Source organism: Polypterus senegalus, chromosome 13 (genome assembly GCF_016835505.1).
Source record: "Polypterus senegalus isolate Bchr_013 chromosome 13, ASM1683550v1, whole genome shotgun sequence".
In the NCBI taxonomy this organism is placed as follows: domain Eukaryota; kingdom Metazoa; phylum Chordata; class Cladistia; order Polypteriformes; family Polypteridae; genus Polypterus; species Polypterus senegalus.
In genome coordinates this window covers 27,060,322-27,132,410 of record NC_053166.1, presented here as the reverse complement: position 1 = coordinate 27,132,410, position 72,089 = coordinate 27,060,322, and the positions used below count along the sequence as shown (strand labels likewise).

At 38.7% G+C, this 72,089-nt stretch overlaps 1 protein-coding gene across 2 annotated transcripts; it reads right to left on the bottom strand.

Moving 5' to 3' along the window:
* Positions 1 to 21,774: 21,774 nt before the first annotated feature.
* On the bottom strand, positions 21,775 to 71,811 carry LOC120543113 (G-protein coupled receptor family C group 6 member A-like). Of its 2 annotated transcripts, none has more exons than XM_039775977.1 (8): positions 71,742 to 71,811; positions 62,848 to 63,016; positions 53,503 to 53,737; positions 45,207 to 45,647; positions 44,714 to 44,941; positions 41,875 to 42,000; positions 32,434 to 32,548; positions 21,775 to 22,892 (listed from the first exon to the last, which is right to left on the bottom strand). In XM_039775977.1, exons 2-8 carry the CDS (start codon positions 63,000 to 63,002, stop codon positions 21,994 to 21,996), a joined length of 2,199 nt encoding a protein of 732 aa, XP_039631911.1. In that variant the 5' UTR covers positions 63,003 to 63,016; positions 71,742 to 71,811; the 3' UTR covers positions 21,775 to 21,993. The 2 variants fall into 2 exon arrangements, with proteins under 2 accessions (XP_039631911.1, XP_039631910.1); XM_039775976.1 differs by lacking the exon at positions 71,742 to 71,811 and adding an exon at positions 70,820 to 71,081.
* Between the last annotated feature and the right edge of the window lie 278 nt (positions 71,812 to 72,089).

Here is a 72,089-nt window from a genome sequence, read left to right as displayed (position 1 = left end):
AAGAAGGGTGTTCCATGGGAATGGACAGAGCAATGTCAGGATGCAGTGGAACAATTAAAGGGGGCCCTCCAATCTCCACCCATCCTGGCCCAACCAGATGTTCAACTCCATTTCAAGTTCATACAGATGCCAGCAACATCGGGCTTGGAGCGGTTCTGACCCAAACAAGCAAGAGGATCAGAGAGTAATTGCTTATGCATCAAGGGCTCTGCATGGGGCTGAGCTAAATTACTCCACCTCGGAAAAAGAATGTTTGGCGGTAGTCTGGGCGTGGAAAAATGGCCACTTCCTAGAAGGGGTGGAATTCGAGGTCTTCACAGATCATAATGCACTGACTTGGGCTTTTAATCAACCGAAGACGTCATCTCGACTGACCAGATGGGTTTTGCGCCTCCAAGCTTTCAGTTTCAAGGTATTTTATCAGAAGGGCTGCAATAACATTGTCCCGGATGCACTGTCCCGGAGTTATTGGATGTCGGGGATATATGTATGGTAACTACTCATACTCAATGGACAGATCTACCTTTAAGTATGCAGGACCTAGCTCGAGCACAAACCAACTGTCCTGGTGCCAGAAGGTTGGCAAAGATTCTAATGAGATGGGACGGATCGCATACATTTCAAGGACATCCAGGGTGTCCTTTTCCGGTGGTGCCGACCAGTCTCGGAGGATCCAAATGCCAGTTAGTGGTCCCGGAAGAATATGTACCCAACTTCCTTAATTATTACCACGACAGTCCTTTTGGTGGGCATCTTGGGCGAATGAAGACTTTGATGAAGATTCTGGAAGTAGCATGGTGGCCCACCATTCGAAGGGACGTTTGGAGCCATGTGAAATCATGTAAAATCTGTCAACAATTGAAGAACCCCCCTGGTAAGCCAGTAGGATTTCTCCAATCCACGATTACATCTGAACCCGGTGAAATGCTGGGAGTTGATTTAATGGGGCCTTTACCTTCATCCAAAGCCCAAAAGACAGTGCTAATGGTGGTAGTGGACTATTTTTCAAAATGGGTAGAACTCTTTGCTCTCCGGGACGCCAAGGTTCCAAAGATCTGTTCTACGCTCAAAGATGAGATTTTCACCGCTGGGGGTCCCAAAGTATATTGTGTCTGACAGGGGCCCACAATTTACTAGCTCTATGCTTCAGGAACTATATACAGCGTGGGGTATCAAACAGAAACTTACCACGGCTTACCACCCGCAGACGAATTTAACGGAAAGAGTGAATAGGACTTTGAAGACTATGGTAGCCTCCTATGTGGGTGAACGACACCAAGATTGGGATAAGTGGCTGCGGAGCTCAGATTTGCTATCAACACAGCGGTGCATGAGGCCACTGGTGAAACCCCTGCTCGGGTGGCTATCGGACGACAACTCAAAAGTCCCCTGGATCGTCTTATCACCCCAGCACCTCTCCCAGATTCAAAGACATACAATACAATTCAGATCCTCGAAAAATTAAAGCAGCAAGTACAACGGAGGTTAGTGAGTGCTACATCCAGACAGGCTTTGCTGTCGGGGACTTGGTTTGGGTTAGGACACACCCACTCTCCAGTGCTGTCAACAGATTTGCTGCTAAACTAGCGCCCAAGTGGGGGGGTCCAGTAAGAATAATAAAACGATTAGGACCGGTTAATTTCCGCATACAAAGGGGTAGTGGTGTAGATGCCATAGTGGAAACAAAACATGTGGCCAATATCAAGCCCTACTTTGGACCCCGTGCCGCCGACTGGGGTGGGGATCTATGTAGCTGCCACATAAGGATAATGTGTTCTGCTGTCGATCGGTTGTTGGGGGGGAATTGCTTCTGACAGAGATTGACAGCGGTACCCCAGAGGTGGAACTTCCGGTTGGTTCGGGGATTCATTAGCATAAAGCGCGCCGTCTTTGAGAAAGGAGAGGAGGAAGAAGGAGAAGGAGAAAGAGAAAGAAGGAAGAACATTGGTTAAAAGAAAAGGCAGATCAGCTTTTGCGCTGGCCATGGGAAAAGCCTAGGAGCTCCTATTCAGTCCTGTCTGAAGGTGGATGGTCTTCTGTTTAATACCTGAAAACGATCGTTCCGCTATTACCGACGGACTCGGGTGAGCTACAAACGGACTTACTATTACATTAATCATGGCGCAAGTATGACTGTATGTCTTTTATGACGAAGAGGAGATAGGTTGGGTAGTCCGCTATTTTCAGGACTCCTCATCAGCTCGCCGGCCGTAGCGGGAGTATGACAGGGGACTACCTGCGGATCTATTTATTACCTCTGGAACAGGAATTGAAGGGGTGAAAACGGTTTATGGGTAGATACATGTATATGTGTGTGGCGCTGCAAATCAAGGGTTACTTATATTCGAGTGGGGTGATCTATGTGTAGGGGATTGTTTTTCTATTTTGTTGTTTATTTTGATGGACTGCAAGTATAAATATGGTTTATTGGTGGCAGTGACCTATAAATGTATTGATATTTGGGGGGTTGTTTTATATGAATAAAGGTGATACGGGAAAAGTATTAAGGTGTGATATTGGCCTAACCTTTTATCATCTGCCTTTAGCTAGGACAGATATAGTGGTAGCATTACTCTCGGGCGAGTGCTCAAGACAAATTGTTACAAAGTCATCCTTGATGGAGGATTACAGGAATCATGGGAAATAGGGGTCCTTTCATCAGAGCAACGTTTCAGCCGTGGAATGGCCAAATGAAGAGGCAGCTTGATAGATGAGGTCTCCAGGACTCTAAAAATATTCAAATCTTATTATGTGATATCATCTACTGTTAAATTCTGCTCCGTACTTCTAAAATTTTTATTATTATGCTGTATTAAGGATTTGTTCTGTTCTGTGTATTGTGTTGTATTGACCCCCTTCTTTTGACATCCACTGCACGCCCAACCTACCTGGAAAGGGGTCTCTCTTTGAACTGCCTTTCCCAAGGTTTCTTCCATTTTCCCTACAAGGTTTTTTGGGAGTTTTTCCTTGTCTTCTCAGAGAGTCAAGGCTGGAGGGCTGTCAAGAGGCAGGGCCTGTTAAAGCCCATTGCGGCACTTCCTGTGTGATTTTGGGCTATGTAAAAATAAACTGTATTGTATTGTATTGTAAAGAAGAGCAGAGATTTGTCTGAGGACTTGAGAACAAAAATTGTGGAAAAATATCAACAATCTCAAGGCTACAAGTCCATCTCCAGAGATCTTCATGTTCCTCTGTCCACTGTACACAACATAATCAAAACGTTCACAACACATGGCACTGTAGCTAATCTCCCTGGACTTGAATGGAAGAGAAACATTGATAAAAGACTGCAATGAAGGATAGTCTGAATGGTGGATAAACAGCCCCAATCAACTTCAAAACATATTCAAGCTGTTCTGCAGACTCAGGGTGCAACAGTGTCAGCTCGAACTATCCATTGACATCTGAACTAAATGAAATGCTATGGCAGGAGAGCCAGGAGGACCCCGCCGCTAACACAGAAATATAAAACAGCCAGACTGGAGTTTGCCAAAAAGAAATGGTGCATTTTCTGTGAAAATTCCAGGGGTGCCAATAATTTTGGCCATGACTTCTCATAAGGTGTGCTCTCGATTTTCCGACCGCCCATTGTGTATTCAAACCTCACATTTTTATTTCTTATGTGTAATACGTTACATTAACTGATAATAAATTCCATCTGCCACAGATCTGCCCAGGCCTGTATGCTATCCAAGTCCTTCTGTAATGATACAACAGATTCCAAATTATCTGCTAATCCATCTATCTTGGTATCATCTGCAAACTTAACCAGCTTGTTACTTATATTCCTATCTAAATCATTTATTTATCTATTAAAAATAGCAGCAGCCCTAGCACTGACCCCTGTGGAACACCACTTTTAACATTGGCCAATTCTGATGAGGTTCCTCACACCATCACCCTCTGCTTCCTGTGTCTGAGCCAATTCTGCACCCATCTAAAACATCACCCTGAACTCCCACTTCTTTTAATTTGATGCCCAACCTCTCATGTGGCACCTTATCAAATGCTTTCCGAAAGTCCAGATAAATAATATGATATAAGCTCCACTTTGATTGTATCCTTTTGTTTTCTCCTCATAGAATTCCAGCATGTTAGTAAAACACGACCTCCCTCTTCTGAACCCATGCTGACTGTTCAAAAAAACTCCTGTCCTTGCCAGGTGTTGCTCAATCTTATCCTTAATAATTCCTTCCATTAATTTTCTAGTGATGCTCGTTAAGCTTACTGGCCAATAGTTGCTAGGATCTGCCCTGTCACCCTTTTTATACAACACAATAATATTTGCCATTTTCCAGTCCTCTGTCCTCCAGTGACATCCTAAAAATATGTGTCAAGGGTTCATATCTGTACTCGCTAGCCTCCTTAAGAACTTGAGGGTAAATATTATCTGGTCCTGGTGATTTGTTTGATTTCAGCACTTCTGCCTCTACAATTCCCAAATTCTCAGTACCTCCTTTGGAGTTGCGTTTACCTCTGGGAGATTATCCACTTGCTCACTTGTAAACACCTCAGAAAAATGTAAGTTTAGGGCATCCACTATTTCATTGTCAGTATCTCATTGTATCTGTCTGTAATGTGTTGTGTTGTGTTCTTTCTCTGTTGTCTGGTGTGTTGACAACAATTTTTTAATAATAGTCTAAATAATTACATAATTTACTGTAACAGCCCTATTATTGAATTTAAATTGTAATTATCATTGAGCATATCTAGTAATAAAACTGTGTTGACTCTTTTCATAAATTTAAGTCTCATTCCAGGGAGGGAAAGTTTGAGGTACTTTGCTCTTGATGAAGGGACCAGTTTGTTTGAAGTGCACAATAATAACACTGGTCTGCACCAAAAAATCTGTGTACTTTATAAGTTTAGGAGTTTTTCTACAAAGCCATTTCTGCAGGTAATCAAACTCAGTGGTGGTGCCATTTAAAAAAAAAAAAATTCTTTGGATCTTGGCATGATGTCTAGCTTTTGAGGTGCTTTTGGTCTACTTCTCTGTGTCATGCAGTTCCTATTTAAGTGATTTCTTGATTGAAACAGTTGTGGCAGTAATCAGGCCTGGGGGTGGCTACGGAAATTGAACTCAGGTGTGATACAGCACAGTTAGGTTATTTTTTAACAAGGGGGCAATTACTTTTTCACACAAACTTATAAATATATATCACAGATTTTTCGCTTGTTCGCGGATTTCTGCGGACAATGGGTCTTTTAATTTATGGTACACGCTTCCTCAGTTTGTTTGCCCTGTTGATTTCATACAAGGGACGCTATTGGCGGATGGCTTAGAAGCTACCCAATCAGAGCATGTATTACATATTAACTAAAACTCCTCAATGCTATAAGATATGCATCCCGCGTGGAGCTTGATTGTTTGCTTGTCTCTCTCTGCCTCTATCTCACCCTCTCTGACATTCTCTGCGCCTGACAGAGGGGTTGTGAGCAGAGGTGCTGTTTGCACAGAAGCTGTTTGCCTAGTGGATACGGACGCACCTCTAAGAAATGCCGCTTTATCGCTGTGCTTTCGGCATATTTAAAAGCACAAAAGCACACGTATTGATTTTTTGATTGTTTGCTTTAATCTCTCTCTCTCTGACGTTCTCTGCGCCTGACGGAGGAGATGTGAGCAGAGGAGCTGTTTGCACAGAGGCTGTTTGCTTAGAAGATACTGACGCTCCTCTAAAAATGCCGCGGCAAACTTAAAAGCACACGTATTTATTTTTTGATTGTTTGCTTTGCTTTGCGAGCGCTCTATCTCTCTGAAATTCTCTGCTCCTGAAGAGAAGATCTATTTGCATTCTTTTAATTGTGAGAAAGAACTGCCATCTCTGTCTTGTCATGGAGCACAGTTTAAACTTTTGACTAAAGGGTGTTATTTCATGTCTAGAGGGCTCTAATAATGTTAACAGTGTTGGAGAGTTTATAAGGGCTTAAAATATATAAAAATAACTACACAAACATATGGTTTCTACTTCGCGGATTTTCACCTATCGCGGGGGGTCTGGAACATAACCCCGATCGAGGAGGGATTACTGTATATATATATATATATATATATATATATATATATATATATATATATATATATATATAAATTATGTTTGCTTAATGGCATAAATATTTTTCATGCTGACTATTTTTTATTTAGAGCCGAAAAATGGCAGTCTTCCATTTACATAATTAAGATGGAAATAATCCAAAAAAAGTCTTTAGTAACATTTTTGACTCTCAATAAGTTTCTTTTTATCTCTTCTTATTCCTTCAAAATAGCAGTCAGGAGTTTATATCTAGCACTGGAATCCCTGAAGCCTACAAAAAATGTCATAATTCTTGGCCACCTTAAATTCTTTCGCCCCTCTCCATTAGTGTCATTTGTTTTGCAAAGGTGTCAATCAGCACAAGCAGCCTGTTTTCCATCCTCCACCTTGATGGAGCTCAACTTGGGCAAAACGTTCTCCCAGTTCATGTCTGCTTATCTTGGTGTGAGGTGCCTGGAGTTGTATATGGCAAATAATCTATTGTTATGCATTTCATGTGTGCTCCGTGTCTACAACTATCTATGTAAATGTAAAAATATTAATTAAAATTATTAATATTATATATTTTTATTTTAAACCTTCACCTCTCAAAAATGGGGTGAAATAAGGTTATTCTGTTGCCAGATTTGGATTTAGCACCCTCAAATCTAAAAGAACACCTTAAAGTTTTGAAAAATATGCAAGCAAGTGTAATTGTAAAATGAAACCAACAAATGTTTTTTTTATGTGCAAATCCGATAGAAAGCTGCAGACACTGAATCTTTCTGTCATATTTATTTTATGATTGGGAATGCAGCATTTAATCAGTAGTTTTGTTAACATTTAATATAAAAGTGACTGTTGCAGTTTAGTGTTTAAAGATTTCTAGTGAGTTTATGTACATAAAAACAATTAATTATTATTGTGCACGTCTAGCAATACAAATATGTGGTCTGCTTTCATAACTTTAAATGTAATTCCAGTGGAGGAAGTATTAAAATGCTTTGAAACTCATGGTGCTACATGTGTAAATTAACAATTCAAAGTGGTGAAATCTATAAGGCAGCTGTGTGGTTTGTTTAGAGTTTCTTACAAATAATTTTGTATTTGAAAGGCATATTCAGACTAAATGTGTCTAATTATATGTGTCACATACAGTTTGGATGTATTGTTTCAACTTATGATGAATAAAATAAATTGTATTGCTATATATAGTCTTTTTATTCTTTCCAAAGCACATCATGGACATTTGTGGATATTTACAAATTTTTCTTCTAAAGTAATTAAACTGTACTTTTACTTAAATCATTATTTTCAAGCCTGCTTTTTATGTACTGTAATTTCCAAGTCACATACTCCCACTTAAGCACATTTTTAAGTACTCTTTCCACCTCTGATACAATATAAACTGTTTAATTGCAAAAAAAAAACATGTATAAATAGACAATGACAATATTGTAATTGTTATGGTTACCTTTACTGGTGCATTATCCAAGTAATTGTCGTAGATTGCATTGCTATCTGTCAAATGCAGAAGCACATGATACTTGTCTAGCACATAATCTGGTGAACAGTCTCCACAGGAAGTGAAGAATATGTAGCCCATCTTGATGTTGGAATAGTTGGTTTGCAGGTGGTTCATTGCAAACATAACAGCTTTTAACACTGAATATGACCGGAGGCTGTTTGAAGGAAAAAATGAAGATTAGTTGAAAACCTTTGTTTTGGTAATGCCTCTGATTAAAATCACCATCCCTTGGTGCTTAGCAACTATGCGCATGCTGTATATAATGCAATTGATTATTTATACTACAGTAGGTATATTGTAATAGACAACATAGGTTGGTTGCTATCCTGGCTGGGATAGATGGTTCCTTACCTGGCCGAGAAGCCTTTTTAATGGAAGGATTCGGGTGGGCGGGCATCCTGACAAGGGAGGTCAGTGGTACCTTTCCTGGGGCCTCATGTTTAAACGGTGCGTACGCAAAGAAATGTTGCGTAAGAACTTTTCCACGTTCAAATCGCGATGTATAAAACCTACACTTGGCGTTAAGCCACAAACTTTTTTTCCATGGTACCTCATACCTTGTTGTACGCAAGTTCTCCGCTCGGTTTTGCAAACTGGCAGCAGCCAGAGTCAAAGCAATGCTACTGTTCCTGTGTGGTTACTTCTTATTTTCCAGACGCGGCTTTATAAATAGACAGAAACTAACCACATATTGTTTATTAGTGTAATGCATCTGATTGTAATTAACTTGTAACAATATAATGGTCCAGGGAATAGCCATAGTATTCCACATACCATAACTGCTTTAGCGTTGTTACTCTAACTGCGCCTTCTTCTTTCAGCTGCTCCCATTAGGAGTTGCCACAGCGAATCATCTTTTTCCATATTACTCTCACTGCACCACTCAGAGTATTTATATCACTATATCTGAGTGTGAATCACAGCAGCAGCTGATCGGAAAGAGAATTATCGGTATACAGCTTCAAGAACACGCTGTCTCAGCCACTGCAAAATGTTTTAAAGCCTTACCTGTACGGACCTCGCGGTTCAGAAACAATTTCATCCCAAGAACTTTAAACGCACTTAATCAAGTGCTCCTTGTAGAACTGTTTGTACTTATAAGTACAATCACCCCACTGTAAACTTGCACTACAGTTATAATATTACACAACCTGTGCCACTTTATAAAGCACGTATTTACATATGATAACGATATTATTTTTAAGATGAAATGGAGCAAAATATGTTTATTATATTATACAGATAAAACTTTAACTTCATTTAAATAATCTATATTTTTCACTGGGACTGGTGTGAAGGATAGAATAATTAAACATGTACTACGAAGATATTTCAATGTTCCTTAAATGTTTTGAAGAATCGGCGCTCTAAGCTTACAGATGGCTTAACGTCTATTACAGAGCTGATTGTGTGGCGATCGGTTACTTGGAGAAAGAAAAGCAAGGACTGCAGGGGCGGCCACACCAATATATATCGAATATAAAACAGAAAGAGAAAATAACGACACAGCTAAAATCACAGCGGCAAATTTCGACAAAAGTTAAACGCTTGTCATGAGCACAAGGCGGCTATGCAGTGTCCGCAATGGACGTGGCCATCCACCGTGCATAAGATAACATATTGACATTGGACTTTCTCTATTAGACATAGCACTGCCCATGATTACTGCTGCAATAAATAATTTCATCGAAGGTTGCACACGATCACTGCAACGTGAAACCGATGTTTAATCACGTGCTTTAACTATCATCATGAAAATGATATCACGTATACATCTCAGTATTTTAGTAATTCAGAGAGGTGTAATATCATGAATGTAATGGATTCTGTGTCCAGTTGGAGGAAGAGAGCCGGTTTAAGAAGCAAGTAGTGATTCACACACATAGAGCACATAGAAGATAACATACAAAACAAAGCATTTAACATGCTATACTTTAATTACGATGTGATTTGAGAAACTGGTTAATTAAACGATTTTAAGATGAAGTTTATGATGTTTTATTTTAATGACAAATTAAACTACATGATTAAAGTGGAAATTTCGAGATTGAAGTTGACATTTTCCCCACTATGTGCCTTTTTTTTCTCTGTACCCTAATAAGCTTTCATATGACACTCAGACAGTGGGCTACAATTCGCCTTTTCACGGCAACTTTGATATGTGACTTCTTTTTTATTTCCGGCACTGTGCGATTTTGTGAACGTGAGCTTTCAAGTTTCTCCAACACACTGTCACTCGATCAACTTCCTTTTGTTGACTATATCACGGTTTAATTAAACAAATAGTATGTTTTTCCTTTGCCTCCACTTGGTATTCGCTGAAATTCTTATATTTTCCCCCATGCTTTTCCCATTGTCTTTTCACAGAAGGCTGAGCTTAAGGGTGATTTATATTGATTTGCATATTCAAAGAGGCGTAATTCTGGGAGGAGTTGGGGCGGGACATAAAGCGCGTGCACAAGCGTTAATTTTCACGCTGACCGGGATTTATGTAGCGGAAGAACGTGGAAGTTGGAGTACGCACAGATTCCTGCATCTGGATTTTTCTGTGCGTAAGCACATTTCGGCTTTTGTGCTTATGCCATGTTATAGTGCGAATTCTACGCACGGCGTTATACATGAGGCCCCTGGTCAGGATGATGTTAAAATTGATGGACAAGAGAAGACTGTGATCTTCCCCAGTACACTAGATGGTAACATCCCTCTGGCGTGCACCCCATTTGATCACCCACATGGCCGCAAAGGATTTTTAATTTTGGTGGGCAACCCTGTTGGGGTCCACAAGTGTCATTAGGTGGAGCTGCTGGAGGCACACTATCCTATCACAGAAGTGCTTCCTAGATGCGATGTGATAGCACTGGAAGTATTCCTGTGTGTGGTATAAAAGGAGCTGCTTCGCTTCACCTGGGGAGTTTGAGTCGGGTGGAAGAGGACAAAGCTTGCCTGGGAGGAGTGAAGGAAAAGAAAGGAAGAAAGTATATTGTAATGACCCGGCAGTCAGCGCTGGCGGCATGGTGCATTGTGGGTAATTCTGTAACGTTCACTGTTTGCGCTGGGCAAGCAAGGCAGTCGATTTCCTTTTGTATTGGGAATGTATATGTGTATTGTGTTGCAGTTGCTTGGGGGGTTTGGGACATTTGTAGCCCAAGTATAATAAGTGTAACAGTTACCATCAATGAGAAAGATGTCTTCAGAAATGACCTTGGCAATGGCCTTGCAATATGTTGAGCTTTGTTTCTGACTATCTGCTCTATTAAAGAGATACAAAAGGACAGAGCTGTGTGTTGCTAGATTTCATCTATGTAATTATTACGGAGACACTCAGAGTCGTGCGGTGTATGGGACATGAGTGCTCGCCTGCTTAATGAGCTGGGTACAGCTGCGTGCATGACGCTGGCATTCCGCAAGCCGATAGCTTGGGGGAAGTGCACGGCAGAGTTTGGCTCCGAAAACTTCAATACTCAACCACGGGTTGCTACAATATTTTTCTTGTGCATATGTTGAGAAATCTGTTGCAGGGATTTCTTTTATTAAATAAATTATTATTTGAACCCAGAACATGTCTGTCGTGTTGTGTCTGGGCTTTGGGGTGCTGCAACACCCCCTAGTGGTCACAAATCCACAGGAAAGGAAATACGTATAGCCTCCAAACTCAACAAAAAACTGAAAAAACAATGCAGGGAATCAACAAAATACTACAGGACAAAAAAATCACACCTGTAACATTTAGGCCAAACTACGTGGCAGTAGACCCTGGCCAATCTTTTGCTTGTTCTTCCTGCTCTCCTTCCTCCCTTTGGTTAGCTGGGCTTTTGTCCTTGTCATCATCTGCCTCCTGACTCCAAACTCACTGCAACAGATGAATCAAGGATCTTTTATATTGTATTTCAGAATCCTTTCAGATCCCAGCTAACAACAATCTCTGGTGTCCTATGGGTAGACCGTAAATGTATTTTTTTCCCCACAGTTGGAAGAGAGTTGGGGTTTGGGTCTGAATAATGAACACTAGGCTCGCTAGACCAGACTAGACTACACTGTCTGACCGTTAATAATGGAATGGAAAAATGGAATGCAGTCACTTCTCTTGGTAGAAGTTTATTGTTTATTTGTTTTTCATATACCACAGGATTCTGCGGTTACCCAACAATAATAGACATTTCAGGAACAGCATGAAATTCTGAAGGATTTACTATCTGAGAAATAATTGCTTGTTTATTATCTCTCGAAATAGCCTTTATTTTTCAAATGTTTTGCATTTCCTATATATTTTGGGTTCATTCTCAAACATTTTAGGTAAAAATAACAGGTTAGAGTTCAAATGTTTACATATCTAGTCTGGAACAAATCACGATGAAAGGGTAAAAAAAACTCATTAACTCCATACTTACTCTGTGTAGTAATAGGTGCAAACTGAAAATGTCCCTACAACATACAGGTCTCCTTCTTTCTCCATGACACATGCTGGTTCTGCAGATGTTTGAGTTCCCCAACAACATCCTAACAGCAACAAAACACGGATGCTTTCTAGGTACTGCATTCTGAAATTGTCCCAAAAAAAAAAAAAAACACATCACAAATTTCAGATGACACACCAGTTAGCACCGCTGCCCTGCAGTTTCAGAGCTATGTGTGGAGTTTGGATATTCTGCCCATGACTTTGTGGTAATCTTGTTTTCCTCCCACATCTGAAAGACGTTAAATTTGTCCAATATAAGAAAGTGAGTGAGAAAATTTGTCCAATGATGAAAAGGTGTGCAGTCCAGAGTTCAATTTAAATTTATTGTCACCCTCTCTTTGCAATACAATAAAGAATATTTGGGTCTGATCTCAGGGACATAAGAATAAATGTCTCCCTTTACACAAGGAGTAATAAAAAGAATAAAACCAAGGAGAACACAATGTGCTGGCATTTTTCTTGCTCTCTTACATTTACACATAAAGTGGAAGAAATCAAAACCCAATATTTAATTAGAATAGCCCTGGAAGAACTGACTAAATATATCAACAGATTATAATATGTTCAGAATTCTGCTGCTCGTTTACTTACACGTTTACTTTTCTGTTGTTGGGAGTTACCCCATTCTTAGCAGATCCCTACTGATCTAGATGTACCATACTGCCAAATTTCAAATTTTAAATTAAATGGGAAATAGTGTTTTTGTAGATGAGTGAGTGAGTGAGTCAGTTGGCTTTGCATTTTATATACTGACTAATGATTTCTGTAATCTTTTCAGTAACAAACAATTAGGCTGAAAGATTTTATCACAAATGCTTTCGAATCTTAGGCTAATTTAAAGAACATTAAAATATGAACTTTTGCAGTAGCTGCTCCTTGTAGAAACATCCATATATTTTCAAACTCATTTAATCTAGTTCTGAAATAGGTAAATATGAAATGCACCACATGTCACATGCATAAAGCATATTTCAGATTCAATAGGCAGCTACAACAGAGACAAATACAGTATGATATCCTTCCTACTCTCAGCAATATTACAATGTAATTTTGAAATACTAAATTTAGTTAATCTTTCTATCCATTTACTCAGACATTTTTTAGAATAGGATGGACCCAGAATCGGCAAGAGAAGCCCTGAGCAAAAAGTAGGAACCAAACTGGGAATACACAGCATTTCTCTTAGGCCCCAGTCTTTCATGAACCTGTAGTCACACAGACTATTGGATTGTTTTAGAGCCAACAAATAATCTACCAAGCATCTTGGGATGTAGGTGGAGAACCCAAGGACTCACAGAAGGATGAACTACACACTCACAGTGACTATTTCTAGATACTAACTCAGCCTCCTATAGCTGTGTGACATTAGCAAACACCAGTGGTGCCAGCATGCTCCCCAACTCTCGATAACAATAATAAGGTATAATAAAGCACAAACCATGAAGTAAAAGCAGAGTCATAGAATTCAGTTATGCCGCTTGAAGAAGTTGCTGTTCTGGATGTCAGTCTTCTATGCATCATCCACACCAATGGTCTACGCATATAAAATTCTTCCATTTTGCATACATTATAATCAGGCCCAATGTGAAAAGAAAGCCGTGAATGATCAAAACAACATTTTGCATATTTGACTAAGTAAAGCCAAGTTGCTACTTTCTAAGGAAAATGACCTGTTTTCCATACCCAATGTGACTTTGTTGAAATAAACCTAGTCATTGTCATGGTAACACATCATTGTTATCTTTTCAAATTGTTCTGACAGCTGGACTTGTGCTGGAACATTTGGCAGCTCCTGGTTTGTTACTCCACCAGACTTCCACTCTAGTCCTCCTGCTAGGCTGCTGCAAATGTTTACAGTCCAAAGGTAGCCTGGTGTAATAGGGCATCCTGTTTTGTTGGGGTGGTTATACACCTTTGATTTATTCAATCAGTGAAAGTTTAGTTTTACTTGAAAGCATGACATGTTATACAGTATTACAATAGTATACCCAGAATACTCTACAATATTAAAGGCAACAACAAACATGCAATAATTGAACAGAACAGAAGCATTTATTGTGTTTTTGTTTTTAATTTGTCCTGTTTACTCTTTGCATACCCATTTCCAATGCAGCCACGTTGTGGAAAGTACAGACCTTGAATACGCTCTTTGTATGCACTTCTTTATAACTTAGGATGCACAGGAAATCTTACAGTGTAATGTGTGGAAGAAATTTACGAGCAACCCCACTGGGTGTCTCGCATAGGCAATAAACACAGGTAGGAGAAAAGCGTCAATCACTCTTTCTTTATTATCTACGTCTTGCAAGAGGTAACCCTTACAGTAGCACAAGCACCTTATTATTTATTTATTTATGAAGCACTTTAAAAATAATATCAAGGCTGATCAAAGTGCTGTCCAATAAAAATCCAACATATCAGGCACACAAAACCAAAGGGTAAATGAAACAGAAACACATAAGAACGGAAGCGATTCTTAATAAAAAGTATACAGTTAGCCAACATATACTGGGTTAAAAGCCAGAGAGTAAAAATGTGCTTTTAAAAAGGATTTAAAGGCAGCTAGTGAAGGAGCCTGCCTAATGTGCAACGGCAAATTGTTCCCGAGTTTTGGGGCTGCAACTAAAAGAGCTCGATCACCTTGGAGTTTGCATCGTGCCTTGGGAACACATAAAAGCATCTGGTCTGCTGACCTGAGAGAGCAAGACGGTACATAAGGGTGCAGCAGTTCCGACAAATAAAGAGGGACACAACCATTAAAGGATTTAAAAACAAATACAAGGATCTTAAAATGAATTACCAACGAATTGGAAGCCAAAATCGGGCTAACATGCTCATGCTTTCTTGTGCCAGTTAAAAATCAGGCAGCAGCGTTTTGTACCAGCTGTAGGCGAGCAATGGAGGCCTGGCTAATTACAAAAAGATTAGATTAGATTATTAACAAGAGCCTTTCAGACTTTCATACACTTCATTGGTTAGAGCACAATTCCAAGGAATGCATTACATAATCAGAAAACTTATGGCGTGATTGGTTACATCCAGTTGTTAATGGGATGTGACAAAATGTTGATACCTTAAATAACCACAAGGTGCCGGTCCACGAGGCAGATTGACAGTCCTGTTAGCATTGGAGTATGCTAAAAATGTTTAAAAATACACAGACCCCTGCATGTCCATTTCGTTGTGAACCATATGTTTCCTTCTTGGTCCATCAACAGGAAACTTAGCCTGAGCATAACAATAGAGCAACCATCACACTTTAATAAAAGATTATTTTTTTCTTATCTATCATTTTTGTAAAGTTACTTAAAATGCCTTTTCTTAATAATTCAAACCTTTATCATGTGAATATTATATAGTGGATGGCCGGCTTCATATTCCGGTCCTCACCCCCAGGCCGCCAGGAGGAGCTCTCCCGAGAGCATGGATTGGATGGGCCCCGAATTCCAGCAGGGCCTTATGGACCATGTAGTTTTTATGCACAGCCCTGCTGGATACCTTGGGGGCCACTGGGAGTCGCTGTCGGGAGGCCAGTGGACTCTTCTGCCCATTATAACCCGGAAGTTCGTCACAGGAAGAACAACAGGCTTCCGGGATGAGAAAAGCATTATTTATCCTGACCCGGAAGGAATAAGGACTTGTGAACTGTTGGATTGGGATCACTTCCGGGTCAGGGAATATAAAAAGACTGAGGGAGCTCCCAGACGGCGAGCTGAGCTGGGTGGTAGGAGGGCAACGCGTCTGGGAGTGGAGGATTGTGTTTATTTATTTGTTATTGTGTATTGATTTATGAATAGTGTGGAGTGGAGGGTGCTTGGTGCACATAATTCTTATAATGAAACAAAGAATTGTAGCACTTTTACCAGGTGTTTGGCGTGGTACCTGAGGGTTCAAGGGAGCACTTCTGCCCCCTACGGCGACAATTAAAATAACACCCTCAGCCTTTAAGCATAAGCTCAGAAAAAATATGAGACTCAGCCCATGCTAGGTGCACATTGGAACAGGACTCAAATTCAATTCCTACAAATGAACATCAAGAGGAAGCAGACATTCGCTCAGAACTTTCCTAGAGTTAGAATAACATGGGAGTTGGAAAGTGAAAAACAAACAAGAGATCTAAACTAGAAAAAGAAAAAACATTTTAAAATACAAAAGGTCAAAATGTTAACAAAAGTCTTACTCATAATAACATATAAGATCCTGACTCCATAAAAAAAAAAATTGTAATAATAAAGACCCCATGAAGTTTTGTTATCATTGCCGAAATCTGGATGCTACCAATACAGAGGCACAATCTAAAATTGTGGTATAGCAGGTCCGCGGTTCTGAATGAAAAGCCAGTTTTTAAATAATCCATTTGGCCATGTCAGTCTCAGTGGGCGCGATTGTGCAGCTGCAGGGAGCTGATGAGATAATTGAGGTGAGTTGCCCCTGCACGTGAGGGTGCAATCATTCTTATTTGCTTAATTGGCTTCCTGCGTGATTGAGCCACTGCACCCACAGAGCTGTATACAGTAAGTACAGGCCATCACAGGAGATAGGGAGGAAGAAAAAAGGGAAAGAAGAAACGAAAGAGGCGCGAGAGCAGCATCGGGGTGAAAAAGATAGGACGAGCCAGCTAGCTTAAAAAGAGAAGTCAGCGTGGTCAGGGGTCCCATGTGGAGCAAAGGACTGGCACTCGAGTGACGGATCGTGCCCATTGAATGGGTAGGAGTGGGTTCAATCGAGGTGGAGTCCTTCCTAGGGATCTGAGGGATGACTACGTGTGCAATTAGGAAGACGAGAGGACAACCGACCCTGAGTGGTCTGGCAGACGCCAGCGGGGGCAGCCAAGACATTGGTCGGTAGTGTGAGGACCGTGGCGGCTGTAGTCTTTTCAGCACAGTAAACCTTGGGTGAGCTGGAGAGACTAGCAAGGAGCTGTGTTTGTCTGGTGTGCCCCCAATAACTGCTGCTGGTTTTTACTCTTGTGTATTAGCCTTGTTTTAAACATTTGGATTTTTTACCTTTTATAAATTATTAACATTTTGAAGCACTTTCACTATGAACACTGTTTGGATTTGATTTGGGTTTTTAATAAAAGCACTTGCACCTTTTTCCACCATCCCCTTGCTCAGTTTGATTTGTCCCAATCAGACAAGTTCATCCGGTTTCATTACCAACGGTGTTGGGTTGGAGAGGCTCCCAAAAAGGAAAATGGAGCAGGACCTGCATCGTCACAAAAATATGATTTAGCTTGTGGCATCACAACCATGAAAAAAATCCATAAAAACTTCCCTCATGTGGCAGTAGTGGCCCAAGCAACTATATATAATATGGCCAGAGCCATGAAAAAACAGACTGATAAAAATAAAAACTAATTTAAAATGGATTACATGGATTGAACGCCTCAAAACTGAGAAGCCTGATTGTTCATTTCGACAAAGTACAGGTTAAATAAAATTTGACATTGATTCTGAGGCAGAAAGAGAATATCATATTTGAAAATAACTGCCTACAATCCAAAGGCATGCAGGTTAGGTGCATTGGCGATCCTAAATAGTCCCTAGTGTGTGCTTGGTATGTGTGTGTGTGTGTGTGTGTGTGTGCGCCCTGCCCGGGGTTTGTTTCCTGTCTTGCGCCCTGTGTTGGCTGGGATTGGCTCCAGCAGACCCCTGTGACCCTGTTGTTAGGATATAACGGGTTGGATAATGGATGGATGCATTCATATTTTCACAGATTTCTCTCTTTCAACAGCTGCTAAAAAGCCACATTCTACAGCATCTAACAGTGCTTACACAATGCCGAAATAAGATATAGCCTCTTGTTTCCTGCCAAATTGAAAGTGGTTTTAATGACCAATTCTGTACCTTCAATTCTCCAAAAGAAGCAGAAAAGGAGATAAAAAGATTGATCCTAACATCATTTAAAATTTGATCATGAGTCATATCATGTCCTCGTCAGACAATATTTTCTTTAAATTCAATTAATTCTGTTTCTCTTCTTGGTACTTACTGTTAAATTCTGCTCCATATTTGTCATTTTTATTTTTATACTGTATTGAGAATTTGTTCTGTTCTGCGTATTGTATTGTATTCTTCCCCTTCTTTTTGACACCCACTGCACGCCCAACCTACCTGAAAAGGGGTCTCTCTTTGAACTTCCTTTCCTTAGGTCTCTTCCATTTTTTCCCTACAAGGGTTTTTTGGGAGTTGTTCCTTGTCTTCTTAGAGAGTCAGGGCTGGGGGCCTGTCAAGAAACAGGGTCTGTTAAAGTCCATTGTGGCACTTCTTGTGTGATTTTGGGCTATACAAAATAAATTGTATTGTATTAAAACCCAGAACGTAATATTGCACTTAAATGTACTAAATGGGTTTAGTTTTAACAAACAATTCTATTGTATGCAATTTAAACAATAAAAATGTTGGTTTTTCTAAAAGGGAAATCAGTTAGCTGTTAATTTTAATAGAGATGTGTTATTTTCTTTTTTATTTACTATTGCTCTTAAACAAAGCAAAAGTATTTCATATCTGATTACTCGATTAATTGATGGAATAATTGGTAGAATACTCAATTACTTAAATAATTGATTGCTGCAGCCCTAATATATATAACAGTATACAGTATGTCTTAGAAGTATAAAAAAGAAGAGATTTACTTTTTTGCATTCAATTATTTATTAGAGTAAAACAAGTAAAACAAAAAAAGTTTAGAACAAACACAGAAAGGTTTAGGTATATAGACAATAAAAGTGAGTAATGTAATAAACCAGCACCATTCTTGGCCTGCCTCTTGCAAAATCGTATATTGCTTTAACAATCCAGTAGAGTAGCTGTTCGTATTGCCGACATCTTTGTTTTGTCTGGCTTCCTCTGAATTTACATTTGAGGTTGAAACTGAGTGATTGGAAAAATTGGTTATTGTTTTTTTTTTCTACTATCTACTGTTTTGCCAATGTCGTTTACTTGATCATCAAACTGTTTACTGATGATAGCAGAGAAATACACAAGAACTATATATAATAACTCTCAAGATGCTTACATTTTCAAAAAGGCATTGTTCTGCAGCTCATATTATGCCATATATATCTCCAGTACAAGCTAAAATACTTTTATGTGTGTGTGGGAATACCTGTTAAAGCTATGTGTAAAATGTGGAGATGGCGTGGAATTACTGTATGTGTCCAGTGTATTTGCAAACCTTTTCTGATATCATCAGTAGTACTAGGGTGTTGTACCATGTTAGCCATTATGAATGTAGTGAGAAGTCAAGCCAAATGACACCTTTTATTGGCTAACTAAAAAGATTACAATATGCAAGCTTTCGAAGCAACTCAGGCCTCTTCTTCAGGCAAAATGTAATACAGAAACTGGAGTTCCCTGTGTTTATATGCACACTTGGACAAGAAACAACACTGGTAAGTCTTTAAGTGAGAAATGTTAAATGTAAAAAATTAATAGACTCCTTCAGGCCAAGATTCATTGATCAAGAGAGGAGAACAATGTATAGTCAAGATCTTTGGATAAGATAACTGCCCAACAAAGTATGTTGAAGTTTCTAATGAGTTTTTCAATACAATGTGGATCTGTAGTCAGGTGGTCTGGGTCAGTCAGAGAGATGTACTGTAAATAATCCTCATACCTGGCCATAAACCTCTTGTCTCTATTCAAACCATGTTGCAATGTGTTAAATTTTAGTATGAGTTTAACTTCCCATTCTTTTCTCTCTTGCTGTGTTCTGAAGTTGTGCATAAGCACAGTGACTTTAAAGTCTCTCTCAGAATTACATCAGTTATTGTGCTATATAATAAAATGTATTATTATTATTAATAATGTATTATTTCAGTAAGATGGGTAAAAAGTAGGAAGAAACCACACCCTGTCGTTGCTCTCTGTTGTATCCTCATGTACTAATATCTGAGTGTTGTCTTCTATGAAGTCATTGAGCCCTCCAGCTTTTGGATCTTTACTCCAAACCAAGCATCCTGGACACAGCTGCATAATATTCACCTGACAACCTGACCAGAAAGTTACCCCTCTTCCTGTTGTTCCAGAGATACTTATTTGATGATGTCAATGTGGTGCATGCACATCCATTTGCTCCAATTTAAACCAGCATTAAAAGACATGGTAATTACTATTTCCACTATTTTATCTTTCACTGCACAAATAATTGAATTACTGCGTTTCAGCTAAACCAGCGTTTCTTAGCCTTTATTGTGTTGTGACCCTGTTCTACCTTTGTAATTTCACTAGCGACAAACAGATAAGCATTTAAAGAATCCGCCAAAGTGCTTGAGGAACACTGAACTAAGTTCATAGAGGTTTTTGCCCCAAAAAATGGTTCAGCAAAGAGGTACGAAAAGACTAAGCAAGTAATGAATGGCCTTTACCTCTGGTGATAAAAAACTGTACAAATTATCATGATATGCACTAGAGAAGGATATTAGGCAATCTAAAATGGACTATAATGCAGTACACAAGTATTGATTCAGGGAGCGTGTGACAATACTTGCGGTTTTAACAAATTATAAAGGCTCCATAATAAATACTCTCACTGCTGATGCCTCACTCTCCAACAGCCTCAAGATATTTTATGCTCTCTTTAAAAGAAAGCCAAAGTATAGAATGTGATATCAGCACTCCAGGTCAACTAGGTAAATGAATACTTCAAGAAACAGATTACAACCATGAATGCTGGATATCTTTATGTTTACTTATTTGGCTGATGCCTTTATCCAAGGTGACTTACAACATTTATGATACAATTAGTTAGATTCCTTTGGGTTTTCCAATTGGAGCACAGGCAGATCATACAGTGTCAGTAGCAGGTTTTGAATCCACAAACTCAGGGTTTGAAGTGCAAAGCTTTAAATGCTACACCACACTTCCTCAGACCTGCAGCTTGCCCTCGGCCCTTTCCCTTCATTCTGGTGATATTTGAGGCAATATGACATACACAGAAAACTGACCAAGTATGGCCTTTGTCATGCTAGTATCTATCTATCTATCTATCTATCTATCTATCTATCTATCTATCTATCTATCTATCTATCTATCTATCTATCTATCTATCGTTTTGAATGCAGGCCTTGTTTAAAGGGACCTGTTTGAGAATTTTTGCAACTGAACTTCGAGCTTTTCTGTGTTTGGCAAGTAAAAATGCCTCACTGCACAAACTGCATCGCTGGTCAGTCAACTTATGTGAAAGAAGATAAGCCATAATATGTGTTACGGAATTCAGAGTTAGACTTTAAATTAACAAAAAAAAGAACATATACAAAGTATTATTTTCCAGAAAATAATGACAGGAACAAAAATATACAACATAACAAAACAGCAGAAATATACACAATTGAAAGAGTATTAGCAGGCCAGGCCTGTTAGGCACATGCAGTTGATTGTGCATAATCACAATACAAATTTTAATAACCTCACTTAAACATAATTACTATATTTATCGGAAGAGAAAAGAAGAGACAAGGGTACTTATCTACTGATGCCGAAATAAGCAAGGAAGTTATGGTCACTATTCTAAGAAAAACGTGATCTGCAATATTTAGCATACAAAAATAGATATTCCACAGACACACACAAACTTTACAATAATCCATCCATCCATCCATTATCCAACCCGCTATATCCTAACACAGGGTCACAGGGGTCTGCTGGAGTCAATCCCAGCTAACACAGGGCGCAAGGCAGGAACAAACCCCGGGCAGGGCGCCAGCCCACTGCAGCTTTACAATAATACCACATAAAATATGCATTTTTGATTTTTTTAATAAATTTTGACATACTTTATTAATACCCAAGGAGAAGAGTGCCTTTTTGTATGAAGATAACATGTCAAAACCAATGAAGTAGGAAGATTCAAACAAAAAAAAAAAACAAGAAAACCAAGGATGACACATTATAAAAATCCATAATGAAAATTATGAATCAATTAATTGAAGGTCATAATAAAAGAAGAGTAACAGGGGAATCATTTTTTTTATAAAGAGTGCAGAGGCAGAAACTTCATTCCAGACTACCATATGATGTCGAGATAGATGATCGCTGGGCTTCAAATTTCAGGTCAGCCTTAAAAGCAACTTCATGGCAGTACTCTAGTGTAATGAAGCTTATCCACTTTTGGCTGTTTCTTTCTGGTCTGAACAGGATGATGTAGACCTTAGGTAGAGAAATGCAAATCAAGAAACCCCAGGAAGACACGGATATGGACACCCCAAGAATGACTGCTTGCAGCTCTTCATTTTTGCTCACAATTATAAGGATTACGCAGCTCCAGATGGTGAGAAAGATCATCATGCTGAAGGAGATGGAGCTGGACTCACTAAAACTAGGAGGCAAAGAGTGGCTTTTTATGGCCAGGGTCCATGAAGCCAAACACAGAAGAGCAAGGTAGCCAAAGCAAATAAAGTACCAATATAGGTGAGTGCATTTACAACCCATGTTAGTAAATACCTGTCCATATGGCAAAAACTGGAAATGGAGGGGATCCAGCCTCATCCACAGACAACAAATGATTAATTCTCCTAAAGTACCAATCACTATGATGACAATGTAGAAATACCTCTGGAACTTGGTTGGCTTTTCTGAGTTGTGGGAAAAGGCAAGCAGTATGTGGCTGGATCTAGAAAGAATACTGGAGAGGCAGAGAGCGAACCCCAGTGCAGACAGAGGCAGGCCTACCATACATACACCATCTGTTGGCTTCCCAATGAACAGGAAAGAGCTGGAGAAAGCGATGATGAGACCAGTCAAGTAGCAGTAGAAGATACTCCCTCCTGAACTTTTCACAATGGGGGTGTCGGCATATTTTAGAAAGACAATAAAAACACCAAAACAAAGGAGGATGCCTATTGGGGACAGGATGCAGATCAAAACACCATGTACAATGGTGTCACGCAGGCAAGCTGCAAAGAAAAAGTGAACAAAAGAAAAAAAATGTCAGCCACAATGCAGTACAGAAATTAAGTTGTAGACATTAGAGTGTCTTTGTAATTCACTTTTCTTATTTTTATTTTCTATTTTCTTTTTCAAAGTTGGTTGTATTTGGATTGAGGGGTATAGTGGAAACGGCCGTGATAAATACAAGTTTCCCCTATTCCAAGAATTATTATGCGGAGGGGAACTGTGAGGATGGACACAGAGTCATAAAAAGAAAGTACAGTAAGAGGGACATTCATATTAAGTGGATGGAAATGTGCTTAAAAGTGTTGACATTACTTAACAGACTCCTGACAGTATATAAAGTATATATGTTGTGGCAAGAGGCTGGGGGACAGACCCAGCCAGGATGCCTGGAAGGAGATCTTACGTCCCCTGGGCCACGAGGGGGCAACCGCCCTGGATAGCAAGGGAACCACGGGGAAGCAGCAGGGAGACTCAAACCCGTGTAGCCATGGGCCCCCCCCAAAGCCCCTGGAGAAAAAAAGAAACAGACAAATATATGAGACATTGGGTATAAATTTATGGTATTTGTAAAAGTTAGCTTTTTTCAGTTTTATTCTCTCAATGACGATCACGCTGTAACACCCCATCCCCCCGCCTCTCCTGATCTGACTCTAAGTAACAGCGCCAGCATACATTCACACCTGATCTGACGCTGTTTGTTTTCAAATAATATTGCATTAGTGCGATGATGATTGGTACTATTCAGGTCATAAAATGGTTTCTTCAAAATAACTGGTTTTTTTTTTTGACATCATACACCATAAGGTGCATACTAATTCTGCGTGAGCAGGAACACTCAATAAAACTGAATAAAAAAAAATAAAGTGACGGTGAGATATGAAGAAGGCAGATTCACCAGCATTTGTGTGTCAGCTTTTATCCCTCCAGATCAGAGAATGTCCAGTTCCATTGCCTCAAAACACTACTCACAGCTACAGTTATTCTCAGTTTCAAATAAAAACTAACAGCATCAGATCCCTGGGTGGGGAGGTGGGGGCGGTAGTATGTATCGTGATCGTGAGTGAGTGAATAAAAGTGAAAAAAGGGTAACTTTTAAAAGTACAGTACTATAAATGTACATGGTCTGTTACAGACGCAAACCAAATGTATGTGTGTACTGTATAATATTAACAGTAAGAGCTGCTCACTACTGAAAATGGCAAATATAGGGATCAAACCAGTGGCCCCTTGATTACAAGTCAGCAAATCTTACTGCTAAGCCACAGAAGCTGTTGTATTGTCCTTGAACCTTTTGTGAAAGTGCTTATTTGATCTTTGGACTACAGGCTTCACAGATTCTATAGTTTATGCCTACATTTTGTAACATTTATTACTAAAATATGAAAAAGTTTCTATTTTAACAATGTGTTTACACAGATTACTGTAGAAACAGAACACACAAGAAATGCATGTGTTCCAAATAACCATCTATTATTTCCACTCTAAAACTCCAGCAGTTCACTCCCAGATAATCAAACAAGGCATGAGCTGGGCGAACTTAGTGAACGTTTTGTGATGGTGGGGGATGGAATAGCAGGCTGCTTGCTTGTCTTAATCGGCACATTTACAGGACAAAAGACGCAAGCGGAGAGGTGCGAACTGATTTAAGGTGAGTTTTCTCGTAGGCTCTGTTAAGTCTAGTGTTAAAGGACTAAATGCTTTGTTGCATACTGAAGGAATATATTACTTTTGCCTCAGAATGCTCTCCATTGCTAACCCCCTAAGCACCCCATTAGAAACCGTTCTGGATCACCTTGTGTCAGGGTTTGTTAAATTATGGGTCGGTTGTGGTTTGCTGCCTTTGGGTCATGAGTTACAATTGTACTGTATTTAATTGTAATAGGTCACGGATGGTTTATGACATGCGTTGCTACAGGTTGATTAAGCAATCAACATTGATGTAACGATTGTCTTCTATTAAATCCCCCCAACAATCGCACATGATTCCCCAAGTGGGATCCTACCCCAGTCATATGATCGTTCAGGTGGCCAACAAGGAATTGGTCTCAAAGATGCTAGGGCAAGATTGGGTCACCACAAAAGCAAAAGTTTAAGAAACCCTGCCTTAGGTATTAATGGGACATACTTCTTGTTGATTATAGCCCAGTACCAATGACAGGGTCATAAGAGTTTGATTGATGGTGCATACTCTAATAAGATTTCATACAGCCTGAATCCTGTCCTGTACAATATGAAACTGCTTTCAGTCCTGGTCTCACTTATAAAACTTTGAGTGGATTCCAGCTTAAAGATACGCTTATCCCAAAAAAAAAATAAAAAAAGGATAATCAGATTTATAAAACCTGGCATATATAAATTTCTATGCAATTTACCTTTCAAAATCACAATTATTTTGTGAATGTAGGTACATGATTGCACCTCATGCACTTGAGCAATAAGTGCTTCATCAGCAATGAATGATTTCTCATGAAGTCATGTTTTGTTTCATGTAGCACACCATTCAAAAACTGAATGTAGCACTTTATCATTTAGCTAATAGTTTCCAACACAGTGGACAAGATGGAGTAAAGCTTGTTGGAACAAAAACATGAAGCCACTGTGGCCCTCCAGGACCGACGTTACAGAGCCCTGATTTAAAGGATCTGAGTCTTAAATAGCAAATAAATGAAATGAAGTTAATGAATAGCAAAAACTAGCCACTAATTAAGAAAATAGTTAGAATGAAAACCTGAAGCCACTGTGGCTGTCCAGGATCAGAATTGGCCGCACCTGGTATAGACCATATATAAAACTGACGTTTCAACCACTGCATACAGCACCAAAAGCAAGTTTTCTGCAAAAACTGCTTTGCCTCAAAATAAACGAATCACGGGTTGACCGAGGCCACCAAGCCACATTTGTCAGTCTCTTCTTGGCATCACAGATGACTTGTGCATTAATTAAATGTAACTATTTGAAATGAAACCAGCTTCATTTTCACTAGGTGTCCTTATTGCAATATGAGTGTAGTATAGTGTTCCAGTTACATTAATAAAATCGAAAACTTCTGCAAATTGCCTTTTTATGTTGGCAAAAACATGTTTAGTTTCATATATGCACACCATACAAAAAGTGAATGTAGCGCTTCATCAGTTAGCTAATAATTTCCAACACAGTGGACATGATGGAGAGAAGCTTGTCTGAGATATTGCTGTCCTGTTGGTCAGTTCTCTGAGAATAGACAACAGGAAGACTATAGCAACTGATGAAAACCCAAAAAGGTTCGTAAGTGCAAATATACAGAACTGACCCTCTTAAAAAAGATCTAAAAATACCTGTAGAGTTTGCATATCATAATTATCACTTTTGAGGTGTAATGTGTTTTTCACATTAACTCATATCCTAATAACAGCTCAGTGATATTATTTATTATGTGTATGAGTCATCATTTAGCTGGCTTGGCTGCATTTTCCTATTTTTTTAGGGTGTCATCACTTTTCAGTTTCTCTGAAATGTACGACTCATCTGTATGAAATGTTTTGTACAGATGAGTCAGAGTTGCCATAAAACATTTGTGTGGAGAGTCGCATATGCATAATTTGAGCCTCTTTTATGCAAATAAAAGTGTTATAAATATGACTCCTTGTCTTCAACCACACTGCTTATTCCAGTTCAAGTAACTAGGGTCAAAACCTAGGGAAAAACTAATCCTGGATGGGTTGCTACTCCATCACAAAACAGATTCATATACCCACACTGAATCATTCACTTCTGGGCTAGTAATTAATTAACTTAATCCTCTTGTCTTTGAAATGTGGAAGGAAAATTAGAATCCCATAAGGAAAACTCATAAAGTAACAGAGAGAATATTCAAATTCCACACGGACAAATACTACACCACTGACCATTTCACCACTGTGCTAGTTACTTTAATTTAGGTCTAAAAGCTGGAACTCAAATTCAGAGTGAAAGGTGAGGAAAAATTTACCAAACTTGCATTAATTACAGACTGTGTTATTGTGACATTCCCTCTACTTGCCTTTACCTATTTTCTTCAGAGATAAGTGTGCTCATCAGGTTCATTACCAGGTTGGTCTACTTTCGCACCTTAAGATTAACACACACATGCATAGATATGCACATACACACAGAACCTCAACAGTGCCCTATGAATGACACACACAGCTGGTTAATCTCTAGCACTTTAAACAACACAAGTGCCTTATGAATTACACTACTTGTCACTCTCTTAGCACTTCATGAGACTTACATGCTCACAGATTCTAACCACAACAGTGCCCCGTGAATGACACGTACATAACTGATTAATCTCTAGCACTTTTAACCACACAAGTGCCCCATGAATAACACAACATGTCACTCTCTTAGCACTTCAAGAGTCTTACTTATTAGCGGCATGAACAACATATGATGTTTAAAATATATCTCAGACCTAAATGTTACTTTTGGTCTCTACGAATACATTTAAACATATAAAGGCTCAACATCCTTGGCTATAGGCCATGTATCAACCAAGAATGCCTTACTTTACGTACTGTTCCTTGGAGCTATTGGGTGGAGCTCACACCCTCAGACTTAATAAACCGTACAGCACGGAGCATATAACAAACTTCCAGCTGCTCCAGGTGCTCAAACAAATCTGCCTTATTACTTCAATAACTCTAGACATGAAGACAAAGCATAGAAAGTTAAAAGCAGCGTGGTATTTACTACATGAATAATACACTGATCCCTCACTGTATCGCACTTCGACTTTCGCGGCTTCACTCCATCGCGGATTTTAAATGTAAGCATATCTAAATATATATCACGGATTTTTTGCTGGTTCGCGGATTTCTGCGGACAATGGGTCTTTTAATTCATGGCACATGCTTCCTCAGTTAGTTTGCCCAGTTGATTTCATACAAGGGACGCTATTGGCGGATGGCTGAGAAGCTACCCAATCAGAGCACATATTACGTATTAAATAAAACTCCTCAATGATATAAGACAAGCTTCCCCCGTGGTGCTTCGCACAATTCAAAGCTCTAACAACCCATATTGATTTTTGATTGTTTGCTTTTCTCTGCCCATCTCTCTCTCTGACATTCTCTGCTCCTGACAGATGGGAGGGGGGACTCACCACAGGTAGATCAAGACTCATTTCTGTGATCTACAGTATGTGTGTGTGTGTTTTTGGACATGCCAGCTGGGTCCTTGCACACAGTGTACTACCACATACCATTAAATGTGAATTTCTGTCCTGAAACCCTATCTTTTTTCTTCTTTCTTCTCCCATATTTTACCATGGTTTTGATAAAAATGAACCGAATAGCTAATTCAATACTTAAACCACTTATGTCTCTTACAAGGTGACAAATTACAGGGATTGATACTAATGTGAATTATATTCTCAATTAAAAAACTATTTTTTATGAATACAAACAGGCAGGTATTGAAAAGGTAGCATTTCATTCTCATAGAGATATTTTTGTCTTTGTGCAAAACATTCATTATAAGGACATCATTTTCACATTAATATGATTTGTACTATTAAAGACATGCAGTTCAACCCTGCTGACTACAAATCCAAGACACTATTAGATCAGTATGAAAATCATGTTACTATTCCATAGTCATTATATGTCAGATTATGTCAATATCAATGTTTAAATGTACTAAAAGAAATAAATTTTAATTTGATCAATTTTCTCAAACAAATTACAAAAAATAATGCCATGAATAAACAAGACAGGCTATTATGTCCCAAACATATAAGTGACTGTGTCTTGATATTGAGCTTCACAAAATCTATTCTGAAGAAAACAGTTTAATAATTCTTTAAATATTTTGTGGAGCAGAACAGAAGTGAAAAATTCTGCCCTGGGTGAATTCAAAAAGACTTTACTTCAATATTATTTTCACCTTTTTTACAGTATATTGTGAATGTTCATTTTGTTTTTTTATCCATTGTAATTTTTTTAAAAAGGTTGGAAAATTCAAAATGAAATTCTGTTTCAAATCACTAGAAAATCAACTATAAACAAGAATGAACCTCAACACACAACAGACTCACTGCTAATAAGCCAGAGATATTTCACTTACTGTAATGATTTAAGATAAGCGAATCAGCAAACCCAAGATTGCCATTCTACATATATATTTTGGTGCAATCTACCATATTAAGCTCCCTGTTTGCCTCACCATTTTGTCATCTACAACTGTGTAACTCTAGACTAGCCATCTGTGTTTGTGTCACTTCCCTTTATGTTGAATATGTGAGCAGATGTCTAGCTGGCAGGCAGTTGCAAAGGACATGGGCACAATCCAGTAGGCTCATGTGTAAGACCACCAGGTGAAACAGTGAGTCACACTGGCAGCAGGTGAGGTCTTGCTTATGGCAGCGTAGAAGTTCAAGGTTGTAAGGTAATGGTATGTACTATATGTGGTACTGGGTGTCGAAGGGATGCAAGGGCCCAAACTCAAATAAGAAGAGGTTGCATCCTGGGAAGACATAAGCAATGTTCTCCTAGGAGACTTGATGGAAAGTTCCTTTGCCATTGCTAGGAATGCCTAGAGGGCACTTGATCCTAAATTGAACTCATAGGACTGTTTTGCCCTTTAGTAGAGCAAGTTGCTTGGGTTATGCTTAGAAGATCAAATCAGGTTAGCAAGGAGAACAGGAGCTGCTAGAGAGAGTTCTAGCCTGGTGCTCCACTGTGATGTCTCTGCAACAAAAGCAGGACCACATCTGCCCTACTCTTTAGTATTATTCTAGGAGCAGACCACTGGACCATGTAATACAGAGGTTCTCAAGTTCAGTCCTGGAGACCCCTGAGGCGGAAAGTTTTTGTCCCAACAAATATCGTCTTTTAATTTGACTCCTTCATTTTTAAGTAAGTAGTTGTTTCCCAGTTCCAGTGTTTTTTTGAATTTTATATCAATCCAGAAATTAGAAATGGATTATAGTACATTTTTTTCTAAATAAAGAATTAATGTGTGTTACATAGGCAGCAATTAATTCTCTTTACTTTTTAATATTCTATTCCTTTTAATATTGTGGATATTAAAGATATAATTTACAAAGAAGCACATACAGTAAGTGGGTAACACTGAAGTAGCTATGAATATTTGCCAATCAGTTATCTTTAACAGGGGAGTCTGCTCTGCTTGTTTTTAATCGGATTGAATTACAAAGTGAACTCAACAAAAAAGCGTGTTAGCATTTATCGATAGGCTAAAAATACAAACATTTCTTAATTTCTTATTAATATAAACCTCATACTGTGCCTCTTTTTGGAATGCAGAATATAAAAAAAGTTCTGCTAATTCAAAAAGGAAATTAATTAAGGTAAAAATTAACTATAACATGATGTAAGCACAAAAGCTGAAATGTGCTTACGCACAGAAAAATCCAGATGCAGGAATCTGTGCGTTCGCCCACTTCCACGTTCTTCCCCTACATAAATCCTGATCAGTGTGAAAAGTAACACTCGTGCATGCGCTTGCTGTCCTGCTCTGTCTCCTCCCAGAATTACGCCTCTTTGAATATGCAGATCAATATAAATAGCCCTTAAGTTCAGTGTTCTGTGAAAAGACAATGGAAAAAGCAAGAGGGAAAATGAAAGAATTTCAGCGAATACCAAGTGGAGGCAAGGAAAAACTTACTATTTGTTGGTTTAAACAGTGGTATAAACAACAAAAGGAAGCCGATCGACTGACATAGCGTGTTGGAGAAACTCGAAAGCTCAAGTTCACAAAGTCGCACAGTGCCGGAAATAAAAAAAGAAGTTGTCACATATCAAAGTCGCTGTGAAAAGGTGAGTTGTAGCCCACCGTCTGAGTGTCATATGAAAGCTTATTAGGTTACAGAGAAAAAAAAAGGCACACATAGGAAAAAAGCACGAAATTTCCACTTTAATTACGTAGTTTATTTTGTCATTAAAGTAGAACATCATAAACTTCGTCTTAAAATCGTTTAATTAACTCAGTTTCTCAAATCACATCGTAATTAAAGTAGCACATTAAATGCTTTGTTTTGTATTTGATCTTTTGCTCTATGTGTGTGAATCACTACGTGCTTTCACTTTCTCTTTCTCCGACATGACACAGAATCCATTACCTTCAAGATATTACAGCTCTCTGAATAATTAATATACTGAGATACATGTGATATCTTTTTCATGATGATAGGAGTTAAAGCATGTTATTAAACAGGGGAACATGGTACGTGATTGTGCGCGACCTTCGATGAAATTATTGTAGCAGTACTGTCTCTTTCAAACATACTAACCTCCAATTCTTGTCCTTACTTTTCTTTCCCTAAATACCCAATCGCCACACTATCAGCTCTGTAATAGACATTAAGCCATCTGTAAGCTTACAACGACGATTCTTGAAAACATTTAAGGAACATTGAAATATCTTTGTAGTACGTTTAATTATTCTATCCATCTATCCTTCTAGTGTTGCGTTAGCCCCAGAAAGAATACAGCACAAGTAGGATCAATCCATGAACTAGCTAGCGCTGCGGAACCGTGTCCTCACATGTTTAATTATTAACAATACAGATTATTTAAATGAAGTTAAAGTTTTATCTATATAATATAATCAAAATATTTTGCTGCATTTCATCTTAAAAATGATAACGTCATCATGTATAAATACGCGCTTTATAAAGTGGCTCAGGTTGTGCAATATTATAACTGTAGTGCAAGTTTACAGTGAGGTGATTGCACTTATAAGTACAAACAGTTCTACAAGGAGCACTTGATTGAGTGCGTTTAAAGTTCTTGGGATGAAACTGTTTCTGAACTGCAAGGTCCGTACAGGAAAGACTTTGAAATGTTTTGCAGTGGCTGAGACAGCGTGGGCTTGATGCTGTATATTGATAATTCTCTTTCCGATCAGCTGCTGCTGTGATTCCCCACTCAGATACAGTGATATAAATACTCTGAGTGGTGCAGTGAGAGTAATATAGAAAAAGATGATCCGCTGTGGCAACCCTTAACAGGAGCAGCTGAAAGGAGAAAAAAAAGGTGCAGTGAGAGTAACAATGCTAAAGCAGTTATGGTACTTGGAAATGTGGTTCTAAGAAATAAAGTGTAACCACACAGGAACAGTAGCACTGCTTTGATGCTGGGTGCCGCCCATCTGCAAAACCGAGCAGAGAACTTGCGTACAACAGGGTATGAGGTACTGTGGAAAAGTTTGTGGCTTTACACCAGGTGTAGGTTTTATACATCGCAATTTGAACGTGGAAACGTTCTTACGCAACATTTCTGTGTGTGCGCACCGTTTATGCATGAGACCCCAGGATAGCAAAACACAGCTCTTGTTTTAAAAGCATAGATTTATAATTTTTGTCAGAAAAAAGCTAAACCAAGTGATGACCATAAAGTGCTTTCTTCAGATGGTGAAAACCTAAGGGAAGATCTTGGAAAAATAAATAAATGCATGCAAATTAATATGCTTTTTAAACTATAAGGGTTCAGCATTTGTGTTGAGATGACTTCAAAAAGTAAAAGTTTAATGATAAAGTGGACCATTATTATTACTTACTAGTTCCATTGCTGAAAGTCCCTTCTGGGCAATCCTCACAATGCATACAACAGGTCCCGACCATTGTCATTTTCTGTGACACGTTACAGCTTGTAGCGCACAAATGCAATTTCTCCTGAAGAAATAACATTTAATGTAACACATATATTGGTTCATGGAGTCACAAAGTGAGTTAATATGCAATTTTAGAGCATCTATGCTAAAGTAATACTCCACCCAGAAAAGCTTTTTTTCATTATTTAGTAACACCAAGTAGTTGGTAGGCATGATTTTCAAAAGATATTTAGACTCAAAATCAATTTCAATAAAAGTGTGCTTTTTCCAGTGAACTCTCTAGCACACAATATTAGATTGGACACCTACCAAGTTATCTTAGCAGATCAGTTTGAATATCTAGGGGTAAATATCACAAGTAAATATAAAGGTCTTTTTCAACAAAATTTTGCTGTCTGCATGGAAAAAGTAAACATGGAAAAATTAAAATTAGACATGAATAGATGGTCCACCCTCCATCAACATATTAGCAGGGAGGTTCGACACTGTCAAGATGAACATCCTTCCCAAGCATCCCCATATACATTAACAAAACATGTTTTAAGAAATTAGATTTAATCATAACTTCATTTATTTGGAATTTGAATCATCCACGCATTCAAAGGGCAACTCTAAATTCTCTGTGCTTTATAATCTTATTTTAAAATATTACTGATTAGATCCTGCCATGTTTTGAAAAATCTGTATGGATCCTCTAACTGAGTATTTGATTTTTTCCAATTTCAAATAATATAACACATTGGTTTCCCACTGACTTAAAAAAGGAGAGTTTGGGTTCTTCCAGTTTATCAGAATAAGTCTGCGTGCCAAGAGTGTAGTGAATGCAATCACAATTTGTTTGTCCTTCTCCACTTTAAGCCCCTCTGGAAGAACCCCAAACACAGCTGTTAATGGGTTAGGAGGGATTGTGAGTCCAAGGCTGTCTGAAGGTAATTAAAAATTTTTGTCCAGAATAATGTTAATTTGGTGCAGGCCCAGAACATGTGACCTAGTGAGGCTGGGGGCTTGGTTGCAACGTTAGCAGGTTGGATCATGCCCTGGAAACATTTTGGAGAGTTTTAGTCGAGACAGATGTGCTCGATATATAATTTTAAGTTGTATAATTGTATGCTTTGCGCATATGGAGCTCGAGTGAATTCTCTGCATTGCTGCTTTCCACTCCTTTTCTGATATATTAATTGAGAGATCTTTTTCCCAGTGTCCTCTTGGATCTTTGAAAGGAGGGATTGTAAAATGATTTTATATATTGTAGAGATGGAGTCTAAATCCTTGAGATTGAGCAATATTTTTTCCAGCATGGATGAGGGTGCAAGATGAGGAAAATCTGGAAGGTTCTGTTTAACAAAGTTCCTGATTTGAAGATAGTGAAAGAAATGTGTAGCTGGAATGTTAAATTTGGAATGTAATTGTTCATAGGATGCAAAGACGTTGTCTATATAAAGATCTCTAAGCAAGTTAATTCCAAATTTTTCCAGATATTAAAAACTGCATATGTTTGTGAAGGTTGAAAGAGGTGGTTCTCTTGCAGAGGTGCCACAGATAGAAGCTTCTCCGTCTTAAAATGCTTTCTACATTGGTTCCAGATTCTAAGTGAGTGGAGCACAATTGGGTTATTAGTATATTGCCGATAACGTGTGTTTATTGGAGCACAGAGCAAGGAATACAAAGAAGTACTGCAGGATTTTACTTCTATTGCGGTCCAAGCCTGTGTATGTTCTTCTATTTGTGTCCAGGTTCTTATCGCCTGTATATTTGCTGCCCAGTAATAAAACTGGAAGTTAGGTAGAGCCATGCCGCCTTCTGCCTTTTGTCTTTGTAGGGTCGCTTTTGATGCGTGGATGTTTTGAATTCCAAATAAATGAGGTTATTGTTGAATCTAATTGCTTAAAGAATGATTTATTAATGTATATTGGGATGTTTTGAAATAAAAAAAGGAGCTTAGGAAGAATATTCATCTTAACAGTGTTAATTCTTCCAGCTAGTGTGAGATGAAGGGTTGACCATCTATGCAAGTCTTGTTTAATTTTTTCCATGCAGACGCGAAATTTTGTTGATAAAGAGCTTTATGTTTACTTGTGATGTTTACCCCGAGGTATTTAAACTGTTCTGCAATGATAAAAGGTAGGGTGTCTAATCTAATATTATATGCTTGAGAATTCACTGGAAAGAGTACACTTTTATTCAGATTAATTCTGAGACCAGAGATCTTTTGAAATTCTGTGAGTGCTGCTAAGACTGCAGGCACAGAATTTTCTGGGTCTGATATATACAGTACCATGTCATCTGCATATAATGAGATTTTCTGTTCCAGTCCTTCTCTGCTAATCCCCTTTATCTGATCAGTATTTCGACAATGTATTGCCAGTGGTTCAATGGCAATTGCAAACAGCAGCGGTGACAAGGGATCCTTGTCTAGTGCCACGTTCTAGTTTAAAGTAGTCTGAGCAAATGTTGTTGATGCAAACTGAAGCTTCTGGGTTAGTATACAGTAATTTAATCCATGCACAAATGTTGGGCCAAACCCAAACTTCTCCAAATAGTAAAAGGTATTTCCATTCAATCATGTCGAATGCTTTTTCTGCATCCAATGATAATAATATTTCTGGGGTGTTTGATTTAGTTGGTGAGTATATTACATTAAACAGGCGTCGAAGATTTGAAGATAAGGGCCCCTAATAAATCCAGTTTGGTCTTGTGATATTACGAGGGAGCACTTTCTCCATCCTTCTAGCTATGATTTTAGAGAGTATTTTAACGTCGTTATTCAGAAGTGAAATTGGTCTGTATGATGCACATTGTAATAAGTCCTTATTTTGTTTTGGAAAAACAGTGATTAGTGCTTGGCAAAGGTTTGTGGAAGAGATTGGTTATCTCTGGCTTCTGTAAATGTTGCTAATAGGAGGGGAGCTAGCTGAGCGGAGAATTTCTTGTAAAATTCTGCAGGGTAGCCATCAGGGCCTGCTGCTTTCCACCTTGGAGTGACTTTATAGCATCTAGTAATTCTGATAAGCCAGAGGTTTATCAAGTTCCTCCACACTAAAAGCGTCTATTTGTGGTATCTGTAATGTATCCAGAAATGCATTAGATTGTGTATTGTCTTCTTTAAACTCAGTAGTATATAGGGATTTATAGTAGTCTCTGAAAGTGTGCATTATATTTTTGTGTTCGACGATTTTATCTCCGTTCATGTTGGTGATTACCAAGATTGCATTGCGCACTTTGTTGAGCTAAAAGCTTATTAGCTTTCTCTCCATGTTCATAATAATGATGTCTGGATTTGTAGATTAGTTGTTCAGTTTCTTTAGTTGTCAAGAGGTTTAATTCTAATTAAATTATAATTAGAATTCTAATTAGAAATCTAATTCTAATTAATTTAATTCTAATTTAATTAGAGTCTCACTTGGTAGTCTGGTGTGTTCTTCATCTATTTTAGTAATTTCGCTTTTTATCTCTGCTACTTTCTTGGCTTCAGATTTATTTCTGTGGGAAAGATATGAGATAATCTGTCCTCTTAAGAAGGCCTTAAGAGTTTCCCAGAGTATTCCTGCAGAGATCTCGGGGATGTATTTGTCTCTAGAAAGAATTTGATTTGTTTGGATATAAATTCGTACAATTCTTGTCAGCTAATAGAAGCGGTTGAGGCCATCTGCGGGGTGAGTGTATGGGGCTTAGTAATTTTAGCTCCAAGATCATAGGTGCATGGTCAGAAATAACAATAGCATCGTATTCACAAGATTTAATCTTAGGCAAGAAGTTATTGTCTATAAAGAAGTAATCAATCCTTGAGTAGCAATGATGTACTGGTGAGTAGAAAGAATATGTTCTTGAATTTGGGTTTAAAAACCTCCAGGGTCTGATAAGTTGTGATCAGTTATAAACTTTGTAATTATCTTTGCGGTGTTAGATGCGTTCCCCTGTGGAGGAAGTCCTATCTAAAAGTGGATTTAGAACACAATTAAAGTCCCCAGCCATTATAACTTTATGAGTGTTCAGATTGGGAATGGATGCAAATAAATTTTGTATAAATTCCTTATCATCAACATTAGGTGCATAAACATTTATCAAAATCATTTTACAGTTAGATAAGTCTCCCATGACCATTACATATCTCCCTTCAGGATCCAATACTACATCTGATGCTACAAATGGTACTGTTCTATGTATGAGAATTCCCACCCCTCTAGTTTTCTTTGTAAAACTAGAATGGAACATTTGGCCAGTCCAGTCTTTTTGCAGCCGGAACTGATCCTTGCTTAGTAAGTGGGTCTCCTGTAAAATACTATTTTAGCATTTAGACCTGTTAGGTGAGAGAGTACTTTCTTTCTCTTTAATTCGTGATTCAGGCCTTTAACATTCCAGCTTACGAAGTTAACTGTCCCATCATGGAGACACTGATTCTGAGTTTTTGATGTCATTTTATAGTCTTAACTGGAAGTGAGACAGCTTGGCCTTAATTTCCTATTTCCCTAGAGTTGTTGCCATGCAGCTTATTATTACGTTGGTAGTTATAATTATAAAGATTAATAGGATAGATTAGGTATAGATCAAGCCTGCTCTCTTTCTCTCCCCCCCTTAACCCCCCACCCTCCCTTTTTGCCTCCCCAAGTGAGGCTAAAACCCACTTCACACAGTCCCAGTCCTCTGACATACCCAGAGACAGAGCACGTCCAAAGCAAAACAAGCCCCAATGCAGTGGCGCTTTAGGGTTAAAAGATAGAGATATCTGTTACCAATATAGTCTTTAAAAGAAAAAAAAAAGAATTTTGCACTTAAAATATATATATAGTCTTCAGCAATTTTAGTGCATTAAGATGATACACCCAGATAATAAACCCGGGTGATGGTGTTAAAGATGTGTCCAAAATAAGCATAACAAGTCTTAATGCAGTAATAGCAATAACAATAAACCAAGGGTATGATATTGAACAGTCTCGTTTAGGGTAGAGATGAAATAATTAGAAAAAAAAAAAGAAAAAAGAAAAAGTAATTAAGCACAATAAAACATAAACAGATAGCGCCCTAGTAATACTAAGTAATAATGAGAATATATGCTGATAAAAACCCGTATTTTAAAACGAATAGATCAGACAGTAGATTATTAATTCTTGCTTTATCATCAACCGCCATGACTCACTATTATGTATCAGAATAGTTCCCGGGATCAGCTTTCTTAATTCCTTTTCTGCTTCTTCCTTGCTAGCGAAGACATAGAAATGACCCTGCCATTCCACTTTAAGTTTTGCCGGATACAAGAGGCTGTATTTGATGCTGGCTTGCCGTAACCGCTGTTTGATGTTGTAGAAGGCTGCGCGTTTAGTAGCTGTTGCTGGAGAGAAGTCAGGAAAGATACGAATGTGGTTATTTTCAAATGTAATATCTTCCTTGTTTCTGAGGAGTGCCATCACCTCTAGCTTAAATGATAATCGTTCAAAAGAACTATAAAAGAGGTTGGTCGGGGTCTAACGGTGTTTGATCGCGCACGTAAGCTGCTGCTATCTCAGATTCTGCTTTAAAGTCATCCCCGATTATTTTAGAAAACAGTTCAGCAGCGAATTTCACTGGGTTTGAACTTTCTCGATTCTCAGGCAGACCTTCAATTCTGACGTTATACCTTCTACTTCCATCTTCCAAAGCAGCCAGTCTGCTTCTGAGTTTTTTTGCTTTCGGAGCTGACATTTTCTGCTTTTTCTTCAGCACTGGCAGCTAAATTTTCGGCTAATTCAATCCTAGTCGTGAATGTCTCCTTGAGATCCTCCAATTGATCAGTAAGCGTTTCAATTTTACCCAGCACCTGTCGCATTTCCACTTGCATTTCTTGTCGCAGCCTTTCATTTGCCTGTTGCAGCATCAGCCGTTGCGTTTCGTTTGCTTGCTGCCATTCCTGTTTCAATTCGAGCAACTCTTGTTTCAGCCTCTCATGTGCCTTTGCCCTTGCTCTCTCATTTGCCTTCTCGGTTTTCTTTATATCTTGTACGATCTCAGCGAGCATCACCTCCAGTTTAGACATTTTAATTGTGCTTTCTTGTACCGTAGGTGAAGCGTCAGGCTCTACTGTAGCTGGTGCCCCTGCTATTCCCGGCTCGCGTGGAGTAATTGAGATCGCGGACTGTAAGGCCCTTTCCAGTTTCAGGTGTTCTCCGATCAGTGAGCTATCGAGATCTGCACTCCCGATCGAACATTCGCTCCCCTTTTCACTTTCAGCCGGCAACGATATAGCAGACCTTGGTCCCGAAGAGTCTGTACTTTCGCCCAGCTGTTCCAGGTCTCTCTCTAAAAGGCTGTATCTTGAGCTAGGGCTTGCTGATCTTGGCTTGGGTGCAGCTTTAGTTTTCTTTTCTTTCAGACCCCCTTTCTTGCTGGCCATGTTTATATATGCTTACATATATACTGTAGCAATCTCCTTGGATTGAATAAATGCAGGATATCTCAGGATAATAAGCAAATAATATGAAAAATAACACCGCTGCTAGCGGAGCTCCACTTCAGACGTCCATCTCTCGCATCGGACGAGACCAAATTAAATTTAAGAAACAATGCTTTTCTTTGTTGCATTTTCCAAACCATCCTATTTTTTTCTGATTTGGGGTTGCTTAAATAGTATACTAGCCATCCCCCGTGGCTTCATCCGCATATTAGTGAAAAAGGACAGTGAGGAGGGCCCGGCCCAGCTCTCTACTTCTGACGTCACTCTTCCCCTCCCCTTGGCCCACAGCCTCTGTGTCGGATTAGTGCGAATATATTGCTCCTGTAAGCGAACTTTCATTCTTAGCACAAGTCGCAAAATCAACCGGAATGTTCAAGCAAATTATAGAAAAAAAAGATCTAAATCCTTTAAGTAATACTCTCGTTTACTAACTAAGCGGAGTTTAGGTTATGCCCCGAGGCAGGCGCGTGAGTGAGGAGGGCCCGTCCCCCATCCCCACTGCCCAATCAGTCTCTCTCGGATTTGCGCTAATAAATTGGTACTGCAAGCAAACTATGATACTTAGCGTGGTGAGAAAGTCGAAAAATCAACGGAATGTTCAAGCAAATTATAGAAAAAAACCTAAATAGTAGTTTTTCTCGTGAAAAGCGGACAGACATATAAACGGATCTAATAATCTATAAGAAATTTTGCGTTTCGACCATGAAATTTTTAAAACCGTTTCTTAGCGAGCACCTATGGGCCAAGGGTAACCTACATTCCAAATTTCAACTCCCAAGTCCTCATGGCTCTGGAGATTTCGTGATGAGTGAGTCAGTGGTATTTGGCTTTTATATATATAGATTATGAAGACAACAGCACATATAATATTTTTTATTATGACTGGCTATCAAGTGGGTTTGTATGCAGGAATACAGATGGTATTTTTTATTGTGAATCACTGTTTAGTAACCCTAGAAAGTGTGGATAGAAACTGTTCCTGAATCTGCTAGGGTAAGTGCCAATGGTTCTGTGCAATTTGCCAGAAGGAAGAAGTGAGAAAAGTGCTTAGCCGAGGTCGTTAATAATATGGAAACATGTGAACCGAGGCCAGTATTCTGTATTTTGTCATTATGTGGCTTTAAAATATTAAATTCTTCTTTAAAATCTATTTTAAAAAGGAAAAATGAAAGGGCACTTCCACAAAAATTCTACTTTTAGGCCTTTTGGCTGTTTCTTTCTGACACACTGATTTTGATTTGACATATTTTGTTTTGGTGATCTATATTCTTTAAATGTCCACAATATTTTGACCACCTGCCTGTTTCCCGATCTTGAAGCTAGTCTTCTCCTAAAAGTTGTTTAACCCGTAGTCTAGTAATTTGCTACCCTGCTTCTGGTCACTTACTCATTATCCTTCACTTTATCAAACAATATAAACATGAAACAATCACATAGTATTCAATATGATTGAATGTTGAAGAGCATTGTGCTTTAGTATAAAAACAGTACTTGAATACGGTGTGGTCCATGGCCAGCCTTTAATCCCGGCCAATACCCCCAGGCCACCAGAGGGAGCCATCCCTACGACATGGAGATGCTTCATATTCCAGCAGGGCATCGTGGACTATGGAGTTTTCCTGTAAAGCCCTGCTGGATAACACCGGGACCACCAGGGGTCGCTCCAGGGAGAACCAGGGACTGCTATTTGCCCTACACCCCCCGAAGTGCATCCGAGTCACATGGACAAAAGGAATGACGTACTTCCAGGGTGAAGAAAAGGACTTTTTATCTGACCCAGAAGTGATAAGGAATCATGGACTATATAAGAACTTTGGGAACTCCCAGAGGATGAGCTGAGCTGGGTGGAAGGGTAGCAACGCGTCTGGGAATGGAGGATTGATTATTGTTATTGATAGTATTGGTTATTATATGAGTAGTGTGGAGTGGAGGGTGCTTGGTGCACATAATTATTATAATAAAAAATAATTATAATTGGACTTTTACCTGGTGTTTGGCGTGGTATCTGAGGGTTCAAGGGAGCAATAGTGCCCCCTACTGCTACAACGGTTATGTGTGTGCTGGTGCTCCTGAACGAAGGAGGGAGAAAAGTGACTGAAAAATGGAGTTCTGCAAGTACCTTGCAGTCTAGAAACCATCAAGCTTACCTTTTTTTCCTTGTTAATTGAGATCAATAATACAAAAAGCCATGTGTATGTGACTCTTTACAAATGAGTGTGGAGGAGCAGATGAATGACTTGCTAGTCAGGGTAGGTTACATCTGATGTGGACTTGAAGTTATAATCTGGTGTCACTTTAAGGGTACATCCACACTATTACATTGGTTTTTTTTTTAATGTAGAACTTAGTCCTTGTTTTTGCCTTTTGTCCACACTACCACAGGGTTTTTAACTCTTGAAAACAAAGACTTCTGAGAACACTAGCATAATGTGGATGAGCAAAAACGCAGAGTTTTGAAAACAGACTGTGATTTGTTTGTGCTTTACTAAGCCCTTCACTGATGGAATCCTGCTCAGTGCAATGTCTCATTTCCTGATGGGTCACCGTTTACTGGTGAAAATCAAATAATATTCCAAAATAGCACCCTCAAAGTTTCCTTTCCTAGACACTTTTTGTGTTGCTTATCTGTATGCATCTGAATTGCGTTTTGTACTTTTTGAATGCTGTATATATGCGCAAAATGCAAACAATTTGCTGGTCACTACAGTTTAGAGTTTTGGTGTCGGTGGAGATTCTTTCGTGTAAAATGGGTAGTGTTGACAGAGATCGTTCTCCTTTAAAGACACTGTTTTTGAACTAAAAACATAGTCTGAGACAAGACAGAGAACTGTCCTAATTGTTAAAGATTACTCACTGTCACATTAGTGAGTCATTCTGGTGTTTTAGTTTCAAATACCAAGCACCTTTACATTCTTTGTGAACTGCAAAAGAAAGTTTCCATGAAAAAATGCAAGCGTACTTACAGTTTGAGAGATGTTGTAGCAAGTTAGATCCACATCTGTTTTATTTGTGACAGCTCTATAAATTTTGAAGTCATAAACATTTTCAGTTGCTATTTTAATATAATTTTGGAGCAGGGAAGTTTCATTCTAGACAAAACAAAAATTAAATAAATAAACTCAAAGTCACAGCATTTGAAATACTATGCACCTTCCACTATATATTCTTTTCATTGTCAGTCAGTCAGTCAGTCTTTGTCTAACCTGCTTAGTCCAGAAGAGGGGCATGCTGGAGTCTATCCCAGCTAGCACAGGGCACAAGACAGAAACAAACCCTAGACGGGATGCCAGTCCATCACAAGGAGAACACAAACACACACACACACACCAACCATACACTACGGCCACACACACTTGTCCCTCCAAGTCCCACCATCAATGAATCACTTTCCCTCACTTAATCAGCTTAGTCTTTTTTCACTTCTCTTATTTTGCGCACAGAAAACTACAGCATTTGAGATTTTCACACTCACTGACCAAATTATTAGGAACACCTGTGAGCCAGCTTATCCATACAGTTTTTTAATCAGCCAATCCTGTGGCAGCAGTGCAATGCATAACATCAGGACCCAGAGTACAGGTCAGGAGTTTCAGTTAATGTTCACATCAAACACCATTCACATCATCTCAGTGATTCTGACTGTGGCATGATTGTTGGTGCCAGACAGGCTGGTCTGAATATTGCTGAAATCCTGGGATTTTCATGCACAGCAATTTCTAGCGCTTACCCAGAAAGGTACGAAAAGTAAAAAAACATGCAGTGAGTGGCTGTTCTATGGACAGAAACACCCCAATGATGACAGAGGTCAGAGGAGAATGGCCAGACTGGTTGAAGCTGACAGAAAGGCTACAGTAACTTTGATAACCCCTCTACAATTATCGTGATCAGAAAAGCATTTCAGAATGTACAACATATCAAACCGTGAAGTGGATGTGCTACAACAGAAGACCATGTCAGGTTCTATTTCTGTCAGCCAAGAACAGAAGGCTGAGGCTGCAGTGGGCTCAGTCTCATCAAAACTGAACAGCTGAAGACTGGAAAAATCTCAGTTTCTGCTGAGGCACACAGATGCTATGGTCTGCTTTGTATCAACAGTTCAGGTTTGTAGTGGTGGTGGGAAATGTTTTCTTGGCACACTTTGAGCCTATTAATAGCAATCAGTCATCTCTTGAATGCCACTGCCAATCTGAGTATTATTGCTAACCATGTTCATCCCTACATGGCCGCAATGTACCCATCTCCTAATGCCTACTTCCACCATGATAATGCCTCCATATTTCAAAGCAAAAGTAATCTTAAACTGGTTTCATGAACATGACCATGAGTTCAGTGTTTTTCATTGTCCTTCCCAGTCACTAGATCTGAAACTAGTAGAACACTTTTGAGATGTGGTAGAACAGGAGATTCACAGCCTGAACGTGCAGTTGACAAATCTGCAGAAATTGTGTGATGCAATCGTGTCAACATGGACCAGAATCACAAAGGATTGTTCAAAACATCTTATTTAAATCCATGCCAGGAAGAACTGAGGCTGCTTTGAGAGCAAAAGAAAGTTTTCCCCACTATTAGAATAGTGCCCGTAATGATTTGCTTAGTATATGTATATTTATAAGAGATTTACAAATATTTGAATTTTCACTATAGCTTTGAATGTGTAACTCTCTTCTGTTGTTTTCCTATTAATTTGCCTTTTTCTGTGTAGTTTGCTTCCATCATTGAATCCTACTAATGACACCTAGCAATGAGCAGAGTTGACACGAGGAACAATGATGGTGAATGCGGAAATGCAGCACAAGAAGAGCTGTAGTGGATGGGCCTGTAATTCAATGCTATGTAGAAACAACACAAAGTATTGTGCTAAAATGCCATGGACTACAGATTTGAAAAGAGAGGGCAGTATTCTATTTAAACACTGGGAAAGAATGCATTAATTTAATTCAATGAATTCTTATTAAGCACATCTCCACTCATCAGCTTAACTTGCTGTAACAATGAAAAAATACCCTGTATTTGTAATATGAAAAGACCAGTAATGGCGCACTGCATGATAACGTGCAGTGAATACACTTGACTTGAGCATTCATAGTTTTCATCTTCTCTCTCTTTTCTTTTAGCATTTGTTTGCTCAGATGTTGATGCGCTTGCTGCCTCCTGAGCAGCTCTTCTTTTCTCCACCCTAGCGGCCCACTTCTTCTCTTCTTTCAGTCAGTGTTTGTGTTGCAATTACTTAGTACGTTTTCCTAATTTTTCACTTAAGCTGGCACTCAAGTCTTCAATCTGTCTCAAGAAAGATATGAAGAGGTAGGGGAAGTGATGGTGAAGGTGGTAGGGAATGAGAATGGCGCCCATACGCGTGCGCCTCACGGCCGCCCTGCTGGCCGCTGCCAAAAGTTAATTGTACAATAAAATAAAATAAAAATAAAAAGAAGAATAACCTTTGAGGTCAATCATCACCCAGAAAGCAGACAGAAGAAGTCACATAGTATATGTGTACCGAATTTCAGGTCAATAGGTCAAACGTTTTGCAAGCTACAGGTGATTTAAAATCCTGTATAGACGAACGAACAGCCACAGTAGCATATTATATATAAAGAAAAGGCACCACAAACAGAAAACATAATTATACCATAAAGAGAGAAATATTATGCAATACCATACATAGACACCCATATAGAAGTTTAAATTAATTAAACTTACTAAGAAAATGTTAGTAATGGTGTACAGAACGTTCAACTCAGCAGCAAAATTAGTTAACAATTAATTGAAGGCTGTAAACTTGGCAGCAGTCTAATGAAAACCTACCTGTGTAAAAGATTGAAACTTAGTGGTTGAATTTTGGCACTCAGACATTTTTCCTAGGCATGTATTGTTCACCGTTTTATAAAGTATCCGAATAAAACTGTAAACGTATCTCATTGCAACTGGAATCTTTAAATGATATTTAATGTTGTCACTAGTGTCATTCTGACACGTCACTGTAACATTTACTTGGCTAGAACTGATAAAGATGCTCAGATTTCTGAAGGCTTCCTGAGGAAAGATAGAATTACAGCATTAGTTTAATATTAAAGGAAGCTACATTTAATATTTAATTAAATAAAACATTAAAAACTTTACAAAGATCCAAAAATATATGCATATTAATTAACATTAGGTCATAAGTTTTTTTGTTCAGTTTTAGCTGAAGCTCTTCATACAAATTTCCCAATGTTCAATCTTCCATGAAAATAGAACATTTCGCCAACTAATACCAACATTAATCCATATCAAAGCAAAAAGACATCAAGGGACATACCTTAAAGTAGCTATAAAAACCATCATCAACTCGTATGTCTTTGTAGATCAGAATTGTGCCATTCAGACTTTTACTGACATCTGCCAAATCTTCTAATGTTTCCAGACAGCAGTATACAAAAGGCTTTTGAATGTCTCCTGTCCCACTAATTAGCTCTTTAAAATCCATTAAGTCACCAAAGTACAATGTGGCATTATCTTTATTTTTCCTAATGCTCTGCTTGATTTCATTTATATTTCCTTGAAAATTATTGAATAAAATCTTCCAGTCATTGCAATAATTGGAACTGTTTTGATTTCCATACTCTGCAAAGTCATTGCATGATTCATAAGCAGCTCCCACAAGGTTCCATTTGTTTTGGACAAAGAAGGACTCAACTACTTGACTAAAAGTGACCAGATTTGGTAAAAATGAAGGCAAGATTCTTTCATTTATCACAACCTTGGGAGACAAAAGAAAAGGAATTAGATTACACCACCAGTCTCACATCAATGATCTGTCCTTCTGTGTAATTTGTAAACTCAATGATGTTTCTTCATCAGGATTCACATACATTCAACTTAAGACTTTTTGAATATAAAATTATGAAAAAAATTATTATAGTGGACCCCTGCTGTTACTTTAAAATAAACAACAAAAACATGGGGTCATGGTTGGAGGTCTGTTAAGGGCACATTTCACACACAAAGGAACCATAGGCAGATTTACCAAGTACTGTGGTAGAGAGCAGGACTATTGGGAAATTCAAATCTCAATTTGATATTATTTTAGATAATCTAGGTGAATAGGTTGGACAATCTTGTTGTCATCACAATTGTTCTAATATTCTGATGTTCATAGTCATACCAATCCGTCAGTTATGTGAAACCCTTTTGTAGTCTTATGAGCCGTTTATGGCTGGGACATATCTCAGCAGTGCATGGTTTAGAGCAGGCACCGCACATGTGAAGTGAGTTCATTGTAGGGCATGCTGCTGCACATACTCGCACTCCACAATACCATCACAGCCAATAGTCAACCTAACCTGCCTGTTTTTGGGATGTAGGAAATCTTGGTGCCCAAGGAAAAGGAGGAGAGAGTCCACTCTTCATAGAGTTAGCAGGTGGAGGTTAAAACTCAAGTCTTTGGAATTGTGAGTATTGCTAAACTCTATGCCACTGTGCGGTCCAGATGTGAAGTAATTGGTTGTAAATTTCCTGAAGCCAGTTTATTCACTAGGTCTATCTGTACAATACAGCACCAGTCCTTGTCACTGTCCAGAAGCCAGGCCAAAATAGTAGCAAATCACATACATTTATGATGAATAAGAGCTTCATTGGGCAAAGCAAACAAATGTTCACATTGGAGAGGAATACAAGCCCAAAGAAAACAATAAAGCCCTATCTTACTTACAGTGGTGTGAAAAATTATTTGCCCCCTTCCTGATTTCTTATTCTTTTCCATGTTTGTCACACAAAATGTTTCTGATCATCAAACACATTTAACCATTAGTCAAATATAACACAAGTAAACACAAAATGCAGTTTTAAATGATGGTTTTATTATTTAGGGAGAAAAAAATCAAACCTCCATGGCCCTGTGTGAAAAAGTAATTGCCCCTTGTTAAAAATAACCTAACTGTGGTGTATCACACCTGAGTTCAATTTCCGTAGCCACCCCCAGGCCTGATTACTGCCACACCTGTTTCAATCAAGAAATCACTTAAATAGGAGCTGCCTGACACAGAGAAGTAGACCAAAAGCACCTCAAAAGCTAGACATCATGCCAAGATCCAAAGAAATTCAGGAACAAATGAGAACAGAAGTAATTGAGATCTATCAGTCTGGTTATAAAGCCATTTCTAAAACTTTGGGACTCCAGCGAACCACAGTGAGAGCCATTATCCACAAATGGCAAAACATGGAACAGTGGTGAACCTTCCCAGGAGTGGCCGGCCGACCAAAATTACCCCAAGAGCACAGAGACGACTCATCTGAGAGGACACAAAAGACCCCAGGACAACGTCTAAAGAACTGCAGGCCTCACTTGCCTCAATTAAGGTCAGTGTTCACGACTCCACCATAAGAAAGAGACTGGGCAAAAACGGCCTGCATGGCAGATTTCCAAGACGCAAACCACTGTTAAGCAAAAAGAACATTAGGGCTCGTCTCAATTTTGCTAAGAAACATCTCAATGATTGCCAAGACTTTTGGGAAAATACCTTGTGGACTGATGAGACAAAAGTTGAACTTTTGGAAGGCAAATGTCCTGTTACATCTGGCGTAAAAGGAACACAGCATTTCAGAAAAAGAACATCATACCAACAGTAAAATATGGTGGTGGTAGTGTGATGGTCTGGGGTTGTTTTGCTGCTTCATGACCTGGTGCTGCAACTGGACAATGACCCAAAACACACCAGCAAATCCACCTCTGAATGGCTGAAGAAAAACAAAATGAAGACTTTGGAGTGGCCTAGTCAAAGTCCTGACCTGAATCCAATTGAGATGCTATGGCATGACCTTAAAAAGGCAGTTCATGCTAGAAAACCCTCAAATAAAGCTGAATTACAACAATTCTGCAAAGATGAGTGGGCCGAAATTCCTCCAGAGCGCTGTAAAAGACTCATTGCAAGTTATCGCAAATGCTTGATTGCAGTTATTGCTGCTAAGGGTGGCCCAACCAGTTATTAGGTTCAGGGGGCAATTACTTTTTCACACAGGGCCATATAGGTTTGAATTAGATAAGATTAGAAATAAGAAATCAGGAAGGGGGCAAATAGTTTTTCACACCACTGTATGTGGAAGATTGGTCATTAGGCCTGGGGTGCTCATGTAACCAGGGAGCTTCTTAGAAACAAAGCGCTCAACGCCATCCTCTGTCTCTCTCATCCCACTATCATACTTTGTCATTCAAGAGTTACAGTAATCCCTCCTCGATCGCGGGGGTTGCGTTCCAGAACCCCCCGCGATAGACGAAAATCCGTGAAGTAGAAACCATATGTTTGTGTAGTTATTTTTAGATATTTTAAGCCTTTATAAACTCTCCCACACTGTTAACATTATTAGAGCCCTCTAGACATGAAATAACACCCTTTAGTCAAAAGTTTAAACTGTCCTCCATGACAAGACAGAGATGACAGTTCTTTCTCACAATTAAAAGAATGCAAATAGATCTTCTTCTCTTCAGGAGCAGAGAATTTCAGAGGGAGAGAGAGAGAGCGCGGTCACAAAGAAAAGCAAACAATCAAAAAATCAATACTTGTGCTTTTAAGTTTGCCACGGCATTTTTTAGAGGAGCGTCAGTATCTTCTAAGGAAACAGACTCTGTGCAAACTGCCCCTCTGCTCACATCTCCCCTGTCAGGTGCAGAGAACGTCAGAGAGAGAGAGCGAGATTAAAGCAACAATTAAAAAATCAATATGTGTGCTTTTGTGCTTTTAAATATGCCGAGCACCGCAATAAAGCGGCATTTTTTTAGAGGATCGTCAGTATCTTTTAAGCAAACAGGCTCTGTGCAAACAGCCCCTCCGTCAGGCGCAGAGAATGTCAGAGAGGGTGAGAGAGAGGCAGAGACCAGCAAACAATCAAGCTGCGTGCGGGATGCATATCTTATAGCATTGAGGAGTTTTAGTTAATATGTAATACATGCTCTAATTGGGTAGCTTCTAAGCCATCCGCCAATAGCGTCCCTTGTATGAAATCAACAGGGCAAACAAACTGAGAAAGCGTGTAGCATACATTAAAAGACCCATTGTCCGCAGAAAGCGGCGAACCAGCGAAAAATCTGTGATATATATTTAGATGTGCTTACATTTAAAATCCGTGATAGAGTGAAACCGCGAAATTCAAAGCGCGATATAGCGAGGGTTTACTGTACTCAGCTCTTCTAAAAAAGATCATTCTTACGGGTGTCTCATTAAAGAGCCTCCATAAAAGCATCTGACCTCTTGACTACCACATTTCCTCTGACAGACTCCTAACACACTGGAACCCTAATTCCCTGGATTTAAGTTAAAAGGCTACACAAGGGTCCATCAGTTTCCAGGCCCTCAGATAATTTTTAACTCAAGCTACGACCAAGTGTTTCATATGCTGACCCTCACTACCCCATTTTTTTAGGCTTTGAGAACACATACTGTATCATTGTCTTTCATCAGGTCATAACCTTACCCTGAATTCTAACAACATAATAAAAGCCCCCTCATACATCTGAAAATCAACTGCTGAGTAATGGTTATACCAAATAGTAACATATATGGTATAATATGACAGTGTTTTACCATATCGCTATAATCTTTGATACTTTCAGGTGGATATTATAGGATTGTTTGTAAAGGGATGCAGGGCAGAAGTTGGAACATAACACTGGATTGTGGGACCACTGACAGGAGATGCTATGCCCCAATTTAGTAATTGCCCAGGAGTTACTTACTCCTAGAGCACAAAACAATACTGGGGTAGGGAGAGTGTTAAACCTCCACCCAGACAAAGAGGTGACAGAAGAAAGAGCTGATAATTTACCTGTAGCCTCCTGTTACCTCATGCAGTGAAATGACAATCTGGCACTGGCCTGGTGCTTTCAGTAATGTAAGTGCTGTGATCCAGACTTGCAGGAAGCCTTGGTACCACTAGCCAGAGAACCACAGGAGTTCCCTAGAGCATCACTAACCCCTTTCTTCATAAGGATTTCTCAATTATCATTCAAAAGGTCTTTCTTGTCTGCAGCCAGGGATAGAGAGATGAAAGTGAGGGCAGAGGTTCAAGAAGAATCAGGGAAGTGAGAAGGACAAGTATTTGTGTGGTTTGGGAAGTGGCTAAGTGCTATTGGCACCCACACACAGTAGACAGGGACCCAGTATTTTCATAGTTTTCTTTTGTTTTCTTGTTACTTTTTGTTCTCCGAGTGTAGATCCTTTCTTATATTTTTAGTACTCAATAAAATACACTCTTTTATAGTTTCGAGTTTCTTTTTGTATGATTTTGCTTTGCGTCTGCTTTGCAGCATCCCCAAAAGTTCACATATAGCACTTACTGTGTCAGTAGCACAATATTAAAAAGAGTTAATTCCACCATCAGGTTTAGTAATACATTCTATGTACAATATTTCATTTTTCTGATTAAGTTACCTTCTGATTCTTAGCTGACACATGACATCTGTGGAGCTTTACACCTCTAGCAACATATCATAACAACAAAGCACATGAACGCAAAGAAGTTAAAATTAAGGCTTTCTGTGACATTCATAAACTTGTTTATCCTGTTCAGGGGAGGTAGAAACGCCCTGGCAAGTGTTTGTACAAACTAGAGCCCTGCCCTGAAGTCATCCATCAAAAAGCTTATTTTCCAATGACACTAATACAGAACTTCTTTGCTATTATGGATGATTTTACATATTAATAGAACAGTTATTTAGGTCTTATTATGCAACTGACCAAATTGATAAGAATGTAACTATTCAGCTAAGTTCATAAAAAACTAAATTAAAGGGGTCACAGGAAGAAGTTATGGAAAAAGCCAGTAAAGGTACAGTCCTCTATATTTTCTCCAGAGTCTGAACGTTATCAGAATGTATGAAGAACAATGACCCAACCTAACTCTGTTCACAGCTACTGGCAGGTTTTGTTTGCTTACAGTTTAGCGAAACTGATGCTAAAATTTGTTTCATATGCAATTTTGTAGTTTCATAAACCAACATTCACTAAAGGGATTTAAAGGTTATTTGGTATAAGAAAAAAATTGCTCCATAAAACTTTTATTTTTACCTATGTTTTACCTGTGTTTTTTTCTGTAGCTATATAACACAGATAAACCGAAGTACACCAGTTTAAACGTCATTTATTTCTTTAGCACGTTTTCATACAAATGATGTAGTTGAAAATGCTTTACAAGATGAAGAAAGAAAAAAAGAAAAATCAGAGGGCTGGAGGGAAAAAAACAAAATCTGCAGGGGTTCCAGTGCCACAAGACCATCCAGCCCACACTGGGAAAAGACTATAGAGGTGCAGGGCATTTTTTTAAAAAAAAATCAAAATGCTATATTTATTCCAAATACACATTCATTCTAGCAGAATTCTTTCAACTTAACATTAATTAGGCACTCAAAGACACCAGTGGAAATTAAGGGGATGTGCATTTAGGACGGAAATCAGGAAGCATTTGTTTACTCAATTAGTCGTGGAAATATAGAACAAACTACTGAAAAATGTAGATGAAGCAGAAACCTTGATAATGTTTAAGAAATATCTGGATGAGCTATTGGGACAGCTTACATATCAGCTTAACAAACAGGCTTGATGGACTGAGTGGTGTCCTCTTTTCGGTCAAATTTCTCACGTTCTTATAATGTTATGTTCAAATAAAGATGCACCAAAATGTACCAATCTGCATATTACTGCATTTCCTTCAAAGATAAACTCAACTATATGGAAATCCATACTCCACACCAAAGCCTGTTCCCTAGCAACTACCCTTTCTGTTTATTGCTTGGAGCTTTGCGTTTCATTTCTATCTCCAACATATCTTTAGGATTGCGATCACAAAAATTTTTAGCATAATTTGCAAAGTGGGCATTGTACTACCAGAACTATCATAACATACATCTGATGGCTCAACAAAATATTGTAACAGCGCTGACAAGTTACATCAGGCAGGGATGAATCACCCAAGTATGAGCTAGCATTACATCACCAGTTGTGGGGCACCTACATAAACGGTAAGCCTGCAGAGTCGCATGCTTTCCCAACTTGTGCTGCAAAAGGTGAGCAGTCCTCGTAAGGATAGCGAGCCACCTCAAATACCTATGTAAAGAGCAGAGAATCCATCCATTGTGGTGCTCAGTGCTGACACTACATTGGTGTCAGAAGTGGGAAGAGAAGACCAGCAGTCCAACTTAGCAGAGCACCGAGTGCCTCAGAGATCTCAAACAGATCTGATTGGCACTTTGGAGGAATTGCTGAAGATTCTTGAATGTCAGAGCCATAATATGGAGTGCACTTTGCAGTAGCAGTACATGTGGGAAGATAGCTGAGAGACTGCCACCTCTGCAGCTCCACTACTGCTTCTCCATCTGCTAAGGTCCATTAGCATGGGTGCATGGACACCAGCGGAGTTTCAGGCTCATGCAGCTGTGGAAAATTGTGTCAGATCGAGTTGCCACTGAACCCAAGTGAGCTGTGAGAAGCAGGGCTGGTGTTAAAAATGTGCAAGCAAAGGACAAGGCAGATCGTAGAGGCATTGTGAAGCGGCAGTGAAGGGGGGAGTCTTAAAGCTGAGATCCAGACCTGTAACATGGTTTACAATGCCAGTTCAGTGAAGGAAAACATTGAAGAGACTGTTACATCTGCATCTCTGCACAAGGAGGTTTGCCTGCTTGCTTACAAGTGATAAACATTGAAAACCACATGACAGTGCAGCACACGACATTCCAACTCTACTATTTGACAACACAGTGCTCACGATCTCTGCTGATGTACCCTCATCACCAGCTGCACTACTAAAGTGAGAGGAAAGACCACACTGCCATTTTAACAAGTTTGTGTGCCAATGTAAGGAGTTGAAAGTGATTGCTGGGGCAGCGACTTCAACTGGGAGGGAGCTACTGTATGTAATTGTGCTGACAAGTTACATCAGCCAGGGATGAGTCGCCCAAGTATGAGCTGGCATTACTCGCCAGTTGCGGGGTGCCTATATAAAATGCAACCCTGCAGAATCTTTTCCAACTAGTGCTGCAAAAGGCGAGCAGAGAAGGACAGCAAGCCACCTCAAATAGTTACGTAATGTGTAGATCCATTGTGATGTGTGAAGCTGATGTCACAATATCACAATATCTACTAATTACAGGAAAGGTTTCTGGTGATTTTTTTTTTTCACAAGAGATCTTTATTTGAAAACTAAATGTGGAATTAATGGATGAAGAAACTTCTAGACTGGAATTAAACAACTTTCTTTTTATGGCAATGGTACAGATTTTCCTACAAGCAAAACATAATTTATTTTGCTAATTGTTTTGTGAAGCAAAACATTTTGTTTCCCTGAGAATTCTATTTTTTTCACTTATCATTTGTCCTAAAAAACCTGCATGGCACATGTCCAGTTCTAGACAGGGTAGCAGTAGTTCATGGTTCATTTTCTCAAAAGTATATCAGTCATTACCAAAACTGTGCTTGTGAATCCCTGGCAATAAATGGGCATATTACCACCTAAGCACCCCAGCTCTTTCCAAATCTCACTGTGCTTTAACTTTGCACAATATATTGTAAATAGCCATTATATCAACAATACAAAAAAGTTCTACTTAAGGTTTTATTTACTTCTTTTACCTTTGTGGTTCCACTTCCAAATTCAAATAAATAGTCCAGGGAGTCTTGTGTCACATAAAGAATCACAGGAATATCATACAGAAGACAGTTACCATCAAGGTAGCAGTTATATACATTACTGAGGCAGTCTCCGCAGGAAGTGAAGAGCATGTATCCCAAAGTAAATCCAGAAAAATCGCTCTGAATGTGGTTCAGTGTAAATGCAAGGGCATTTACAATGGCATTCATATACTGGCTGTTTGAAGAAAAAAAAAGGTTAATCATGGTTATGGGGTATAAATGTTTAAATAAAATACCAGCTAAAACCCAGCGAAATGACTGCTGGGAAAATACATCTGTTCAACTATTTCTGCAACATGCTTTGCCAAGAAATGATCTGTGGGAGAGGGGAGTCTATCCTGGCAGCATACATACCCGTAAGCACCATACTTTGGAGTGCACTTTCTGTTCAGTATCTGGATGTCATATTCACTATGGGGTCTAGGTCATTCTTATAAGGTGTTTTTTTTAAGTTTCAATCCTACCACTGTGTATTCAAATCTAACCATTTTACTTCCGACATTTAATGTCTTACATATACTTACATTAAAAGTCATCTGTCATATATACAAATAGAAATTCCGTAGGTAGAATAATTCATCCATGTTCTGCACCCTGTTTCAACAGTGGCAGCTCTGTGGGGATCCACTCCACTCAAAAATGATTGTTTTCTTATATTTTATTTATTCCAAGTATTTTGTGATGACTGAGTAATAACTTTAATCTCACGCTTTCATACCAAACAAAGTTTCTGATTGGCATCTATAGGAACTAACCCTGGACAACAGTAAATATAGATGAAAAAACTTGCATTACTCATGTCACAAATTCCACATGTCAGGCTGCCCAATTGTATGCTCACAACTTCCTAAACAAAGGCATTTTTACTAAATGTTTTACTAAAATATTGTTAAATAAACCACTTTAGGAAAACACTCTAATGAATGAGAGACATGAGACTTTTTTCATGAACTTTTTGATAATGTCCAGTGTTCGTCTCCATAGATCCCTGTTCTTTTAAAAATTTTGTTAGGTCCATTCTGCACAAAAATATGAAATTAAAAAATCTTTCTCAGCCATCACAACAAACTATACAGAATAAGTAACACATAATAAATACAATTTTTGGGTGGAGTATTCTTACCCTAACCCTAACCCTTACCCTAACCCTAACCCTAACCCTAAGGCAGGAATGAAACCTGGATTGGGACATCACAGATACACATAACCTCAGTCACTCATACTGGGACAATTTAGAGTCTGTAAATAATGCAATTCTGTTTGTCTTTAGGATGTGGGTGGAGGTCAGAATATACAGAGGAAAGACATGGCAGGTGATTGCAATATGTCTGGAATACAGAAATTATTAAACTGTTTTTTATAATGGTACTGACAAGCCCAACATAACAGATCAAATTACCAGTTAAAAGCTTACCATGTGCAGCATAACCTGCCATTGAAACTTCAAATGCAATGTCTTCATATTTGCTTCTTGTGATTATATATTCTTACAGGGTGCTGCGTTCAAATCTTTACTTTTTTTGAAGTGAAATATATACAATACAATACAATACAATACAGTTTATTTTTGTATAGCCCAAAATCACACAGGAAGTGCCGCAATGGGCTTTAACAGGCCCTGCCTTTTGACAGCCCCCCAGCCTTGACTCTCTGAGAAGACAAGGAAAAACTCCCAATAAAAACCTTGTAGGGAAAAATGGAAGAAACCTCGGGAAAGGCAGTTCAAAGAGACCCCTTTCCAGGTAGGTTGGGCGTGCAGTAGGTGTCAAAAGTAGGGGGTCAATACAATACAATATACACAACAGAACAATTCCTTAAGACAGCATAATAAAAATTTTAGAATTACGGTTTAACAGTAGATGATATGACATAATTAGGTTTGGATATTTTTAGAGTCCTGGAGACCTCATCCATCTAGCTGCATCTCCATTTGGCCATGCCACGGCTGAAACATTGCTCCGATGAAAGGACCTCTCTTTCCCATGATTCCTGTGATCCTCCATCAGGGATGACTTTACCATAGGCAGGCAAACAACTTGGCAGGTGGGCGTGGCACCAATGGCCACATTTGGGTACCGAGAAAAGAAACAGAATAGGTGAGGGTTAGTATTCAAATATAATTATCATGTTACTTATGTTATAGTGCTAATGACTAACAACAGAGATGCAGTATGTACAGTTAATCAGCAGCTCTAGTCAGGATATGCTAAACTGAAGTAGTGAGTCTTCAGCCGGGATTTAAAGGCTGAGACCGAGGGGCATCTCTTATGGAAGCAGGAAGACCATTCCACAGTTTAGGGGCCCTGTAACTAAAAGCTCGACCTCCCACTGTTATTTTATTAATCCTTGGAATCCTAAGCAGACCGGCATCTTGAGATCTTAATGTGCGCTCAGGTTTGTAAGTCATGATAAGTTCAGACAAGTAAGCCGGACCTTGGCCGTTTAATGCTTTATATGTTAAAAGGAGGATTTTGAAATCTGCCCTAAATTTAACTGGGAGCCAGTGTAAAGATTTAAGAACTGGGGTTATGTGTTCATATTTTCTTGTTCTTGTAATAATTCTTGCAGCATTTTGGATTAACTGGAGGCTGTATAGAGAACAGTTTGAACAGCCAGTGAACACCGCATTGCAGTAGTCAATCCTACTAGAGATAAATGCATGAATTAATTTCTCACAATCCTGTTTATTTAGAAAGCGCCTTAATTTCCTAATATTTTTAAGATGGAAAAACAGGTTTTGGACGACTTTGTAATATGCGCTTTAAATGACATGCTAGAGTCAAAGATAACTCCTAGATTGCGGGCTGATTCAGTAAAATTAATTGGGATTCCAACTGAGTTAAATGACGACCAAATATTGCTGTGATCAGCGTCACTCCCTCCAACAATTAACATCTCTGTTTTATCTGTATTTAAAGACAAGTAGTTCTCATTCATCCATTCCTTTAATTCACTAACACAACTAATTAAAGACAACATCGGAGAAACTTCATTTGATTTAAATGAAAGGTATAACTGGGTGTCATCTGCATACGAGTGAAAATTAACATTATGTTTCCTAATGAGAGATCCCAGTGGAAGCATGTAAAGTGAAAACAGTAAAGGTCCCAGTACTGAGCCCTGCGGGACACCATATTCAACTTCTGTGTATAATGATGGAGTACTGTCAGCATATTTCTGTACATATTGGAATCGATTTGATAAATAAGAACTGAACCAAGCGAGCACGGGGCCTGTAAATATATTGTTTGTTCAGTTTTGCTTGTCTTGCTGGCATAACAATTAGTGCATTTGTATGAACTTTAATAACCCAGTTAATTCACAGTAACCGGTGTGAGGGATGGCTGACAGTTCAACCGGGACAGAACGTCCCAAGAGTGGACGGATGGGGGAAGGCAGCTAATTTGGGACCCCCCAAGATGATAAAGGGCAGTATAATGGTGCCCCAGACTCTTACAGGGCATTATGGACGTTGGAATTCAGTATCGCAAACCTGCTGGGTGCCGTGAGCACCGCCAGGGGATGCTGTAGAAACATACAGTATAAGGACCTCTATTTTCTATATAGCCCAGAAGTACAATCAGATCACAAGGGTGGAAGCTCTGAAGTACTTCCGGGCTGAAGAAGAAACTGGAGTTTTCCGTCTGACCTGGAAGTGCAGACATGTCACCCGATCAGAAGAATGGGAGCACTTCCGGGTCAGGAACTATATAAAGGACTGCTGAAGACCCACCAAGCAAGCCGGAGTTGGGAGGTGGAGGACAGAGCTTGCTGGGAGGTGTGGTGAAGAAAAGATAAAATTATATTGAGAGATTTAGTGATTACTTGTCTGATTATTTGTGGCTGTGGTGCTTGTGGACACTTTAAAGAAGAAATTAAATAATTGCTTGGTATTTTAGCCTGTGTCCTGCATCTATCTGTTGGGGTTAAAAGGGGCAACAGTGACCCCTAGTGTCCACACATTTATACTGATTTCTAAAATGCTATGTAGACCCTTATTCTGGTTAGAGAAAACAGGGTGTTGCTCCACAGTATGAGAAACCAGGTCAACAAAGGTAGATTTTGCTGGGAGTAACCTGGTTACAGCTAAGGATTCTGTAGTCTGCGCATGTCTATATGTTCTCTTTACCTGCACGCTGTCAGCAACCACAGGCAGAAGCATCTACAAGATAAATTTCCTGAGGCACATGGTCAGTTATTCATATTATTCCTTCTCCTGGTTGAAATAGTCAGCCTGAATATTTCAGAAATTGCTAAGTTTATGATGATGAGCTCAACAAACTGTGTTAAGCTCAGCAGCACAATTTTGTGCAGTGTTGGGGGGTAATGGGTTAAAAGAAGTGTACCTTATGTAGTCTGATTACGTTTTAAAGTAACAAGTAACCTAATATACTACTTATTTTAGTGAAGTAAAAATACCTGCATTATTATCACAGCAGTACTGAGTGTAATATATTATATTACATATTGGTATGCCACTCCTTTGCAGGGCTTAATTGTACAAGCAAGCAGAAAAGAGTGTGCTAGGTGCAATCCACTAAAAAAATCCTAAAATAAAGTGCTGGTTTAATTTTCATCCAGCTATTTGCTATAGATTTGTTTAAACATTGTGATTGGATGACACAGCATCAGTGTTCAAACTGCGAAAAATCAGTGAATCAGTCTGAGGATGTAAAAAGGGACGAATGTTATTTACTTCCCAGCAAATTAAATTTAAATGGATCTGTAAAGCACAAGAAAAGGATCACAGACTTCATACTTGTTTTAAGATAGCCAGTCATGTTAACTCATTTTTTATGCAGTTTAATGACATCCGAGTGTTTTACCAAAGGAGAACTTCATAAGTAGAATGTAAAGTGCATGGATTTGATTCAGTCATTCTGTATTATCATGAGCAGGGCACAAAACAACAAATGTTTGTGGAAACTATAGCGCCCCCACAAACTTGGAAGAATAATTGCTATGTAAATGATAACAGATATGGTTTTCTTATGGACACCAGCTTTTGTTTAGTTTTTTTTATTGCATTTTTTAGTTTGGATTTAATTGTAGGTCATATTTAATATTAGGTCAACCTTCTTCAAAATATTATGACATTATTAGTCATGTCATAATGTAAGTAAATCATATGAAATGTTTCTTCTTTTTGTACCATATGAGGATTTTAATCATTTAAATAACAGTTTATAATAATAATAATAATTCTTTGCATTTATATAGCACTTTTCTCACTACTCAAAGCAATTGCAAGTTAAGGGCCTTGCTCAAGGGCCCAACAGAACAGAGTCCCTTTTGGCATTTACAGGATTTGAACCAGCAACTTTCTGATTGCCAGTGCAGATCCCTAGCCTCAGAACCACCACTCCACCCCAAAGGTATATAACGTGATACAGTGTAAGGGCCAGTTTATACTTCACGCTAAGAACACGTACACACACGCATTACGGTTGCCACACGCTCCCAGCGTTCATTTGACACATCTGAGCACGTCCTCAGAAATTAACATGACGTGTGTGCGAGTTGCAGTACCAGCAAAACGTCAGGGGGCACAGTGTAATAAAGTCGGAATGTGACCTCAGAGTCTCTGTTTACTATCTACATGTGACAGAAAGCTGTTTTGCAGATCCTATAGGATTGATGTGCATGCTTTGATGTTGGATGAATAGTTTGATGTGGTGAAGCAAAATGCTGACATACAAATGCATTCTTGGTGCTTTTATATTTAAACGTTGCATATTCCCCATCGTAATGACGTTGAAAATGTATGGCAGCGTATTTGAGCCACAGAGAAAAAAATTAAGGATATGATGAAAAGGTTTATTTTGTGATTAGATAGATAGATAGATAGATACTTTTTTAAAGTGGAAATTTCATCTTTAATCTCGAAATGTCCACTTTAAACTTGTAGTTTACCATTAAAGTAGACCGTTGTAAACGTCATCTTAAAACCGACCCGGTGTTAATAGCTATGTGCTTCTGGGGCTTCCTCTGAACTGACAGCAGCAATCGCCCCACAGAACACATTATATTTATGATATTTCAGCTCTCTGCGCATTTAGAATCCTTAGATTTATATTTGATATCACTTTCATGATGAAATGCATTAAAGCATATATGTTACATTTTACAGATAAGTCATTAACTTCATTTAAATAATGAATACTATTAATAATTACACGTGGGGGTGGCACGGTGGCGGAGAGGTACCGATGCTGTCTCACAGGGAGTCATGTCCCTGGTGTTCCCTGCCTGGAGTTTGTATGTTTTCCTGGTGGGTTTCCACAGTGTGCTCTGGTTTCCTTCCAAAGACATGAAGGTTTGGGGATTTGGTGATGCTAAAATGACACTAGTGTGTGCGAGTGCTTGTATTCCCCTTGTGATGAGCTGATGCCCCGTCCAGGGATTTTGTTTCTGTCTAATACCCGATGCTTGCTGGAATTGGCGCATCCCTGGATTGAGGGATGTAATCATTAAACATGTTTTTCAGAGATATTGTGGCAAGGTGTCCTCGGAATGGATGTTTCAGGCAATTCACAACACAGTGAAGCCGAATGTTTTTTCACCGTTCACTTATTCGCACTGACACCTAGTGGAGTCTTCCAGATTTACATAAAGTATGTGCGCAAGTATAAACAGTACAATGCTTGCATAGCAGTAGCGTCTGCTGGAGCACGCGTCGTGTGAAGTATAAACCCGGACTTACAAAAATCATTCCATATTTACATTTTGTAGTCCATTGTATAGTTTCAAATTTTACATGTAGAAAAAGTAAATATAGCCCTAAATTTATCACTACCTTGAATACCTAAAATTAGAATCAGCTGCACTAGATAAGGTGCAAATGATTATAACATCATTAGGGAGGAACCTGTCTTATTGAACCATTAGGTATTTAGTTTGGTTTGCTCTTTGTTGAAGTATATGTTATCACTGTACCTTGATTGAAAGAACTCTCAGAGGCCTTCAGAAAGAAGATTTTAGATGCCTATAGGCCTGGGAAGGAATTTAAAAAGATCTTCAAACATTTACAAATCAATCATTCCACCATTCAGAAGGTCATTTACAGGTGGAGATTTCTAACAGCTGGCAACTTATCCAGGGCAGGCAACCCCAGCAAGTTCAGCTTATGAGCATAAAAGCCAAATGCTCTAAGAGCCCGAGAATTTCATCATGGCAACTACAGGTAACTCTTGACACTGTTAATGTCAATATGTATGACACTGCCATTAGAACAATAGCGTGCAAATTCGATCTACTAGGGAGGTGTGCAAGGGGGAAACATTTGCTGTTCAGACAGAACATCAGGGCAAGACTAAAGTTTGCCCATGTACCTAGGCAAAGACCAGGACTTCGGGAACAATATGCTCTGGAAAGAAAAGGCAAAAGTAGAGTTATATGGTCACAGTACCAGTAGATATGTATGGTAGATATGCATGGTGAAAGAAAGCATTTGACCAGAAGAACCTGGTACAAACTGTAAAGAATAGTGATGGAAATGTTATAATTTGGGACTGCTTTGCTACATCATCACAGAATCCACTGTAAATTCCTTATTGTACCACAATGTGCTTGAGGATAATGTGACACCATCTGTGAGAAGATTAAAACTTAAACAAGACACTGTCTTGCAGCATGACAATGGCACTAAACATACAAGTAAATCTGTGAAGAAATGAGTGTAAAGAAATAAATGGAGGGATCTGGAATGGCCAACCAAGTCAAAGCCTGGATCTACATCCAATCAAGATGTTGCTGGGTGGATTTGAAATGGGCTGTGCATGCAAAACACCCCTCAAACACTGCATAGCTGAAAGAAATCTGCAAGCAAGAGTGGGAAGAAAGTTTCTCCCAGTGAATATCACAGACTGCTAGACAGTTATTATGAATCTGATGACAACTGAAACACCTGTTGATGTAGGGGCTCAGCTTACAAGCAGTTAGTGTTGAAGCAGACAGTAAATGAGCCACACACACATGCAAACTGATGTCCTTCTCTAAGCTAACATTACAGCTGCGAGGTTTTAATGAATACACCAATAATTATGCACTGTGGCACGCATATTATTCACAAACACAAGTGCTGTAAAACTTAAAATAACAAAAAACAAGTTTCATTTTCATTTTTATTTTCTTGTTCATTACTTCTAGTTTTGAGACATTTTCACTTTTATTTCACTACGAGTTAAAAAAATGATTTGCTTTAATTTTCCTTAACAACTTAAACACTGGTGGACACCTTGTAAAAGAAGAATGCCTAAAGAAAAGGGGAAATGACTGGAAGAAGAATGATGAAAAGCGTTCTATAAATAAAATATATTAGTATTATTAAATACTAGCCATGTAACCCCGTGCTGTATAAAGCCCAGGGTCCCAGAAACTATTGAAATCATCAGAAAAAAACTAAAATGTAGAGATGTCAGGTAATTGAGAGGAACTACTCTGGGCGTCTTTCTCCTAGGAGGATTCATTTTGCCGGCGTGCTCACCTCGCTTGTGCATTAGCAGTGGGAGGAAAAGTAAAAGGGATACTGTGTTGCCGATGTTAGCAGCTAAACAACTTTGTCTTTCTTCTGAGGTTTTGTTTTGCCAACGTGCTCGCCTCGCTTGTGTATTAGCAGCTAAGCAAATTTTCTGTTTCCTCAGAGGTAGAGCCCAGACAGATGCACACACTTCCACATGTAGACGTTTATTAATAAATAAGAGCAGGCAATAGTTTTGCTGTGAGAACTGATTGGAATCAAAATGTCAAAAGAAACTAAAAAAAAAAAAGCCAAAATCAAGTCAAAAATTATGTTGCACAAAAAAGACCCTCAACACAAATTTGTATTTGTCCCTAAATAACAATAATCTTTGTCATTAAAAAATAATGAATCTGAAAGCTTGGAAGCGTGGATAATGCATCACATGATTTTAGTGTCACAGCGGCCCTGAACAACATGGCAGCTATCATGAATGAATGCTTTTTTGTGCAGAAGTTATTTTGGGGCATATTTTGCATTTTTGTATTCTATTTGAAGATGTTATTAATCTTCATTGTAATCTTAATGATATTTAGATGGATATCTCATTTGAGAAGTGAATGGTCATCCGGAAGGCAGACTTTCTGAATGCTGTGCTTACACCTTGTCCGTTATTTCTAAAACATTCAGAGTGATCTTTTACATCAGCCTGTTCACTTTTGTACCATGAACCATTTTCAAAAATGTTTGGTGTAACATAAAGATATTTCACATTTTTTGATTACAGTAAAAATTCTTAAAAATCTTAAAAATATTTCCACACTTACTCAATTTCCAGATTATAGATGTAGGTGCAAACTTCAAACATCCCTATGACATAAAAGTCCCCTGGTTTTTCCAACAAACATGGTGGTGCTTCTGCTGGAATCCCCCAAGAACATCCCAGGGCCAAGAAAATACAAATGACTGCCAAATGCTGCATTTTTTTTAATTACTCTAAAAAACAAAGGGATAAAATGTTAAAATAAAGGAAAATGAGAAAGGTCAGCCTGAAATTAGCACTCATATTAATAACTTTAGAGGGAAGACAGTTTAAAAAAATGTCAGTTTAATTATTGATTCATCCAAATTTAGGACTTGCTTACATTCCTCAGAAACAGAAGAATAACAGAAGTGTGTATGTGAGAGGACAAAGGACTTCACCTCACCAGCCGCAGCACACACTACTGAATGAAGGAGAGTTTTGATATGTTAATATCAGATAAGAGCTGATAGTAAACATCAGTCATTCCTTCTAAATAAACTCAAATCAAAGAATTTAAAAAAGACAATTAAAAACCAGCAGCTAAGCAGTGATTGAGTTTTCTCAGCCAACAGGATAAAATCATCATTGTATCTCAGTGTAGAACATATATAGACTGGCTAGAAGAAATAGAATGAAGACATGTAATTTAATACCAAAAATGCTGATTAAAAAAAATTTATATAAAATGTTAATAACATTTTTATTGGTGTATGAAATACACTGTGGTGTTTACTGGGTCCTGTTAATGCTCTATATTTGACTGACCACTGAATTTCTGCTCTGGTACTATAGAATCTACACTATAATGTATTAGGTAAGGTTAGAAAGCAGTCACTTAGAATATGCGTTTAAGTAAATGAATTGCATCACAGATGGACAACCAGTCTAAAGCCATGCCACTTTGCTGTTCTGACCAGCACCATATGAAACAGCCACTTTTCCTGAGACATGTGCAATTAGACGTTGTGGGAGCAATGCTAGAATATCTATTTCATTTTGCAGAATATGATAAGGACAGTATCATAATACTGTGGTGGGCTGGCACCCTGCCCGGGCTTTGTTCCTGCCTTGTGCCCTGTGCTGGCTGGGATTGGCTCCAGCAGACCCCTGCGACCCTGTGTTAGGATATAGCGGGTTGGACGATGACTGACAGTATCATAGTATCTAAAATATCCATCACACTCTTTGACCTTACTGAAACTGAGACAAACATTAACGCAAGTGTGGTAATCCTATCAGTTAAGAGAGTAATGCTTTCCACATGCTTTTAACATGGCCTTTTTATAACTTCATTTTAATCTTAATTTAACTTAATCCTGATACTCTATGTTCAATTTCCTCAAAATAACTATTCATGGTGGCTCTAAAATCGCTACTGACCCCTACTCTCTTTTCTGTTTCTTTTTCCGGTTACTTTGTGGTGGTAGCCTGCGCCACCATCACCTACTCAAAGCTTAATGATGCTCCAGCAATGATGGACGGATTAAAAGGCAGAAGTCTACGTGACCATCATCATCATCAAGCCCTTCCGTGAGAATCCTAAATCCAAAGAGGACTGTTTCATTTATGTTAGGTAGAATGCCCAGAGGGGACTGGGCGGTCTCATGGTCTGGAATCCCTACAGATTTTATTTTTTTCTCCAGCCGTCTGGAGTTTTTTTGTTTTTTCTGTCCCCCCTGGCCATTGAACCTTACTCTTATTCGATGTTAATTAATGTTGATTTATTTTGTTTTATAATTGTGTCTTTCCTTTTTCTATTCTTTAATATGTAAAGCACTTTGAGCTACTGTTTGTATGACAATGTGCTATATAAATAAATGTTGTTGTTGTTGTTGTTGTTTCCAAGACAGACAAGTAGTCCAACGGTAGCACAAAGTGGCCTTATAACCTGTTTGGCCATAGCTGTTGAGCAAATCTCTTTCCTTGCTCTTTCAGTACTCCTGTACATAATACACACCTCACTGCACTCATAGTTAACTGACTCATAGGTTTACTCATGTCATTTCTTTTGCTTGCTGCTTCTTTGTGCTTAATCCATCTTAAGTCATGACAGATACGTTATTAAATGTGAAAAATAGTATAGAAATGATTATTTTGTTACATGATTATCTATGGAAATTAGTATTTCCTTCCTCCTAATTCATTCCATTTCACCCTATACTTAAGTGATTGTAGATGTTTGGTACTATGGCCATTTCCAGGCTCAGCACAACACAGAATTGTTAAAAGCATCCAGCATCCCAGGTTCAAAGCACATGCCTGATTATTATCTGTATCGAGTCTTTGCTTGTTCTCCTGAGTCAGAATTTTACTCCTATGTTACTTACTTCAAAGATAAATATGCAGTATACAGAAATATATTGTAAAGCATGTACATTTTTGCCATTTTTCTATATTGCAATATATTTTCCAAAATATAAGATTATATTTCTTAATATATTTTTTAAAATACAAGTAATAATATACAGTCAGATATTTTACCTTTGCTGCAAAACGTGTCCCTGCTAAGCAAAGTTCCTTAAAGTGCTTGCTGTCCTGCTGCATATGGTATGAGCGGAGAAGCAAAAAGGGGGATGGAGCCACCGTGACTTCCATATTGCAACACACACTTTCACCTGCTTAACAAACACCTTGCCAGTGTTTAAATAACTACACTAACTAGTACTTCACAACACACCAGTGGAAGCCATCATCTGTCCATTTCATGTGGTCTCTGTTCTTCTACTGGAACGACACAAGCAGGAATAAAAACAGCAGCCTTTGTGGTTTTCTTTTGTGTGAACTGTTCAGCATTCATATATTACCAGCCATTTTATTGTAATTTATTTAGCAAGGGAAATGAGCTTCCTAATTACAAAAATGGATATGAAACATTTAGTGCATTTGTTTTAAACTAACATTTATAAATACTTAATATTAGTGATCTCTGAATCTGTTAAAATTATGGAAAGTCAAATTACAACCATATTACTTTCTGATGAGAAGTTAGTAATAGGAAAATAAATTAAGGAAACAAAATTCTGTATGTGTTTTAAAATGCTAGCTTTTAACAGGCACATGTTATTTCACTGTTTCTTTGGAATGAGAGTGAAAGCTAAGCTTCACTGGGTAAATGAAATTGTTCCTGTCCTCTGAAATATCACCGACCTACTCAGAATTTCAACACCCCTATATAGTTTTGTCTCTGGTGCCAATCCTGTAAAATACCAGTCTATGCTGTTGAGAAATAAGGATTTAAGAAACTGTTTCCATGTAAATACTTGCATGTATTATATTTCTAAGGAAAAGGAAAAACATGTATATGCAAAGGAACCATTATAAATGATGTAAGTCATAAAAAATATACTTGAAATATGCATGCATACATGTATTATGATTTATGCTTAAAGTGGTTTTTGTATCAAGAGCTTTGGCTTTGTCGTCTTACTAAACAGGCAGAGAAAGAGCAATGTGTACTGACATTGTGACACAGACATCAGCGAGGTAAGTGACACATACAATGGAAGTGTAAAAATAGGTAAAGGAGATATAAAACAAAAATGGTGGAAAAAACATGTGATTTGAATTGTTTCTTTGAGGCACTGCTATCCACGAAATAGTTTCATTTTGGGAAAAAAAAACAGTTTCATATCATTGTGAGACAACATACAAGGTTTTGGACTCTCTGTATAGGAAGCATGTACAATATATACATGTCTATATGGTGCTGATCGTCAGTCTTTAAGGTGTTTGACAACATATCGAGAAATGTTGAAAATCACATCAATTTAGATGCTCTATGTTGGCAAATGAGCTCTTCAACACAGCCTGATAAGACAAGCAGGACTAAATGTTACAAGCAGACTTATCAACACGCATCCAAGATATTGAGCTCCTCTTTGCAACACTTGCTCCACTACTGTTCAGACATAGATGAGCCCATGGCAGCCAGAAGTTGCTTCTTTTTGAACACTTTTTGAGCACTGGTTTCCCAGTTTTGCCCAGTGCAACTATAAATGGTGACTTAAGATGTTGTTCAATGTCTTTTTGAAAAAATGTATGCCTGAGAATATAATTTGGAATCCCTGGATCTTAGACTAACCTTTTTGACCCTCTTAAAGCTGATAGAGATCAATGAATTTTCTTTTAGTATTTGCAGGAATTTCTTTTGATCGTGGCATAAATAAAACACTTCAGTTTATGACTTTCTGTAACGGAACAAGTTTGACAACCATCAAAATCAGGCACAACATGATAACACTCTGTCTTTAATATCGATAACCTCATTTTACCATGGAAGGGGTTTTTGGGTGACCCTGTGCTAACTTTGTTATGTAGACCTACAGATATGTCCTCTACCCCAACTCTTTATCTCTTATTCTTCTACTCACCTGGCCTGGAAGGAGATGCAGCCACAATACCCTTGCAACTTGGACTAATGGATCCATACTGCACATGGAACTGACTGCTACTGTGCTTCACTTTCCCTATTAGAAGACGTCTTCTCTTTATTCTTATGTAACCCAGGTGGCAGCATACAGAAAATACTAAATGCAATTAAGAGGAGCAGATAATAAAGTTTGTTTATTCAGTCATTGTAGTCTATAACATTCTTAAGGTGTCAAAAAGTGAAAACAGATAAAAGTAAATGGGTATGACAAGTCAAAGATATAACCGGTGTGGCCGACGGCTGAGGCCCTTGCCCGGCTGGGACGCTTTTCTCTTTTATAGACTGTGGGAGCAATCCTGGTCAGGACAGTACCTTCCCCGGAACACTAGATGGCAGCCCCCCGGGTTTGTATCAGTGCCTAGGACTCCCGCAGGGCTTCATGGGAGTTAGAGTTTGGTGCAGCCCTGTTGGGATCCGTGGGCACCGCCAGGGGGTGCTGTAGCTGCTGCTTAGCCTAACAGAACAGCTCTTCTACCACACCCGTGTGTTATAAAAGGAGTCAGCAGCCACTACTCCAGGAGCCAGAGTCAGGAGGAAGAGGATGAAGCTTGCTGGAGGGAGAATGGAGGACAAAGAAAGAGAAAAGAGAATGAAAAGTATTGTGTTGTGCTGGGGACTGTGTGTTATACTTGTGGGGAACAGGGAAGGTGTTTCCCACAAGGGAACAAGAAAATAAAAAACACTTGTGTGCTTTGAACCTGTGTCCTACGTCTGTCTGTGTCAGGGCTGGCCTTTACACCGGGTTATTTCTGCAGTTATCATAAATTATACTGTCTGAAACACTTAATGTCTGTTAAGGTTACATTGCTACATCCTCTTGTTCTCCTGATTCCTGTTTTTTTATGTTTAGTAATACATCCACTGTAAGCCGATGACTTTTTAAAGCTCGTCAGCCCCTCTCTATCCAATATCATTCTGACAGACCATATCAGTATATGCTCAAGAGGTGTGCATACATGAAGATAATCAATGGTTCAAGAGCTTCACTCTTAAGCATACAGAAAGTCCAGAGAATTACCATTTAATATTCTGATGTTTTTGTTTTGCCAGACTGCCCTTTTCCAGTAGAATGTTTCATTTTTGCTAGTTTAGCCTTCTGTCTGCTGTCTCTACTAACACTTCCTCTTTCATATGGTTAGCTGAACAGAGATGAAAAGTTCAATAAAAGAAAAGTGGATTTACTGTTTTTACATAAAGAAATATTGTCAATAATCTCTTTAAACACTTTAAGCAACATTATATAAAATATAATAAAATCACCTTGCTCTACACTCCCTGTTTTACATTACAGTAATCCTTCCTCAATCGCGGGGGTTGCATTCCAGACCCCCCCGCATAGGTGAAAATCCGCGAAGTAGAAACCATATGTTTGTATGGTTATTTTTATATATTTTAAGCCCTTATAAACTCTCCCACACTGTTAACATTATTAGAGCCCTCTAGACATGAAATAACACCCTTTAGTCAAAAGTTTAAACTGTGCTCCATGACAAGACAGAGATGACAGTTCTTTCTCACAATTAAAAGAATGCAAACATATCTTCTCTTCAAATGAACGCCTTCAGGAGCAGAGAATGTCAGAGAGAGAGAAAAGCAAACAATCAAAAAATCAATACGTGCTTTTAAGTATGCAGAAGCACCGCGATAAAGCGGCATTCTGTAGAGGAGCGTCCGTATCTTCTAGGCAAACAGCCTCTGTGCAAACAGCCCCTCTGCTCACATCTCCTCCATCAGGCAGAGAGAGTGAGAGAGACAGAGAAAAGCAAACAATCAAACACCGCGCGGGAAGTATATCTTATATCATTGAGGAGTTTTAGTTAATATGTAATACATTCTCTGATTGGGTAGCTTCTAAGCCATCCGCCAATAGCGTCCCTTGTATGAAATCAACTGGGCAAACAAACTGAGGAAGCACGTACCATAAATTAAAAGACCCATTGTCCACAGAAAGCCGCGAATCAGCGAAAAATCCGTGATATATATTTAGATGTGCTTACATTTAAAATCCGCGATAGAGTGAAGCTGTGAAAGTCGAAACACGATATAGCGAGGGATTACTGTATTACCAAACTGGACTGCAGGATTTGACAATCTGCAGATATGATAATTGTTCCTCAAATGAATTCAGCCTTAAAGTAACTGATTCTAACTTTTTCTAAGTTTGTTTGAATTCAGCATTTACAGAGTGAACACTACTCTTGATGCAAAGAAGTGCTATATTCATTCACTTGAGATCCACTTAATCCAGACCTACAGATTAACCTAATGTGTCCACCGTGACCCACTGTGACTTGCTGACATGTCTGTACTGTTAATGCATGTGATACCTTTCCACAAAACTAATCAGTTCTGTTTATGCTGCCTCCTTATTCTCATTCGAATCAAGTTAAAAACACAAGCAGGTGGACAAAAGACAGCTGTGTGCTTTCCTGAAAGTGATGTCCCACTTCACAAAAAGGCTAAAACATCTGAGCACTAGAAAAGAAACTCCCTCAAGCAGGGTCTGAGATTTATGACACATCCAAAACGTTCACGTGTTCTTTTCTTCTTTAACACCCGCAAGGTTTCTCAAAAGATGTTTGCTCTAGAGGCGGATGACTGCAAAATCAACACTAAAATCTATGACTGGTGTAGAGCTACTGCTAAACCTTCACCGAGCTGACCTGCTCTTCATTTCCAGCTACTGAAATGCAGTGGATCAGTTTTCTCAATTATGTTAAAAAACATCAAGACCTGCTATAGGACAATTGAGCGTCTCACCAATGATGCTATAAAGTTGTCTTGAAGTCTAAAATTACAGGATGAAAAAGGTGACTTTAGCTTATAAGAAATAGCTGGCTTTGTAATGATTCCTGACCAATAAAGATCTCTTCTCACAAGAAAGCACATGAAATGTAAGTAGAAGATCATTTACTTTACACATTTGAAAACTAGACAATGGAATCATCCTTAAAGGAAATAGCAAACAAAAAAAATCATCTGCTATGTTAAGTAAACTATTTCTGCATAGAATTGCAATCCATCATGAGGGAAACTAATTGACACTAGAAAACTTTCCAAAAACAGCAGTGTGTTGGTAATTTCACACTGCCCCCTAATTATAACATAATATATTACAACATTGAATTTTAGGGTGCTAAAGAGCTAGAGTAATATCCTGGCAACAACAGTCACATGGCAGGAAACAGCCCTGGACATAATGCCATTCTGTCACAGTCACTCATACTGTCTGGCTTTGGGAACATGGGAGGAAATATACTTGAAGGAACACTCATATGGACATGAATAAAATGAGCAAATTCCACACAGAGAAATATAGCAAGGTATACACAGCTATGACGCTGGATCTGTCAGGCAGCTCTATTGACCAGGTCATCACCATGCCACCCACCTCAAGTTATTATATCCCAAAATACGCTAAGAGCAATAAGATTTTTTGAAATGTGCAGCAAAACACTAAAATCCAGAACTTTAGCAATTACAGCTGCATCAGAAAACCAATTAGAAAATCAAGTTAAGTTAAGTTAACAATCATAAAGGTATTGACAGTAAACTCTCCACAAACCGTAAAATGCGTTGTGTGTAGAGTCCTGGAATTCAGATTTGCTGAATGCAGAAGTGGCACCTGCGGTTATCGGTGTTGCTTTACTGGTTGCTCCAGACCTTTTTCGTTATGAGGATCTTGACTGTTTATGTAAATTACAATGCCATCCAATTGGAAAGGCAAATAAACAAAAACATAAAACAGTCTCTTTCATATTTCATTACTTAAAGTTAATTTGCTTTGTCTCTTGAGAATTGAGTTGCATGTAAAACATCAGACCAATTTGCTGCAGGACTTCTTTTGACAGACCACAGTAGTTGCTGTGCTGCACTTGATAGACCGGTTCCTCCAGTTGCAGGTATGTGTGATTATAGTGCACTTCCTAAAGCTCACACCTAAACTTTGGAATGTGGCTATTTCGGCTGCAGGACTCCTTCAAACATGTAAATCCAACCCCATTTTTTTAGCAAAATTTCATGAATGACTCACCACATACACAAACAAATAAACAAAAAAAGGTTCTGCTATTGTAGTCAGCAACAAACCTCCGTTGAATGAAGCCTGATAGAAGCTGATACAATTTCTTTAGAATAACATATGAGTTATAGTCAGCCAGTTAACAGATAAACACAATAGTAGTGATGAAAGTGGAACAGAATGCCAGAACACTCTGTTTTCTGTGATGACATGGCACCCAAAGGTCTATTTGGATTCTACAGCAAAATAAAATAATGGCAAAATAAAAAAAACAGACAATGCAGTTAAAATAAGCAAAGGAATGCCTAAAGCCAAGGGTGTCCAACTCAGATCCTGAGGAGTTGCAGTAGCTGCTGGTTTTCATTTTGCCTGCTTTCTTAATTTGTAACCAATTAATGCTGCTAATTTAACATAAAACTAATGTCTTAATTATGTCTGATGTGCTTAATTGTTTTTTTTTTTTTACCTTCCAACCAAACAATAAAAGGATACAAAGCAAGGCAACTGATGAACGGTCTAAGTCAGGGGTGTCAAACAGTCCTGGAAGGACAACATTTTTACTCCAAGCACATTCATAGGTAGCTGTTAATGAAGCCCATTATTAGACTTGTTAGTATTCTCATTCTGCCAAACCAGTCAAACCTGAAGAGGAAAGGAACAATAACAAAGGTAATGAAATGAAGCAGTTCGTCAGCAGGTTTGACTTATTCTTGTCAGTCCAGCTATACTCCAAACACTGCTAGTCTGTGTGTGCAACCTGAGAAAGTTCTGGACTCCCAATTTTCATCTCTACCATGCATGACTTTTCTCTACA

What these genes read in the sequence shown, in the direction of transcription:
- LOC120543113 (XM_039775977.1), bottom strand. Translation starts at nt 63,002, where the DNA reads ATGCAGCATTTGGCAGTCATTTGTATTTTCTTGGCCCTGGGATGTTCT. An exon ending in GTTTTTATAGCTACTTTAAG is followed by an intron (nt 44,942 to 45,206) that starts GTATGTCCCTTG and finishes ATCTTTCCTCAG; the next exon opens with GAAGCCTTCAGAAATCTGAG. An exon ending in GCTACAACATCTCTCAAACT is followed by an intron (nt 32,549 to 41,874) that starts GTAAGTACGCTT and finishes TTATTTCTTCAG; the next exon opens with GAGAAATTGCATTTGTGCGC.